Below are 72,089 nucleotides of genomic sequence, written 5' to 3' on the forward strand. Positions count from 1 at the left end.
GAGGGCACAATCTCATGACTTTTAGTGAAGGAATTTGATGAGAGAAAGCAAGCTTCCATGTTTTTCTTATTCTCTACGTTCTTTGCTTAGTTTGATCCTAAGGGATAAGAGAGCAAATAGAAAGCAATTTATAGTTGGAACGGGACTAAATTTGAACCACAAGCTGAGCTCATTCCCATGCCAATCAATCCAAGTTGGGGGGGGTGAGTATGGGTCAGTGGATATGACTTCACACATGGCAGAAGTAGGGAACATTTGGTCACCAAAACTTGGACCATCAATTTGTGGGTGATGGGTTATTGAACTATTTCTAATCCCTTTTTCAGATGTGTCAAGTTCTTAGCCAGTCATTTGCTATAAAGAGACTATCCGAGTAGACGCTTTTTGATGATGTTGCCTGCCTGTTTTTGTCTTCTATGGAGATAATGACAAGATAAATGAAGGGCCAAAGGGGATCTGTTTATCTTCTTCTCAAAGGATGGATACACTTTCTTCTTGACAGCCACTCTCAAATTCATTCAACACTTATTATATTAATAAGCTATAGGCTAATGAGTAATGAGAGCATTAGTTTTAACGAATTAGATCGCTAGTGTCCCCGGAGTGATTCCTAATAACAGAGGCATCAACAATATAGAGGAATCCATGCCAACCTTCAACAATCCACCCCATTTTTAGGAAGGTAGTGTTCAAGGGAAAAACGATAGACAATCCTTGTATCAACAGACTGAGTTTCAGTGTGTATATATAAAACAGAGTGGATTTAATTCAGTAGCTTTATTTCTTGTTAGGAAAATTTATTAATAATATATATTTTTAATTTTTGTTAAAGCCATAATAATAATAATAATAATAATAATAATAATAATAATAATAATAATAGATTTGAAGAATCGAAAACTTAACTTTGTTGTCAAGGATTAAATCCTTTACTTTTGAGACAAAATTTCTCGCCACTTGATGCACATGGTTTAGACACATTTACCTTTCAAGATTAGGGATGACAATGGAGAAAAATAAAGGCAAATATTACCAAATCCATTACTGCTTCACAGTTGGTTATGTCTATATGACTACCCACCTCGTTCCACTATGGATGTATACTCTTAAAAACCATTACCACCTCCATAGATGTTGGACATGTCCATCTCCGTCTCATTCTATCCCACTTCAATTTAAATAATTAAACATAATTCTTCAATAAAATATTTAAACATAAAATATATGAACTTTCTATATTATGTTATCATATTTTGACCCTTTTAATAATTTTTATATATAAGGATAAAATGATAATTTCATATAGTAGAGCATGTCGAGGTGAGGCAAGCAATTTTCATAACCGCTCCATGCCCACTATCCAAAAGAAAAAATGCACCTTGCCCTGCATCCATTTTTCAAACGAAAAAATTTGTTTCGGATAAAATCTATTGATTCGAATTTTGCCATCTCTATCAAGAGGTTAAAATTTAATTGTGTTTCGAAAAATCAATAATACCTCACTATTAATAATAATAGATTAAAAAATTGTAAAATTGTATATATAAAAACTTTAAGGCTTCATTTGGTAGACCTACGTTTTGTACTTCTTAAATACTTCTAAAACTTTTCTTTAGAAACATACAATATGTTTTGTTCTTTTATTAAATTATTCTAATCTTAAGAAAGTTTGCTCTGGTGCTCCTCCAACTTTCTACTTGGCATATTATTTTATGGTTAAAAGATGCTGTTAGTCCCCATACTTGTATGAAATTTGAGATTAAGTCTTGTACTTTAAAAGTTTAAAATTCAACGCTCTTACTTTTTCAATTTAAAAATCTTAATCTATTCATTTTTGTTGTTGATAGTTTTTATTAAAATTTGTCAACTTAACATTTATTTTTATATCAATCATTTACTACAACACATGAGGGCAACTTAATCAATATGTTAAATTGATAAATTTTGACAAAAAAAAAAGCACTTGCGATTTTAATGATTGAATTGAGATTTTCAAATAAAAAAAGTTGGAGAACTTAAATTTTAATTTTTTAAAGTACATGGATTAAATCTTGAAATTTGTCAAAGTACAAGGACTAAAACCATATTTTATCATTTTCAAATCACAAACCGAAAGATAGACCCAACATAATCAACATCAACTTACTTGACCATGCTCTCCACGCATTCATCAAACAGCAGCATAATCACAATAAGTGCCAGCATTTTAATTATAGTGAGATCAATGCTATATGCATTAGATACTTGAATTTAGAAAAAATAGTGCAGATGAAGCTGATTTTCCTTTATATATGACATGGCCATGCATGACTGTTCCCTCCTTTCACCAGAAAAATGGATATGGAATTATTAATCATCCAACCATGACAAGTCAAAGAAGATCTTGAATTATCAATTCAAATGTTTCACCATCTAATTTGAACAAATATGGAATACATTATGTTTACAAATATAACCATGCCCCCATGCCGCAGAATACATGCTTCTATAGAAGGGCTTCAACCAATATGATTGTTATGCTGCTTGTGAATTGTAATTAAACAATTTAAATCACTACCTATCGACTTCTACCGGTAAGGATGTATCTTTGGGATGTACAACTTGCTTAAGGTCCTGACCCAACCTGTCAAGCATTTGATATATTCTGTCGAATTTAGGGTGTGATCTATCGAACACAGTGAACTCATGGACTTCATTGTCTATTTCAATAGAACTTGCTCCTGACGGTTTCTGAATCCCTATGCTCCTCATCCGGAGCCTTACGCTTGCAGCACTGTCCCAATCCCCTGATGCAGCAAAAATATTTGCTAACATGGAATAATTTCCCGGATCAGAAGGATCCAACTCAAGAAGGAGATCAAGCACCTTCTCTGCAAGTTCCACGGCATCATGCAATCGACATGCTCCCAAAAGAGTGCCCCAAATAATGGCATTTGGCTCAAAAGGCATGGTATGTACAAGCCTAAAAGCTTCCTTCAAACGTCCTCCACGGCCTAAAAGGTCAATCATACAACCGTAATGCTCGATTTGAGGAACAATCCCGTAATCTTTTTCCATTGCGTAGAAGTATTCTACTCCCTCATCAATCAAGCCTGCATGGGTACAAGCACACAAGACGCCTACGAAAGTAACTCTATCTGGCTGAAACCCTTCCATCTTCATTCTAGAGAAAACCTGAAGTGCTTCACTTGCATGCCCATGCATAGCAAATCCGTGCAGCATAGCATTCCAAGAAACTACATCTCTTTTTGCCATTCTATTAAAGACGCTCCAAGCCTTGTCCAGACTACCACACTTTGCATACATATCAACTAATGCATTACACACTGCAACGCTACATTTAAACTTAAGCCTCTTTATTGAATCATGCACTTTTACACCCACCGCTAATAAACCAGACTCTGCACAAGCAGCCAATATACTAATAATGGATCCATCGTCCAACCTCAATCCATCTCGCTCCATTTGATCATACAAGCTAGCAGCCTCTTTGGCTAACCCCTTTTCTGCATAGCCGGATATAATAATAGTCCAAGGAACCAATGTCTTGAGCGGCATTTTATCAAACAAAACCCTAGCCATGTCCATATCCCCAGCCTTGCTATAACCCATAACCATCGTTGACCAAGAGACAACATTCCTCTGAGGCATCTTTTGAAACAAATCAAAAGCTTCTTCCATTTCTCCTGCTTTAACAAAGCCATCCAAGATTGTATTCCAGCTAACTATATCTCTCTCAGGCATTTCATCAAACAACTTCCGAGCTTCCCTTAACTGCCTAACTTTCAGCAGCCCCGCTATCATAGAATTCCATGTAACAATATCTCTATCTTCCATTATTGTAAACATCTTCAAAGCTGCTTTAATACCCAATTCTCCAAACTTTGAATAACTATCAATAAGAGCATTAGGTACAAAAATATCACTCAAAAAACCATTCTTTTCAATCAGGGTATGTATCATTTTCACCAATTCCAAACTATCACAAGCCTTTAAAAGAAAAGGGTAAGTGAAATTATCAGCCAAAACGCCATTCCCTTGCATTTCAAAGTAGAAAGAAAAAGCCTGGCTTGGCTGTGAATTTTGCACAGGCTCTTATCAAAGTGTTATACAAATGAACATAGGGGAGTTGAATTTGGCTAAAAACGTTAAGAGCTAAGGTCAATTGGCGGCAAAGAGAGAAAGCTGAGATTAACTTGGGAGCAATGTAAAGGTCGTGATGAAGATTTTGTTTTGATTATTTGGGCTTGGAGCTGTTTAACATGGCTTAAATTATTGCATTTGTGGAGGTCTTGGAGTTTTTGTTCAAAGAGTCTTCTTGCAGAGGACCATGATGGGGATTTAAGAGGTATGGACATGGGGTTTTGGAAGGGTATAGAGACGGTAAAATGGTAGGAATTTTGCATGAAACTGGTGGGGTTTCAAGTATTAGCTTGAATTGAAAATTGATAAGGTTTAAACTTTTGGAAGGGGAATCGATAAGCTAAGCTATTTCTCGGTTTTTCTGGTCAAGGTTTTTTCCTTTGTTTTTATTAATTGAAAGTCTTTTTGGGCTTGGTTTTATAGATGTGGCCTGCCGTTCATCTCCGGCGGCGGTTTTTTTGGCAATGAAAACAAGCCTATTCGGGATAGAGATATTTTTCAACATCAAAATCTGATCTCACATTCTTTATAATATAATTTCATGATAAGTTTTTAATTTATTCAATTTAATTCTTAATGTTTTAAAGTTTTCTCACAAGCTTAATTAATTTTATAATTTAGTCCTTATCATGATCTAAATTTAACCATCAAATTCAAGCATAATTCATCAATTTTTCTATAACGACAACTTGCTAAAAACTGAACAGTTGAACAAATTAATACACGGTCTAGCTAAATCAAGCTCACATGATCATAAATCTATAAAAATTAAAGAAAATTAACTTAGGGACTTACTTGAAATAATCATCGAATGGAGCTTTCAACAATGGAAGTATTTTTCTCTTTTCTTTTCTTTTTGGTTGACGTTTCAAGAAAATGAATTGGTTTTCATCTTTCTTTCCACTTAATTGAGCTATCTATATTAGGATTAAGCTTTGATTAATTTAGCTAATCATGGTTATTACTTTAATTAGTCTAAATTATATTCTTTAATCTCAATTACATAAATTAAATGGTCATCACCATCAAAGTTCACTAACTTTTAAAGAACAATGGTTTATTAACCATTTTGGTCCTTTGGATAATTTTTATCTAAGTCCTCAAGCATTTTCTTACTTATAACTCAATAGCGATAGACTTTTATAATTTAGTCCCTGAGTTTTAATTAACTATTTTCTTGATAAAATTACTTAACTAAAATTTAATATATCTTCTTAATAACTCCATTAATTTTTATGTTTCGTCCTTATGAACTCAATTTACGGAAATGAGGTTTTGAAACTGCATTTTTCGACACCATTGAAAACCGGATCGTTACGGAATTGTTTGGATTGCGTATGAATGAATCAATGGAACAAATATCATTTAAGTCTCTAAAATTATCAACTCAAAATCCAAGTGCACTACCAAACCATATCGCTCTAGCAAAAGAGCATTTCAGAAAGATGTGCTTTAAATTCTTAGTGTTATTAGTACAGAAAGAGCAAAAGGAGTCTTCAATATGTATTCTCTTTTGTAATTCCTATTTGAGTGGAAGATCATTATGAATAATCTTTCAAATGAAAAGGATGATTTTGTAAGGGAGTTTAAGCATCCAAAGACATATCCAGAAGCTTTTAGGTTGAGGCATGTCATTCGATGATGGCAAGATAGTTATAGAAGCTAAATCAGAATATCCAGATTCTGTGGTGTAATTCCCCACCAAATCATGGGTTTATATTAGTTTGTCATCTTTATAAAACGCATTCCTCTCTTGAGGAGAGTGTCAAAATAAGAGGATAAAAGTAGACCTTGCAAATGATTGAAGGACCAGGCATTTCTATCTTTAGGCAATAAATCTCTTAGACACAGAGAGTGAGCTAAAGTATCAATCGATGCAAAGCTTTTGTGAAAGATGTTTCCATTTGAAATATGAATGTCTTTACCATTGTCAAGTTGCCAATAAGTCCTTGAAGAAGGAGATCCTTATCTTGAAGAAGTTGAAAAAATCTCAATTTAAAAACGATTTTTTTATATAATGGAAAAGTAAAATTTTGAAAAATGACTCAGTTTGTGATATATATAGTAATAAACTTTAGACTAAAATTGTACCTGTGTTTTCAGATAAACGGATCTTTGATGTTTTTTGGCTTTCAACTAAACGATCTTTTCCGCTATTCTCATACCAAGAAATACTTTGAGTGTGGGCTTGAACCAATTGAATTGAAACACAAAACTAGAAAAAGTTTTCTCTCCTTTTGGGGTGAAAACGAAAATTCTCTCTTTTTTAATAGACACTGGTAAAATTGTTATTCCGAAAAAATGTAAGTAATAGTTGAGAATAAATTCTCTCTATTTTTCGGTAGAATAAAAATCTCTCAAAGTTGTATAAATAGCTCTACCAGTGCCATTTATTTATAGGAGGAGAAAGTATTCCAATTAGATGCACGGCCCCATGAGTGGTTCTTAGACTTTCGTTTCAATTGTTCCTCAATCATACAAGCTTCTTGAACCGTTTCTCCCAAATCAATATAAGTTTGAAGATCTAAAACATCGATGATGTTCTCATTCAACCCAGCTACAAATTGAGTTATATTATCTTCCTTCTCCTCATTCTTATTAGCTCGTTGCATCAGCATCAACATCACTATCCATGAAAATATTTCGTCATAGATTTATTTCCTTGAATAATATTTTGAAGCTTCCGTTTGTTGCCCCTATAGTAATGAGGTGGAATAAACCATTTTCGCATGATTTGCTTCAAATCATCCCACGAGTCGGTCGACCTTTCATGGTTCATTCGCTGGCACTGTAATAATTGAGTCCACCAACTCAAAGCATAGTCAGAGAATTCCAAGGTAGCTAATTGAACTTTCTCTTCCTCCGAACATTTGCAATATTCAAACATTAGTTCAATTTTATTCTCCCAATCACAATAGGCATTAGGATCATGCTTGCCTTTAAATGGTGGAACACTAAATTTTGGTTTAGCCACAAAAAAATTGGCCACCGACATTAGTACTGAAGTTGCATCACAAGTATGCAAGCCACGTTTAATACATCCAGAAGACTGTTGAAGCTCATAACCATCATTACGATAATTGGTTTTATCATTTGGGGGAAGAGGCTACTCATCATCATCATCGTTAACATCCAATTGAGTCAAAGTTTGGCTGAAAGTTTGTTGAACTGCCTCGTTTTGAAGGACGCGAGCTTGCAATGTGCCGACCTTATTTCCCAAAATTTTTTAAAGTTCTTCGACCATTGTTGTAAGTTTATCTATGGTAACCAATGATGTATCATGTTTCTCTTCTTGACTACATGTGCATGCCATTATTAGAGGCTGAAAAAAAAACTCAAATAAGAAAAGTTTATCAAAGAAAATTATACCTCACTGTTAGCACTCACAATAAAATAAACTCTAAGAGGTAAAGAAAAGAAGTTAAGATTTTCTCACTTATAACTTTTAAAGAGTAATCAAACTCGATAATATTCAAAAAAAAGATGTGGGATCACTCTTTAACAAAGCTGACCTAAAGCTCTAAAAAGTCAAAGGAAAACTCAATTTCAAATGAAGTAAGTTGTGTGGAGAAAAGAGAGGCAACTCTTTTCGTACATATTAATACAAGAAACGAAAATGTATGAGAATACATGATAAAATAAGAAAAACTAAAAACAAAAGAAAACATAAGGCTAGAATCAATAAATGAAATTACCTAATAGAAAACCCGAAATAATGGAAAAAACTTGAATTTTTCGTTCAATTTGTTTCTGATGTGCCAAAATAATGAAATTTTATCTAGAGCTTTCTCAAATGATAAAAGATTGATCTGATAATTTTTTGCACAAAATTCCTCCCATAGAATATTTTTCAACTTCTTTTTCACTTTTTTGAATTTTTTTTATGTTTTCAACTTTTTTTTGTGAATATATTTTTTATTGTAAAATAGTGCCTAAAAATAGTGGTTAAAATTCCATATTAAAATGAGGTTGTTTACCAACTCAAACAATCAAATTTGTCAAAAAAATTTCTAGGTAAAATAGTTTCGTAGACAAGAAAAAAAATGGCAGCAAGAAATTGATTATTAGCACATACGAGAAATGACCAAAAACACCTTTATTAGCAGACACGAGAAATTACCAAAAATGCCCAAATCTAATACCAAATGGTAGGGAGAAGTGGACTGTAACACCCCTTACCCGAGACCATTTCCGGAGTCGAGCACAAGGCATTACTTAGCTTATCTTACCAATTCGGAGTATAAAAACTAGGTTTGAAAATTTATTTCATTATTCGCAGCAAATCTGTCCAATCGTGCAGTAGTTACTAAATTAATTATAACTTGAGCTACAGAACTCAAAATTTAATTCTGTAAATTTTCCCTGAAACTAGACTCATATATCTACTCACCATAAAATTTTTAGAATTTTTGGTTCAGCAAATTAGTACAGTTTATTAGTTAAAGTCTCCCCTGTTTCACCACCTGACTGCCCTGACCTCTAGTCACTAAAAATAAATTTTCTCACTGTAGGATTTTCATATGAAGTTCTTACTTGTTTCTACAGAAAATAGACTCATTAAGGAATCTAAGCATGTAAATTTCAACTCATAACCATTTTTGTACAATTTGTAATTATTTTCTAAACTCAGAACCGGGGACTCCAAAAACAGTTCTGATCCTATCTTACTAAAATTCACATATCTTAAAATATAAATTTCCTTTTTCTACACCTTTATTTTTCCATGAAAATAGACTCAACAAGCTTTAATTCCATATATCATTCACCCTATAATTCATTTTATACTATCTTGGATGATTTTTCAAATTCACATCACTATGCTGCCTGAATTCTGTTTCTTTGCAAAATTTTATCCTTTCATGATTTCCATGCATAATTTATCACCTAATCTTTCATAACAACAAACACCTTCATCCTTAACCATTTTAATAACCATACATCATCAAATACTTACACATCACTCATTAGCAAAATCATCATTACAAACATACAAAATAACTAAATCCCTATACATGCCATAACTCAAACGTGTTTCGATATAAAATACCGAGCAGTTGTAGTTGATAGTGTGGACGATCTCAGACTTCTTTAGGATCCTTGAAGTAGCTTTGCAATACTATAAGAGAAAGAGAAATAAAATAAGTAAGCATAAAGCTTAGTAAGTTTACTAGCAAATAAATAACAATATTTAACTTAAATAATTAAACTCAATGTCTATATCTCTAGTTTACTCTTTAGTTAATCTCATACTAGTTCTCTTACTTGTTTAGTTAGAATACTTGTGTGCATAACTTACTCAATCCTTGCTGCATCGTTGAACATCAATTGATAGTATAATAAGTTCTTAAGTCTTACAACTTACCTGAGCTTGCCATTTATGCTTTAAACTGAACTTTCATGAACATGATTCGTTTACAAGCCCGTTGAGCTACATTGGAATAATAAGGATACTCGGGTCTCTTCTGATAATAACATGCCAAAGCCATGTCCCAGACATGGTCTTACATGGGATGTTCTCGTGATGGTGCCCATGCCATGTCCCAGACATGGTCTTATAGGGGACCTCTCATCTCGGTGCCAACGCCATGTCCCAGACATGGTCTTACATGGGACCTCTCGTCTCGGTGCCCATGCCATGTCCCAGACATGGTCTTACAGGGGACCTCTCATGATCTTAAGGATGCCAATGCCATGTCCCAGACATGGTCTTACATGGGATCTCTTTACCCAAATGTCATGACATTCGTATCCAGTATCATCCTTATGTATCAACGGGACTTTTAAATTTTAATTCTCTATCATTTCATGCTTGGATCATCATCAAATAAATTCATAAAATAAATTCCTAATTGCTGGAAATTAACAGCATTAATAATAAATATTGAAATATTGCATTTATTTACCGTGAACTTACCTCGGTACCAATTATAGCCAAATTCACCAACTTAGTCTTCAACTTTATTCTTCCCTTTGTCTAACCTCGAGTTTCGTACTTCTTGATCTAAAATAGTAAATTTAACTTATTTAATAATCACATTCATCAAAACAGCCCTCGACTCTAACTTTTTCAAAATTACAATTTTGCCCCTAAACTTTTACATAATTACATTTTTGCCCCAAGGCTCGGAAATTAAACTTCATCTCTTATTCTTATGTTTTATAACATTCTGAACATTTTTCCCTTCTATGGCAACATCAAATTCCCACTCTAACATGTACTTATGAACATTAGGTATTTTTACCGATTATGTCGTTTTACTCGTTTTCACTTAAAATCGCTTAGCAAAAGTTGTTTAACATAATTTCTAGCTTCATATTCTATCATAAAACATCAAAATAAACACTTTTCACCTATGGGTATTTTTCCAAATATAAACCCTAGGTTAAATTATTGCTAGAATAAGCTAAATTAAGCTACCGGGATCTCAAAAACGTAAAGAACATTAAAAACGGGGCTTGGGATCACTTACTATGGAGCTTGGAAGCTTGAAAACCCTAACTATGGCTTCCCCCCTTGCTGATTTCGTTCATATGAAGAAGATGATGATTTTTGCCATCTTTTTCCCTTTTAATTCATTTTAATTACTAGATTACCAAATTGCCCCTAACTTAAAAATTTTCTATTTCACTTATCTCATGTCCATTTTTGTCTACCAAGTTACCAATGGTATAATTATCATATAAAGACCTCCAATTTAAAGTTTCATAACAATTGGACACCTCTAACATGTAGAACTCAACTTTTGCACTTTTTACAATTTAGTCCTTTTGACTAAATTGAGTGCCCAAACGTCGAAATTTTCGAACGAAATTTTCAAAAAATCATTTTTTGAAATTGTAGACCATAAAAATATAAAAAAAATAAAATTTTTTTCATCGGATTTGTGGTCCCGAAACCACTGTTCCGATAACCTCAAATTTGGGCCATTACATGGACCAAGATCGTATTTAAGTTGTTCGGCACGAAAAAAATTCAGATATAACCTGAAAAAAAGAAACCAAACAGATTTAGAAAAAAAAAACGAAAACAACTAAAAGAAGAAATTCAAGAATAAAAAGAACAATAAATAAAGAAAATGGAAATTAAAATGTGGAAGATTGATCAAATAAACTAATGGATATGGATAAAAGATAGGTGTCCAATTGATCCCTTCGAGATATAAACCCTAATAAATTCAATTAATGGCTTTAATAAACCTTCCAAGAAATAATCCTTAGAAAATTGAAGGATGAAGAATGGAATCTCATGACTCCTTGAAGGAATTGAGAAGAAAAAATCGCTTCTAAAAATTAGAAGAAAGCAATCTTGCACGAAAGAAATTAACTCCAAGAGTTGAAAATTTTATTAATGAGTAAATGTCTTTAATGAATAATGAAGACATCTTTGTATAGACTAACTAATTACATTCAAATAAAACTTTCAAGTATAATGAAACTCTATTTAATCTAAACAAGAAGTAGTTTTAGTGGAACTAAACTTTCTTGTTGACTAAGAAACATAAAACTCCTCAACAACTTAAAATACTTAAACATATTCTAAAATTTAAAATAAATAAATAATATAAAACCTAATAAATGCAAGATCGAGCTCATATATAATAAAAAAATAAGCCTAAAAATTGAAACCAATATGATTTATACTCAAATTAAAGCTTGAAACTTGCGATTTCTAGTAATAATCTAGTCCAAAAATTCTTCCCGCATGATTTTCACTAAAACGATCATAACTTAAGATCTTAGACTCAAAATTGAGTGATTCAAAGTGCATTGTGAAGCTAAGAGATCTTCTATTGATATGAGACACATTGACCCAGAAATGCTTCGATCCCTTCTAAAAATGCACCGCAAGTCAACTGATTATGACATGGGCTAAGTGTCCAGGTTTAATTGGGCTTCTTGAAGTGTAATGCCTAAGCTTATTAACATCTTCCATATGGGTTTTTCATCATGGATTGAGACTTTAAGTCGACGAACAAACTTGGACTCTTCTAATTCATCTTCGCTCCGTATTGAACTCCAAAGTCTAACGTTTTGAAACTTCAACTCTTCTTCACGAAATTTCTTCGTGATAAAGTTTTGAATGAAAAAATTGAGTTTTGACATCAATTGCTTGGATTTGGATCTCGTGATTGGGCCTTAAAGGAAACTAAGCTCATCCCCATCATGAGCCTTGAATTGGATCGGATCGCTCATATCATACATTGTTATATTATATATATGATATAGTTTTTTTTTCATTATTTTTGTATTTAATTCTATTATTTTTCCCAATTTTATAAATAAAATTAAATAATTGTTTTATTTTAAAGTTTTAAATAAATTAATATATGCTAATTAACATATGCAATTAGATGATACATCACATGATAAAACTAGATTATAATAGGTTAAAATATATTATAAGTAGCCAACATTCTCTTAATCTAGTGGCAATAGTATTATACTATGAGTACGAGAGTTTGAGTTTGATATCAAGCAACTTTATTCTCCTCTCTCAATTATAAAAAAATATATATTGTAAGTCATTGTACTCTTTATAAATTTAGAATTTAGTTCATGTATTTTTATTTTCAGAAATTTAATCTCTCTACTTTTCAAATTTCAAAATTCCAGTCTAATTGTTAACACCGTTAAATTTTCTGGTGTGATATTTTTGAAATAAAAAAAATACCCACTTGATAACCATATAACTAAAAAGAAATGACATTGTAATATATGATTAAATTTGATAAAAGAATTTTACCGGTATTAACAGTTGGACTTCTATTTTTTTTAAAGAAAAAATTGGACTAACATTATTTAAATCTTAAAAGTAGAGAAATTAAATCCCAAATATAATAAAAATAAAATATTTCAAGTATATTTTGTCCACTATATAATAATATGTATAATGGATAAAAATTAGCATCTCTTCGACGAAATCTATTTTAGGAAGCAAAATAAAACTGCCCATCAATCATTTCGTACGTGTAACCGCTCTTCAAAATCCCCATCACTCACAGTACAAACATTAACCATAACAGCCAATAAGTATCTGCCATGTCAAACAACGCTCCCAGTGAAATTACACGTGGAGGGTGAATAAGCATCAAATAGAACATGAACTATGTAACTCTAGCACTGTCGATTTAAGACGTTACAAAATAATCTTAATTAATTATTTTTCCAACTCATCATTTGACTTCAACAACAACAGCAGCAGCAATATATTGTAGTTACCATTACGACTGTTTCAGCCATTGCTGAACTGTGAAAGACAAAACTCTGTACGAGGTTTTCTTTTAGCGGCATTTGTCATTGCGAAGGAAAACATGGGAGCTGAAAGGAGATTCTTTGTTAAGTTTGAGTTGATGTTAATGGCGATTTTGATGGTTTCAATGGAATCTTCCATGGCGGCATTACATCGTGTTGGAGGCAAGCTAGGTTGGAACCCTAACGTTAATTATTCAGAATGGTCCGACCATGAGCGATTTTATGTCGGCGATTGGCTTCGTAAGTTATCTCCTTTCCTTCTTTGTTTTATGTTGCTGAATATTTGGTTTATTTCCGTTTTAAAAATCGTTGATCAAACTTAAAACTTTTTCCAGGAACCAAAGTGTTTTTCCTCTATTAAATCAACTATAAAAGAGATATATCAGTTTATCAGCATTGTTTTTAATTTGTTTTAGTTGATCATGTCTGATTTTTTTTTTACTGAAAAATACTAAAATGATCTTTGAAGCATTTTCTTTTAAGTAAATGTTTTGTTTTTATTATACCAAAATAACTTAAGTAAAAGTATCATGGATACGGTAGATTACATTTTGCGTCCATGTACTTGGATAAAAATTGGTCCATGTATAGTCAACATGAGATGCACATGACACTAGTCCCTTGAATGGAAAATTTTCATTTAGGCCTCTTAAAATTTTAAATTTATAATGGTAAAATTGCATTGACCCCCAAACATGATAAAAATTTGATTTAGTCATTTAAAAATTATAAAATCAAGCTATTAAAATGATAAAATTATATTTTTACTGTTGTAAAAATATACAATTTAATTTCGGCCTCTTTCAAAAATTTTCGACTTCACCCCTACATGGCACGCCATGTATAACCAATCGGTTATTCTATCAAGCCATATGTCAATTTTTAACATAAAAAATGGATGGAAATTTTTAACTGAAAGAACTAATTTGCTATTTGGTTTAACCGTATAATTATTTTAGTAAAGAGGACAAACTTTAATCTAACTCCTAATACAAGAACTTCTATGATGTTTTTACTAAATAACTACTTACAACTTTCAATTTACATACTCAAATCTTTATTTCAAATGAAATTTTCATTATATTCACAAATTATTTAAATACATTAAAATAAAGGCATATTTGATGGAATTTAAAAAACATGTTAAGACATTATTCTAGTATAATGGTAAGTCACCTTATATTTCTAAAAGGAGAAGATAACTACGGACTTTAAACGTGAACCGTAAGATCGATATGTCATGGGATAAAAATATAGTTTTTTGTTAGATTATTATTGTAACCATATAGTTCCATTTTAGATGCATTGGTAGCTGTAGATCATAACATAAAATGGTGCACAATAAATGAACATTATTAATTCAAAAAAAGAAAGAATTTAATGTAACTGAGATACTGGTTGGGTTGATTTATTTGCAAAATATGGTGTGGTTTAGGGTGATATATATAGATGGTTTTTGGTTTACTTTTGAGAAATATGAAAGCAAATCATTCCACAATATGAAAGCATCTTATCTTTTATCTTCTACCTAAAAGTGGTATATATGTGTGGACAGATAGCTATTTTGATCTTACTTATTTAACATAAAAATATTTCGAAGGCTCCAATCATGTAAACCCATTTTACTCAAATCTTGCTTCTTGTTATTCAAGTCTTCAACTTCGACAAGCGCTACTTCAATGTTCTGGAAGTGAACGAGACAAGTTACGATAACTGCAATGATCAAGGTTTCGTAAAGAACATCACTCGCGGTGGCCGTGATGTGGTTGAGCTGACACAGGCGAGGCCGTATTACTTTCTCAGCAGCGGTGGCTACTGCTACCATGGGATGAAAGTTGCTGTCAATGTTGAAATGCTTCCACCTGCTCCGGAGCCGGCTCCGGTCAAAAATGGTTCCCTAACATCCGATGCTGTTAGCCTTAAGATTTTCCGCTATATGATTTCCTTTGCTGTGGCATACTATTATTTGGTCCTTTTGTTTTAGATCAGACGGTTGATTGAGATTAAGCAGCAGCAAATGTTGGATTATATCAATAGTCATGATGGAAATGGAATATAATCTTCTTTTTTCGCCAAAAATGTAGTCTTTAAATAAGAAAATGTATATTTATATTAAAATTTTATTAAAAAGAAAAATAATTAATAATAATTTTTATGTTAAATTATAAAGAGATATAATTTTTTAAAAAGATTAAAAATATGTATAAAATATTCTTAATTCTATAATTATATATGTATAAAAAATAAACTTTAATTATAACTATTATCGAAACCGAAATCGATTACCTAATCTCATCTTAAACCAATATACTAAATTTATTATATTATAAATACATAAAATAATATTCTAATATATAACTAGTACTAAAAATATTAATACATATATAACTATTATTATAATACAAATTAGTATTACACGATATTATAACATTTAATGCATATATATAAACTATTAATATATCATATGATATGATATAGCATTATATAATATTGTAGGAGGACTAACTTTTAAATGTACGAAACATATAGGGGTTAGAGCATATTTCAACTAGTACTATTATATATAACTATTATTATAATACAGATTATAATAAAAGATATAGTATGACATAATATTATAATGTTTTATCATTTATACGTATATATAAACTATTAATATATGATACGATATAGTATTATATAATATAGCAGGAGCAGGGGGAACCGGCCAGAACAATTTTTTAAGGGGGTCGGATGAAATTTTAATTTTTTGTAGTCTATATATTTATAATTTGTAAAGGATTAAATCGAATTTTTATAATTTTAGGGGAGCCAAAGTGTAATTTTACTTTACTAATTTAAAATTTTTAAAAAATTTTAAGGTCCTAAATAGAAATTTTATATTTTAGGGGGGTCGGGGCCCCTACCAGCCCCCCTAGCTTCGCCTCTGAGCAGGAGGCTAACTTTCAAATGTATGAAAAGCATAGAGACTTAGTAAATTTTAATTGATATAATAATAAGCAATAATATATAATAAGAAATATATAGTGTCTTTCTATTATATATAAATATTATTATATTGTAGATTATAATAAAAGATATAATATTACATGATATTATAATGTTTAATCATTGATGCATATATACAGTACATGATATGATAGTGCGTTATATAATATAGTAGGAGGGTTAACTTTCAAATGTATGAAAAGTACATGGACTTAGAGTATAATTCAACTAGTATAATTAACAATAATATATGATAATAATTACTATATTATGTACTACTCTACTATTATAGTATGTGATATAGTATTATATAATGAGTATATTATTTGGGTTTGGGCTTAGCATAATATATTTAGGTTTTGAAATAAATATTTTAGAATATGAGTATTAAGTTTATAATTTTAATAAAAAAATAAAAAGTTATTCAGTTGTCAACATAATATAATAATGAACAATAAAAGATATTTTAGTTAATTCATATAATATCATAAAATAATAAATTCTACATACAATAAGTAATTTAATTATTTTATATAAAATAAATTTATTAAATATATATAAGTTATGTTTTTTATAAGGCAAATTTAAATTGCATTGTTATTGTATAAAAGTAAAATGAATTATTACATTTAAAATTAAAATATTTATAACTTATAAAATTTAAAATTATTTGAATCCGTAAGAGTCCGCCCAGCTCGATCGGAGCCTAAATCCAAAAAAATCTGACCCCAAAAAAATTCAAATCTAAAAGGGCCCAAGCCTAAAATATCCAAGTTTAAAGTCAACCCAATTTGAGTCTGCCCAAGGTTGCCCGTTTGCCAGCTCTAAACTTTATAATCAAGTTCATTTTAGTCTTCAAATGTAATTTTTTTTTAAAAAAATATTTTAAATTTTTTTTAACGTGACTTACCACATCAACATCCTTCCACATAGCGTGTCATCCTTGTTAAAAATATTTAGTTATTTTTTATAATTTTTTAGATTTTTAGGATTATATATATATTTAATCTTTATGTATATTTAATAAAAAGTTTATATATTTTTATAAAAGAAAGACATGTACCATGATTTGATTGGCACCAATTTTTTAAAAAAATTTGTTAGTAAAATGGACTAAAAACTTAGGTAATAAATTAGAAGAAAAAAATAGGTAGCAATGTGAGAAAATGAGTAAACTTCAAGAGTTAAATCGTAAATTAAATTTTAATTTGTTTTTTTGGCCATCAAGGACACAATGGGATGTATTTTTTAAGGATTCAATTGATTTTTTTAAAATTTTTATCAAGGGCCTTTTTGATCCATAGGCCAAATTTTTTAAAAGTGAAGTGAATATCTAGATATTAACATTTACATATGTTGCTTTGAAATATTTTAATCTATATATTTTTTGAATCCTAAACATTTATGATCACAATTTCAAATCAAATGTTGTGGATATTTGAATATGCCATCATTGTCCCTAATTTCATCACTATTGTCCAGAGTTTGGCAAAGAGAGCACGTGCATAATGATGGGTAAGGATGACAAAAAAAAGCCCGAATCCAACAAATTCCAACCTGACCCAATCCATTAGGATCGGATTTTCTTTTAGAAATTCGGGTGCAGGGAGGGTCGGGTCGGGTGAAATTAGAAAAATAGTTAAGTTGAATAGGGTTTGAGGTAAATTTGCCTCGCCTTGTCTTGAAATATTTACAAAAATGCCCTTAATATGTATACATATATTAAAATTTTACTTTTAATAAATAAATATATTAAGTTTTAAGTCTAAACTCAAAAAAATATTAATCTTATTTGCTCCAAAATAAAAAAAAGTAGTCTTATTTGCTTCAAAATAAAACAATTAAATTAAATATAGGACGAGGTGAGACATAGTTGGGTCTTCTATTAAATTTTAGATTCGGGTTTGGGCGGATTTTTTTTCTTAAAAGTCAGGGTTGAGGCTGATTAATTAAGTTTCAAGTCGGGGTCGGGTCAGGTAAAAACCCACCCACCATACCCTGTTGCCATCCCCAATGATGAGTGAAGGAAGCTTACTCTAGACATTAAATAGGGATCTGAGTCAAATAAACATGCTGCTAGAAACACTGAAAAAGTACTAAAAATTGATGTATTTTAAAATATTAAAAATTTAATATAAAAATTAATTCAATTTTTATTAAAAAATTTTAAAATATAATATTTATATAATTGATTGTATTTTTAACTAAATACAATTTTATATAATTTTTATACAATTTTATATAAATTTATTTCGAGATATTTTTAATTTTTAAATTCTTGTATAATTTCGATTTTTTTTAAAAATTCTAACATATTTTTGAATTTTTTAAAAAATTATATAAGTTTTTAAGAATTTAAAAAAAATTAATCTCCAAAGAATTGAACTCAAAAAACTTAAGGATGAAAGTACACCAAATTTAAAGCGGATAAGTTATTAATAGAAATCAACCAAGGTGTCTCCACTCCGTCCAAACAACAGTCTCTCCCTTTTACTTTCAATGGCTTCAATTTGTTACTCTTGCATTGTCTTTCCTTCCCCTTCACCCAAACCCTTCCCTTTCCTTCCAAAACTTCCCCATTCCAACCCATTTCCTTCCTTTCGGACCTCCAGACTCCGAGCCGCCAACTCCGCCCCTGTCCAAGAACAACATTACATGAGCATCGATAATCTCCGCCAGTTTTTCGACCTTAATTCCGGCAAATGGACCGGTTCTTTCCATGTAATTTATCCATTTCTCGCTCAATATTAGTTATCATCGTTTCTTAAATAATTCAAAAACAAGTTCTTCGAATTTTGCAGCAATTTGATGGAAATGGAAATCTATTGCAAAAAATTAGTACTCGGCTTTCCGCAAGTTGTTATGGGGAAGATGAACTCATCAGCCTCATTCAAACGTAAGCTTTTCAATTTTAGCAATTTAAGTTTCTTATATTTATTTTTTGAAGTTCTGTGTGGGTGAAATATGATTCTTTTATCTTATGGAAGTTCATATGATCTTGTTGATGACTTAACTCTTTGAATTTGTTAGTTCTGTTTGGTTGTTGCTTTTACTCTTTATTTATTTTTTCTTTCACTTAACTTTTTTAAAGCTGAATTGGGAAAAAAGCAATTAGGCATTGTTACTCCAAATATTTCTCCTTTCCAAGTTGCTTAACAAAATTGTATTTTCTAGGTTGTACATTGAACAGCCTCAATCAAGTACTTCAATTTCTGGACATGATGAGGAAGCTGAATGGGCAGAATACAAAATAAAAGAAACAAATATGTTCACTGTTGACAAATATCAACAGGTGAGCTTTTCCGATCATTCACCTATTCAAAATCAGCCGAGTTTCGCCCTTCTTTATATTGTTATTATCATATCCAAGCTTTTAAAGTTTGTTTTCTTCTATTAGAATATCCATTATGTTTAGTCTGCAGATTGGCTTTTTCCCCAATGAGAGGGCTTTTTCATTGAGGTACCAAACCGCCGGAATGTTAGAGACCGTGTTACGGCAAGGGGTATTGGGGGAAGATGACACCGGAGAGGAATCACCAAAGTAAGTGCTTCTTGATTTTGGAAGGGCATTTGTTTTATGAGTTGAATGATTTCGAATAGTGAAAGAATCGGAATACCAGTTCTTTCTCATTAAGTTAGAGCATTGGTAATGAATTTGCTGCATAAATTCGAAACTGCTTGTTTGTTTTGCGCAAGTTTTTCTGTTATGATGAATGAATTCTGAGGTGCTGCTATGCTGAAAACCAGCAGTAATATATAACGCATGATGTATGGTGTCAACAATCATAGCTCCCCGTTTTGAATAAATTTTCTGAATTTCGACTTACCTTTGAGAATGGATTTTGTAAATCAATTTCCACTGAAGCTTCATGCTTGTCTGGTAGGGTTGCTAGCCAACTTGTTTTATTATTATCTTTTGGGGGCAATGGCTCACTTCAACACAGTTTCCTCTGATTTCTCCTGATCCCCATATGCACACGGCATCAGGTTAAAAGAAGTAACTATTTGTTTTACTTGACAGAAATGTTAAGCTTCCTTCTTGCCAGCCTTCTATCGTTTGTGAAAATTGCCTATATTCACAAGCAAAGGATCGACGAGCAAGGGCCTTCCATATCATGGACCCCAAAGGCTTTGTGGATATGCTTCTTATCTTCCTTGAGGATAGAGGTGATGGCCCACTCGTTCATCCATCACTTGGCAATATAATAGTAATCAATCTTCCTCCACTTTGTTTTAGTTGACGGTAAGTCAAACTTCCTGTAATAAGATTTGTGTATATGAATATTGTTTTTTATTGATTGTAGGATGGAGAGGACCGGATTTTACCATTTCTAGGCAAGTGGGAAGGTCATTCTGTAACAAAACGCAGTGGTGTTTATGGATCGACGATGACCGAAGCTGATACAGTTTCTTATCTTGAAATGGACGACAAGAAAAAGCTCATCCAGGTATGCATCTGTTGACTTTTCTTTTCTCTCAAGTGTCCAAAAGTCTGAGTAACATAGGTTTAAACCAAGTACACGTATTCATTCTCCTGAAAAGCCAAGAGTCATGGAATCCTGCAGTGGAAATTGATTTATATAAGCTTCTTGACTGCATATATGATGACCGAAAGGGTTGTTTTTGTTCCCATGCAATTACCGTATAGTCTACAGCTTTTGTCCGTCTTGATGCTCTTATTTTCGTCGATTTATTGTTATCAGACTCTTGGTCTTTTATCATTGTGTTCCTTGTTTCTAAATACATGATCAGGATGTTACCTCCATGGACAGCAGACGTGGAGTAAGGACTAATGTGCACTGGACGGGTATGATCTCGAATAACTCAGTTGAATTTGAAGGAGCATACCAGTTGACATTATTACCAGGTGGTATGTATATGGGATACCCTTCTGATATTGCAAAGAGTGTAGCTGAATCCAAGTCATTCCACTTGGAGTTCTGTTGGCTCGACGCACCTGGTAAGAGACAACGACTCGTTCGAACATATGATGCCGAGGGGTTGGCTGTTTCATCAACCTATTTTTCCGAGGTTAAACTGTGAGTCCTTACTGCACTGCCCTCTGTTGAATGTAGAATCCATCTTTCTGCAAGTATTCGATCTGCTTTTAAATTTTGAGTTTTGATTTGATATAAATGAAACATATGTAAGAAAAATTGAAGCTCCATTGTTGTAACTAGTAAGATAGTTTATAATTTTGTGCAATTTATTTCCTCCTTTTAAATAATTTAATCTAAATATTTATCGAAATTAATTCTTTTTTTAATTGATCATAATAACATTTAGGGTAAATTACAAATTTAATTACTTATGCATGGTTTAAATTACAAATCTAAATATTTATGCGGTCATTAATGTTATTTGATTAACTTAATTAAGTTACTTCAAACCAAAAAGTTAATTAATATATATAATTAAAATAATATTATAATATAAATTTATTTTGTAATGCGAGAAAAACTATATTTAGTACGTATTATATTATAAAAATAGTATACATACATGTTTAACTACATATAATATATGACCTGTTATATATAAGTAAATTATGAATGTACAATACTTATTATACAATTATGATATTATAACGTACATTTTTTTATTAATGATATGTAACCTAAATTTTAAATGTGTAATTAATTTTCTGGTATATTATAATATATATACAATAAACAATTTTATATTAATGATATATAAACTTAAACCCTAAACATGTAACCAACTTTATGATATATTATAATAACCTATAACCTTATATATGATAATAATATTATAATGTATATTCTTATATTAATGATATATAACTTAAACCCATGTAATTAACTATGTAGATTATGATATATAGGGTTTTTTACCTAAATAGGATAGAAAAAAAAAATATTGAAATAGTATGTCAGAAAAAAATTTACCAAAATAGGTTACTTTTTCATTAGAGCCTATTAGATAGGCGCCAATGAATAAAATAATAATTTTTTTTGAATAAAATATAATTTATACTTTTTTTAATATTTTTTTTAAAAAAAATACGGGTCAGAATACTGTTGGGTCGGGTTGGGTCGGGTGGCGCCTACCTAGTAGGCGCCAATGGAGGAGCCTCATGCAGAGGCGCCAATGAAGGAGCCTCATGGAGAGGCGCCAATGGTGTCCTCTGCCCACCGTTCCATAAAAAGTTTATAATTTAAAAAGTTTATAGTTTGTGAATTTTTTTGAATAAATAATTTTGTTTATAATTTAAAAAGTTTATAGTTTGTGAATTTTTTAGAATATATTTTAGAAGATATTGTGAATTTTTTGTTATTAATTATTAATTATAAATTATCTATATTTAGTGTTTATAGTTTAGATTAGAATTTTGTAGAATATTTTAACTTTTTTGTATGAATATTATAATTTTTTTATGAATATTGTAATTTTGTATGAATATTGCAATCTTATCTAAATAAAATTACAATGGTTTAAAAATGTCTCCATAACTGCAACAAATTGTAGACAATTTTGTGATTCAAACCATATTTATGTAATGAAGTACATATCAATTTCTACTCAATTGAGACGATTGTCCAACATGGTAGTTTCGGAGAGGGCATTTACTCCGATTATGACCGGGTAATCCGCATACGCCATACAAATTCCCGTCAGATTTCTCCCTAATGTCCATTTCATTATGGATTCTGGATGATTGCGGACGACCTTTCAGGTTTCTACGCAACCTTATGTCTGGGACTAGCTCGAAGGTCGCCGAAGGCACCTCCCAAGTAGATAGGTCAGGAAGCACGGGGAACTCGTTTTCCCATACACGCAACGTGCGTTCGATGTTGTACACTTCATCGATAAATTGTTCTACATTGAGCCCAACTTTAGCACAAGCTGCCACGACGTGTGCACATGGAAAATGAAGTGTTTGAAACCTTCTGCAATCGTACCGTCTATTTCGGAGATCAACTCCGTAGGACCTAGGTGGTATACTGGGTCGACGACCGATGGTCTCTGTAACTCGAAACGTTTCATTATGTCGTGAATATACTTATACTGTCATCGACCTCGCCATTCGACGGTTTACAACCATTGCATCCCTAATGCCTTCGACAAAGACATGTCCCTCCTCCATCTGGTTCACTTGTTGCTGACCCATTCTTGGCATCAAGGTAGCCAACCTGTAGAACGTTGCCGAGAAGACAAATGAAATTGGAAGATGCCGTGTTTTTAATAACACAGCGTTGATCCCCTCTACTAAGTTTGTAGTCATTTGACCATAACGAAAGCCCTCGTCAAAACTTATATTTAAAAGTTAAGGTAATTTTTTACCCATTCTCACAACTTGTCTCTTCCAGTCTGCATTCTTATAATCTCGCTGGAAGTTAGCCGCGATGTGCCGGATGCAGTAAACAGATCGCCATGGTACACCAGAACGCCTAATGGCTGCAATTAATCTTTTTCCTCTATCGGAAATGATGCAAATATTATCATTGCTAATCACATACCTCCGCAGGTTGGTAAGAAAGAACTCCCACGATTCCATGTTCTTCTTATCGACGATGGCAAATGCTATCGGGAGTACATTCCTATTGCCGTCTTGAGCAACCGCAAGAAGTAAGATCTGTGTGTATTTTCCATATAGCCAGGTTCCATCTACTTGTACAAATGGTTTGCAGTGGGGAAATGCGCGCACACATTGATCAAAAGTCCAGAACATCCGATGGAAAATTCTTTTTCTCGATTGTAGTTGGTCATTTGGACCGTCATAAGATCGTGTCTGCAACTCAATTACAGTCCCCGGCACGTGTTCCCTCATGGCGGCTATCCATCCCTGTAATTCATTGTACGATGCATCGAAATCTCCGTACAATTGCTCCATTGCCATCTGTTTAGCTATCCATGCCTTTCGATATGATACTCGATACTGGAATCGTGCTTGTATTTCAGCAATCAGTACCGAAACTTTAATGGTCGGCATGTCTTTCACCATTGGCATGATGCATGTACAGATAGTTTTGGAGTCAAGTTTTCGATGATCTTCTGTCATACGTGTTGAAGTGCATGTGTGGGGCCCAACAAATTTTCGTATTTCCCACATCTGCGACTTCTGCATAAATGCAGCTCGTACCCGCCAATTGCAGCCTTCTGCCAACCTCCAACACTCTCCAATATATAATGTTGATTTAGACTCGATGACTTTGTAATCTACTGATATATTCATGCTATACCGCTTAATCGCAAACATACATTCTTCCTTACTTTCAAATCTCTGGCCCACGCGTAACTCATCTGGATTAGAATATACGCCCATTCGGTAACCATGTGGTATTTCAAGGTACTCCGGAAACTCAGCTGCCCGTGCCGTATCGGGGTCTATCCGAGACATGTGTGCCCTAAGATTATTGTGTATCACAATACGACGAATCTGGTTTTCGACTGAATACGCATTAACATTTCCATCCTCATTCACCCCTTCGTCGTCAATATCATCCGGGACCTCGTCTGCGTCGGGATCACTCTCACTATCCACTTCGTAATCAACAGGATCACTACTATAGTATACATCATCACCAACCACATCAGTCTCGGCTGCAGCATTAAGATCAATATTTATCCCATGTATAGGTGATTGACTATCAACATACGATACTGGAACCACCATACACGGCGCTTCAACTCCATCTTCTTCACCGAATGGAGTGGGATCTTCAGTTGCCTCCACACTGGCTAACTCAGCAAATAATTGAATCGGTGCATTTTTGTTACTCGAAGTCCCACAATAAAGAGCGACCGTTGTTTCCACGTCTTCATCGTCTACAAGTTCCATTTCGGTAAATTTTATTGGATCTGTTGATACTGGAAACTTGTAGAAAACTTTTGATATCCTTCTCCCACAACGTCTATAAATTTTTTCACAAATTTTTTCCTTCATATCATCAAACAAGATATTTCTATCAAATCTCATTGCTACTTGTTTGCGACATTCAAATATACATCCCACTGTTGTTGTTAAAATTTCTCCATCGAAATAAACGCATACAAAAAACTGATTCTCCATTTTCAATACTAGATCTGTAAAAAAGAATTTCAAATTTCTTAAAACAGTTTCAAAATGTAAACAAAATACATAAAAATTTTAATGCAAAATTTTTCATTCAGAAGCTAACAAAATTAATAACATGACAAAATAACTTTCAAACAATAAAATTACTAACAAGACTCTACATTCTATTTAAAAAAAACCAAAATACCTAATTTTTTTTCTTCTTTTCCTTCCTTCTTTTCTTCTACTTCATTTCTTCTTCTTTCTTCCGTTTCTGTAGTCAAATTTATGTCTGTGTTGGGGGTATTTATAGAGAAAAATCACAGTATTGGCGCCTTCCAATATGGCACCACCATTGGCGCCTCCTAGATAGGCACCACCATTGGCGCCTCCCAAATAGGCACCACCATTGGCGCCTTCCAGATAGGCGCTAATACTATGTATTATACGGGTTATATACTAACTCGGAAAAGTATAAATTATATTTTATTCAAAACAAATTATTATTTTATTCATTGGCGTCTATCTAATAGGCTCCAATGAAAAAGTAACCTATTTTGGTAAAAAAATTTTCTGACATACTATTTCAGTATTTTTTTTTCTATCCTATTTAGGTAAAAAACCCTGATATATATAATTCACATTATATAAAGAGGGTTAAGTAATTAAGTTGCTTGGGACTATTAGGAACTTTTAACTTGTTTGGAATTTTTATATTTAGGTTGGTATAATGATAAATTTAACCTTTAACATTTACATTTTTTGTCAATTTGGTATTTATTTATTTTTTTAAATTAAATTTAATCATTAATCTTTTAAAAAAAGTAGAGTTAATTTTCTTGATTAGAATTTTGACCAAAACATTAAATTTTGAGATGTAGCAGTCCGCGTAACAATTCACGATTCACGTGTATGCATTTATATTTATATATTTGCTAAACCTAAAAGGATATAAATGTTAATCGGGAAAAAAGTGATGGCAAAAAGGGAAAAGAGGAAAGTAAAGTTAGGGTTTGAAGGACGATAGGTGACTATAAAAGAGAAAGAAAGAGAAAAAAAAATGCAGCGCCAAAGGCCGAGCGCTGCCCCCGTAAAAGAAGGGGTGGCGTGGTATTCCACGGGAGAGGTTCTTTACAAATCGTGGCGCACACTAGTGCGATTGGCGCATATTAACACCATCTCTCTTTTGGGTTGGTAAGGGATTCCATGGCCGCTTTGCTGCTTTAGTTCTAGCAGTCAAAGCGAGGAGTATTGCCCTACATTTCTTATCTGTTTTCCCCTTCATCTATTCATTAATCTTTTTCCCCCAAAAAGATTTGGGTTTTGCTTGTGTTGGGAAAAAAAATTCGTATCTCTTGTTCTTAAGGAATTAGTTGCTAACATAGAATCAAATTATTTATCTTTGATAATATATATGTATAACTGAATAAATTTTTATTCTTGTTTCAAAATTTCATTTCTAATTAAAAATATTAATGTTTTAGGGTTTATATGTTAAGGGTTTAACTGGTATGTTCTGTTTCTCTCCAATCGTGGTTGATAACAAGATTTCAATATGGAAATATGGGCTTTTTGAAGATTATTCATAGAAAGGGAAAAACTGGACATAAACATAATCAGTAATTGCTTATTGTCATTTTAACTGAATCTTACAAAGTATAAATTAGTGGCAGCAGCAGCAAACAAGCCCTAACATGCTTTACAACATTACTTATAAATTCCAAAACGTTCAAAACTGGGTAATTATATTATGCTTCACCAGGATTTATCCTTCAATTTCACCTGCGTTATTTATTCAACCCTTGTGCATTTTCATACCAATGAATGGCCAGACTCTGGCTGCTTTAAGAGGTGGGGGATTACACTCTTATCTGCTCCTCCTTTAGCCTTAAAACTGCTGGTCCCTGACCATTGTTTCCAAAATCCATTGCTTTAAGTAAAGAATGGTTCTGGTTCTCAGCTACAACCTTGTGCGGTTTTGTCTGCGACAAACTGTTGTTCACCATGTTGTGGCTGCTGTTTCTAGCTGCTGGAACGTCGTGGTTATGCTTTCCCTCGTATGTTGTTATAACTGCTTTTGGGTCAGTTGATGATCTTTCCACATGCTTCCTAACATTGCATCCAGCACTCGTGCATTTGTAATAGCTCCTGTAGGTATAGCTTGATGCGTCAGAGATAATCCCAAAAGTCCCAGTATAAATGAGAACTAAGGAACGGATTAATTCACAATAAACATGCATCTACAACAAGATAACAGCATTGCCTACTAATCTATATTTTTATCAAATCAATAAAAATGAGAGAATTTAAATGGCAAAACAGGGAGATGAATACAAATATGACACAGTCATTTCTGAGACATGAGGTTGTTTGAGATTTGCTTGTCATACGTGTTAGGAATGCAAAACTGTGGTCCAGCAATCTGAGCAGATAAAGAATTAAAGTTGAAACCTATATGCACAAACCAAGCAAATCGAACCAATATCTACCGATAGCAGACAATCGAGAGAGGTTTTTATGCGTACTTAAGGTTTTTATCCAGTGACCAAGTCCTATGTTACTCAGATTCAGATATGGGTGTTCCATACAAGTATGTACTAAACATTAGTATGCTTTAACCTTTTCAAGTTTCTCAGTATTTGGAGGGTTTATCTTTATCCCCACCCAAATACGTTTTGGACAAGGGTATATAGGGTACTCCAAGCTGGGGCAACATAGATTAAGTTTTAGACACAACACAAGAAAGACAAGTCACAATTATTAGAGCCCTAGGGGTGTAATCCTAGTACTGAAATGCTCCAAGAAATTTAGATCATAGACTGCTCTTGTGATTATCGTATATACATCAAGCAGTCTATTTGCCACTGTAAATCACTCAAAACTTTGCACAATTGCTAGAACACCATTATTAGAACCATATATAAACATATATATAGAGAGACCATTGTACCTTGGATGAGGGTTCCCTTTCACCACTTTCTGTCCATATTTGCGCCATCTATAGCCATCATCCAAAAGGTCAACTTCACTTCTTGTTTGCACGATAATTTTTGGTTCTGTGACCGTCTTGTGCGACAACACTACTGCAGCTTCCGGCGCAGTATTCCTACAGTCAAAAGCACAACACCCTCAAAATTACATTTAATATTGAAGAAATAAGAACTTGTATGATCATTTGAAGTTAGATTTGAAATTTACCTTCTTTTCAAATTTGGTTCATCATCATCTCTTTCTTCTCGACTCTCTTCATCACATCCTTCCTCACTGTCACTTGATCCAGGTAATTCTGCAGCTTGAGTAGATTCAGAAGTTTTCCCCAGTATTGAATGAGACGACATGGTTTCACTTAACTTGTTAGAATTTAAAGCTGCAACCTGATAACCGAATTCAGGATTTGCCTGTGAATTTGCATTTCCATCACTACCACCCTTTGCTTGTTTATTTGGCTGAGGCTTTTCATGATTGTGAGCGCCTTTGTATATAATTTCGGTTATTTGGCCATCAGCAGATCGTTCTACCTTCTTTTTCACAGGGCAATTAAGATAGGTACACTTGTAGTAGCTTCGTGGATACTCACAGCCTTTAATAGGCTTCTGTCCATACTTACGCCAGTTGTAGCCATCTTCAGCAGGTTTATCCACAGCAATAGGAAGCTGGTTTTTCCTATCAGATTGGGAAGCTTCCGAGTATTCTATTGCAGAACTTTGAGGTTCTGAGGCCAAAGGAGGCATCAACTGTGAAGTTTCTTCAGGAGTGAAGGACGGATGACGGATCAATGACTCCGAAGGAGCTGATACCGTCAACGCTTGATATTCGGTTTGTGGATGAACTTGAGATTGTGCTAGGGCAGCTTGAGCTGTAACCTGTGCCAATGCTTGCCGATGGGATATTCCAAAAGGACTCTGCACAACTCATGGAACAGAAGTTTGATTAACCGTTATCATCAAGAATAAGAAGACATTACTTTCGATGTAAGTGTATACAACCAAATCCTGGTACTCGTGTCACCAGTCCAGCAACAAGCTTCAGTGTGTCAATCTAAGATTCAAAATTAACATCCCCAGAAACATTTGAACCAATAATCACACAATTCTCCACTATTCAAAATTACATTCATTCTAAACCAAAAATTCATTGTTGATGCATACCACGAGAGTTCATCCTAAAAGAAGAAAATACATACATAAGTTACACATCTATTCTCAGACACAGCAAAATGATACCCAATTGGTCACTGTGTCGATAAAAAAAAATTCCCAATTTAATGGGTTAAAGGGTAGTCATCCCTAAAAGGGAACAAAAACAAAATGATTCTTCATTTAGAGGCAAAAAGCTATTAAATAAGCAATCATAAAAACTGGATAAACTACATTGAAATCCAACAGACTATAATCAACCAAATCATTTATACGTTAACAAAGCAGAGCCATAATTTAAAAAAAAATTGTAATTTCAACTCAAATTACCTGAGGAGAAAGACAAAAGAAGCTTGGAGAATTAAGCAAACCAGAAGGGGTTAGCCCAGTAGGCGCAGTGAACAAAGGAGAGTCAAAATTCAAAGGTCGGTTGTGCTTAAACCCAGGGCTTTTTTCACCTCCATCTTTAAAACCCAACTCCATAAATGAACCATCCATTGAAGCGTGGGGTAATCGAGCTCCAGGTGAAGTCATTGCTGAAGCTAGAAGCTGAGAAAAAGACCTATTCTCTGTTGAGTCAAGGTCGGAGAAAAAAGATGAAAGCAGTGTCATAGGCCCTGGACTTAGCCCTAAACCACTTGAAAATAAGCCATCCATGGCTGGTTTTGGTGGTAAAGTTATGGATGGACGTGTTGGAGCTGAAAGCTTTGATCTTGTCCTTTTCTCTGCCATTTTTTTCACCTCTTCTTTCCCCAGTTTTTCAGTTTATATATTGAGAGAGAGAAATTGTCTTTTTGTTTTTGTTTGCTTTTCGGTTTCTTTGTTGCTCTGATTCTTCGATTTCGTTGCTTTTCAGCAAAATTGGTTGGTTCTTCTCATAGTTTCGTGTTTATCTTCGAGTAATGAAGTATGGGATTTGACTTTTTGTTAACATAATTAATCCTTTTTATTTCCATCTAATTATATTTTAATCCCCTTACTACACAGATATTTCAGTTTTTATCCCTCTATTTTAATTTACTATAATTTAGTCCATTTGTTTTTTTAATATTACTAGAAGATCCAAAATGATCACTGTTAGAGACACTATTGTTAAATTAGTCAATCATGCTAATAATAAATTTGCATATTAGCACAATGCTTAAGGTTATTTCTAAACAAAATTTCATTTTAACGACTATAATTAACGATATTCATATCAAATTATGCTTACAGAAATTAAATAATAAATTTTAGGAGACTAAAATAAAAATTAATAATAATAACAACACGATGGGACCCCTTTTTGTGGATGTGATGAAGAAAATTTTCCACATTTTAACATATTGCCAAAATTATAAAATACAAATAAACTCCAACAAGTTTTAACTTTTTTTTTTTGAAAAAAAGAAAAGAAAAATAATATTAATCCTATAAAAAAAGAAACCTTATTCCCACTATACAGTGGAGACATTGAATGAAGACATAAGGTCATGCTGCCATGTCATAAGGCAATTGACAGATGGTATTGTTTTAGGCAGATTCTTGAATCACAATTTATTATTATTATTATTATTATTATTATTATTATATTTTATATTTTATATTTTATAGTGAAAATTATTCGAAGCTTACCAGGTTTGATAATAAAAAATTCACTTCTCCGCACCTCTTTGATGAAAAATCCATTATTATTTATTAAATAAAATTTAAATACAATTATAACTTTACCCTTAATTAATTATTATTTTATTTATTTGTTACCTTTCATCTCTGTTGACAGAGCGATACAATAAGGAGAAAGTATGAAGAAGAAGGTAGTGATTATTATAGAGCCTAATTCATCCAGTCGAAGTAGAGAGTCGAAGGTTATATAGAGCAGAGAAAATGAGAGTGCTAAGTCTGGAGGCTAGAGGTAAGTTGACATATTAGATTGGTATCTCATTGGAATCAATTCCTTCTTCATTGTTCCTAAAGATATTTATAGGCGAGGGTCCCGTGTAGGATGATGCTAACGTGTTAGACTTGTATTTTAACCATCATTATGGAACATGATGGGTGAATGTCTTCGATGGGATGAGAATGTCTATTGTGAAAAATAGAATGTCGATAATGGCAATGTATTGCAAGGAAAAGAAAGAAAAAAAAATAGAACACACAGATTTTACGTGGAAACCCTTTCGGAAAAAAACCATGGGAAAAAGAGAAGAAAACTTACTATGTCGAATTCAAATAATTACAAGGAGTATAGACTGTGTCTATTTATAGGTTTAGAAAACCTTATTCTAATCAACATCTAATAAAAGTAATGCAGTAAGGTTGAAACACCTTATTCAAATCAATACCAAACAGATGAAGTAAACTTCTATACGGATTCTTCTTATGCACCTGTACCGTACCTTGTGACCCCAATCTAATATCTTGCTTATTGGGGATCTACAGTGGGCTACGACCTTCGGGCCACTTGCCACTTGTATTTTATTTTAATAATAATTTGGGTCACAACTCTAACATCTATAATGGGACAAATCATGTATTCATTCTGACTGGATGGCATAGATCAATTGTGTAATAGCTCGCCCAACGGATATCATATCCAATTACTGTTTGACGTATAGTTATTTATGCTAAGAATAGAAAATGAGTAAGTTAGTAGAATATTTGCTTTTGACTGTGTGTTTTGGCATATTTTGGTTTTAGTTGATTTTTACTTTCCAATAGTGTAACACCCCTAACTCGTATCTGTCGTCGAAATAGGGTTTAGGAGCATTACCAAGGTTTACCGATCAAACCCAATATTTCATATTACTTCACATTCATATAAGAAATTATTCATAAATTTATCATATCGTCCTTTATATGAGCCCTCGAGGGCCAAAACATACATTAGAAACAAGTCGGGACTAAATCGAAAATTCAGAGAATTTTTCGCAAAATCTCAAAATTTTTCTAAGGTACAAGGCACATACGCCCGTGTGGCCAAGCCGTGTGGTTCACACGGCCAATTGACACACCCGTGCCTTAGGCCGTGTGGCGTTTGAAGTAGAGCACACAGTCGTGTCCCCAACTCGTGTAACTCTCTGACTTGCAATTCTTTTAGGTGCAGGAGTCACACGGCCAAGCCACACGCCCGTGTGCTAGGCCATGTGATCAATTCTGAGCATTCTGTTTGAAATTTTAAAATTCAAGAGACATACGACCATGTCACACACCCATGTACTAGGTCATGTGTCACACACGGCTGAGACACACGCCCGTGTCTCTGCCTATGTGGACAAAATAAGGTCATTTCTAAGCCCTATTTCTTACCCAATCTTGTCTTCCACCTATATTAACACTTAAACACAACCCCAATCTAATACAAGACATTTAAACTAAACCAAAACCAAGTCATATGCATGATATTTTCATCACATGTATTCATATACTCAATCTTACCAAATTGATTAAATTTACATATATACATATTTTACTAAATATGCTATCTTAATTCATTCATGTGTTTACCATCATTTCACCATTTCAAACATACATAAAGTATATTAATACTATTTACACATCAAAACATACCATTTAATAGCCATTCCAATGGCTAATTTCAACGAACATTACATTGCCATCAATGGTAACATTTAACCTATACATGCGATTATTACCAAAATTAGTTTACTATTTATATATATACCGAAAAGTCTAGGAGATAGTGTGATGTAGCTTCGACCAGCTTTCAACCTTTACGAGCCTCTGAGTACTATAAAACAAAGGAAATAAGACAGAGTAAGCACTTAATGCTTAGTAAGTTCGTATAACGAGAAATTAATTTACCATTCATTTACTTATATAATAAACATGCATAATACATCCAAAGCAATTTGGTAATTAGCTTAACACATATAACCTCAACAAACATGTTAGTCATGTATTTCATGTGAATAACAAGAACAAGGATGAGCTCATCAGGTATCAAGTTTCCAAGTATTTCATGCATATACAGATAATAATTTCATTTTGATTTCACATGTTCTCATGTCAGAATTTCACCCGTTGAATCATTTGAAATCTCAATGGATACTTGGGTAGTACACCTGAAGTGTACAATACTATAAATCCGTCAATTCATATCTGAGAGTGCTTTTATGAGCACTTAAACAGAAAGCTCTCTCTCAAGCACTATAGCGGGAAGCTCATTGATCCTTGTATAGAAAGCTTATCCGGGCAATATAACAGAAAGCTCACAAAGAGCCTATAACGGGTAGCTCCGAAGAGCACCATATAGTAGAAAGTTCAAACGAGCACTAATTGGAAGCTCACAAAGAGCCTTTAATCGGGAAGCTCACGAAGAGCTATATAACGGGATGCTCATAAGAGCTGCGATGTGCCCACAACACATGTAGGGTCACAACCGATCGGGATGCTCTGAAGAGTATTTAACGGGAAGCTCGCAAGAACACTATATAATGGGAAGCTTGAAAGGGCTTATAACGGGACGCTCTTTAGAGCTACGGTATGTCCGCAGCATATGCATGACCACTACCTTTTCGGGAAACAGAACCCTGTATCTAATCGAATTTCATTCATTCAAACGGGATTTAACATTTATTGGGTATGTTCCAGATATATGATCATATTTCATATACATGACCAATACACAATTCACATACAAATCATTCAAATCAATTTGAACATATAATTACACAATTAAGTTACACGAACTTACCTCGACAATGTTCGTGAGTTGTAATCTACTAATCTGTTACTTTTTCTTTACCTCGATTTAGCTCTGTATTTTGTCTTTTCGAATCTATACGAGTAAATCAACTCAATTTAATACAATTTCATACTCATTTCAATCCAACTTACATCTTAGGAAAAAGTACCATTTTGCCCCTATACTTTTGATTAATTCCAATTTCATCCCTAAGCTCGGAAAATAAAATTCATGCAATTTAATCCTTATTCCAAGCTTAACCAAAATTTTCATATGACATTTTACAGTCCATGTATTTCATAAAATTTAGAAATTTTCCATGAATTTTACATCTTTTCAATTTAGTCCTAAAATCACAATTTCATGAAAATTTCATTTACAAAAGTTGTTTATCTATCAATAACCTTTCATTTTCTACCATGAATTTCAAAAATTCAGCATACTCATCCATGGAAAAATTTTTATACTTTGATAACTTTGCAAATTGATCTCCAAAATAGATAGATTAGGTTATTACGATCTCGGGAATATAAAAATTACTAAAAATGGGACAAGAATTCATACCTAATTGAGCCAAAATAACTTGCTTGAAATCACTTTCTCTTAGATAGGCTTTTCATGCATTTTAATTTGGGGAAGATGATGAAATAAGATGTTATTAGCTTATTTCCATCTTTAATTAATTCAATTTCCAATTTAGTCCTTTTCTTTTTCTAATTTTCCATGGATGAATCATCATAAATATCTACTAACTCCATTTAATGGTCTAATTACCATATAAGGACCTCAAATTTTGAATTCTATAGCTATTTAATCCTTTTAGCTACTAGAACTCAACTTTTGCATTTTATGCAATTCGGTCCTTTCTATAATCAAACATGTAACCGGTAAAATTTTATTACTAGAATTTTTATACGATATTCCTATCATAATTCAAACCATAAAATAATATTAAAAAAAATTCTTTTCAGACTCGAATTTGTGGTCCCGAAATCATTTTTTTGATTTAACTGAAAACAGGCTGTTACAAAGAGTGTTTTTATTTCAATTCGTCTTGTAGCTCTTCTTTTTTGTTATTATCAAAGTTGTTTTTTTGTCGTCTTTTAGGAAAAATTGAAAGCAGAGATGGATAGTTTGGTAAGACTTCCAGTCGAGGAGGATGTCGTTTTGGCAATGCTTCAAAAAAGGAGACGGTGAAAGATCAGAAGATTATTGCGATTAAGTCCAAAAGGGGGAGTTATGAGCTTGTTGTTAGCCTTAACTACTCGTGCTCCATAACCCCTTCGAGATATGAAGAATTTGTTAATATGTTGTGAGTTACTTGCAAAACATCATAAGTATGAATTCAGTATTCTGGAAGGGTTACATCATTTTAGCGAGGTATTTGATCTTGACTTTACTAGCAATAGGCTTGGGTTCTACCTACTATTGTTTCTTCTTGATTTGAGTTTACCTGAGATGTTCTTTATGATTTCAACGTAGCACCAGGGCAAATATTGGTTAGGTTTTTTTATTATGTCTCTCAAGAGAGGCATATAATCTTCCGATCAAATGTTTCGGTATATGTATTTCCTACGAGAGATGAATGAGGAGAGGCTGCATGGGCTATTTGAGTTCTACCCTCGGATGATTTCACCCTGGATGGAGAACATGTTTTATGGTAACGAGGTAACGATAAATGTTGATTATAGCAAGTACATCCTCATCAAATTGAAATTCGATAGGAGAATTGGTTTTTCCATTGAATGGACGTGCCCTTCTACTAAGAGATGCTAATATTTTCAACGCTTGTAAGATGTCATTGGAGGTTCCCACGATCATAAAATGATTACTCGAAAGGAAATATTGGTGGTCCCTCTTAAGATCACTTTAAGAAGTGTCTTCAACTATTGTCTTGAAGAGAAAGGTGTTTGTAGGTACACTTATGGTGGATGGCTTTTGAAACAACGGGAATGTGCCCTTGGCGTCATATACTTTTCCCTTTCACGTCAAGTTTGGGATAACCAAGTGCCTTCGGGGGGTGACTTGAGAGCACATATGCTATATTACCAAATATTTCCACCTACCCGATCACAACTAAAATGTACCATCGGGTACTAGTCAAAGCATTCCCTAGCTTCATGATGAACGACATTTGGATACTTCGGAGCCCCTTACTTCCGATGACGACAAGTTTGGTTATAGTCTTTCTGATAGTTGTTTCTATTGTTATTGTATGCTTTTTTTAAAGCTAATCCTTTTTATTGGTGATATTATGTAAGTAACACCTCTTGAATAGGCTCGAAAAGGCCTAACGTGAGTATTAGGGATTTTGGAAAAAATCGGCCAAGATAAGATTCATTTGGGAGAGCAACTATAACGAGGTTCAGGGGGATAATTATCCATGAACTCATAGATTTTGATCATGCCTCCTGGCGTCCAATTGCTTCGATCGGGTAGTCTCGATCCTTTTCTGGGACTGTGCCTAAGGTTGCTCCTTCTAGACATTTAATGTAGGCTTTGACTCAGGCAACAAGATAGATTAGTTGAACTCACATGGTGTTTGGTGACCTACAACATCACATTCCCGATTGAAGCCTAAAGGTTTGGGTTCTTAATGGCTTGCTATGTTGGAAGGTAGGACTTATGAGTGATTTCCCGGTTCGTTGTTAGCTAGCTTGTTGCTTAGGTATCCTTCTGACTTGCCATGTGTTCGTATACAAAGGGGTATAACGATATTTATATTCAATAATTTTAATTAAAAATAATAAAGATCTAATTAGTTTTAAAAATATTTTAATTATTATTAAATTAAATTATAAATTATAATATATTCATATATTAAACATAAATATACAAGTTTTTCTTAAGTTACTCATATAGCCACAATTGTAATTTCAAATAATACAATCAAATAACTATAATTAAAATTAATCATTATAAAAGTTACAAGTATAGTTGCAATGCAATTTCAAAGAATACATTCAAATAATTATAACTAAAATTAATCATTATAAAGCACGATTAGACTAATAATCAAACATTTGCTCAAGGCAAAAGGGAGGTTGGAAGATTCTATTTTAAACCCCTACAATATAAAAATTTGTAAGTTAATACATGATAAAATTATAATTTGGCCAAAAATAATAAAATTTTGATTTAGTCCTTTTAAAAACTCTAGAAATATAAGTCAATACAATGTTGAAATTGTATTTTAACTCATCATAAAAATATATATCATAATCCTTGTCCACTTTGAAAAAAATTATGGCTTCACCAAATAAATTTATACATGATTCACATGTGGTGGGACATGAATTAAAATAAAAATAAGTTGAGAACCCACACATGATTTGTGCGGAATGAGATTTTAACTGAAATTTTAAAATTCCTATATGTAACTATATGTTTATTGTCTTCTCTTTTACTTTTTAGTTACTTTATGTAAATACATGTTAAATATTTTTATTTTTATTTTAATTTTATTATGATATTAGTTTTGAGATATTTTTTCTTTTATTTTTTAATTATTTTTTTATTAAAATATTTTAAATAATGATAATTAATTAATTTTATATAAAAATAAATTATTAAATTCATCTCAAGATTAATATATAACTAGATTAAACATAAATTTAAAGTATTTATTTTTTAATTTAAGTCAAATCGATATATTTAGAGCCAGATTATTATTAAGGTTGAAAAGATATTTTTGAAAAGTTTGGAGTTTAATATTGTTGTCAAAAAGGTATTTTTGAAAAGATAAAATATCTATTTTAGACTTAATGTTGTTAAGTAAAAAGTATATATTTAAATGATATTTAAATTCATTAATATTACAATGTAGGGAACATATAAACTTAAACTAGATTATGGCGCACCCACGATGTGGGTGAAAAAATTAATGTAATAAATATATTTATAAAAAATAATCTAATGAATAAATGAAGCTTTGGTTGAAATGATACAAGTAAAATGTTAAATATTATAGTGTTTTAGGTTCAAATTTCATTATGTACACTTCGACATCAACTTAATTAACCCTTTCAACAATAGTATAGATTATAATAAAAAATAAAAATAAATTATTAAGTAATTAATATTACGATATATGAAATATATAAACTTAAATTATAGTAAAAATTATAATGGACTAAAATGTTTGTATTTTTCATATGTCTTCATTATTTGATTACCACGATACTGTATTATTATTTTGAGATTAACAAATATTCAAATTAGATTATAGTATAAAAATAATAAAATAATTTATGATAACTTATTGTCAATATTATGATATATGAAATATATATTTTAAATATTTTAAAGTAATTAATACATATTGTTTGTGAAATTTAATTTGAATATAAAAATCATATTTATAATTTATAGTTAATATAAATGGGGGCAAAATTTATAATTTGACATCCAAACGGGTTTTTGAAAAGTCAAAAGCTAAAATTTCAACTTTTTGGTTTAACCTGAGAAAGCCCGATTTGGCTTGAATAGTTATCGGATTATTATTGCTTTTAGCGTGAAAAACACTTTTAAAATATAATAATAAACAAACCCCTAATTTTATAACACTTCAATATATAATCAAATTTTCATTATCTTATAAAAATGTTACCAAGGGCGTAATTGTCTTTTTCTTTTAAAATTTACTTAGTAAATAGATATTTAAATCTGTTTTTTATCTTTATTTTTTATATATAGTATTTAAAATTAAGCATAATTTCACCCGGTCTTTAAATAGAAGGATAAACATATTTGATTTTTTTTTACATTAATAATAATACGATTATCAATCGAACTAAAACATTCATTAGGATTATATTTTAAGATAAATTTGTATATATTATATACAAAAATATGAAAGGCGGCCAATAAAAGTGAAGGGAATTGACTTGTAGTTGTAGCCCTCCAAGGACCGCAATTTGAGACAGAAGGTCGACCTAATATCAACCACTTTTGAATAAATAACGTGTCCTATTCACTTTAATTACATCTCTCTCCTCTCTCCTCTCTCCAAATATCTTATCAGCCCTTTTATTCCATGCCTCCAATCATCATAGGTTCATCTCATGCCGCTCCGAATTCGAAATGGATGTTCGGTTCGCTTCGGTTCGATTAAATTTTTAAAAAATTTTAGAACGTTGATTAAAGTTTAATTCAGTTTAGTTTGATATTTGTTGTTTTAATATTAATTTTTTATTTTAAATTTTTATATTTAGTTCGGTTAAATGATTATTATTTTATGAATTTTAAGGGTTCTTTAAATATTAAAAAATAAAAATAAAGATACGTGCCTACTTCTACTATTAGATAAATTTGATGTCAACTTTTCAAACTGAGATCATAATACATTATTAAGACTACATTACTTTATACTTGACATAAAACATTACCCTTATTAAATAATTAGTATAATAATGTACACGAAATTGTACAAATAAATTTTTTAAAGAAAATTAATAACAATTAATACAATACACAAAGTAGTACGAAGATAAAGGATAATTTTGTCTGAAATTTCAGATTTTACACGGAATCTTAAATAACTTAAGGAAGAGATTATAATAAGATTACACCCCATATTACAACATTTTGACACCATTAAGAAATATAAGAACGTTAAGAATCTAAACACTGTAATCTTATTACAAGCCATAATATAAGATTCAACGAACTAAATATTCAATTACTATAATAAAAATATATTTTTTGTAATAACATAGAACATTATGCTCAAATTTCAATAATTAGTATAATAAAGTAATATTTCCTATAACCACACAAAACCTTTATGAGTTTGTGCAAGTTGTAAGAAATTTTGTAATTAAGTAATCTATTATGTAATTTGTGTTACGCAAAACATTATAATATCCAAAATAATTAGTGTAATAAAATAATATTTAGTATAATCACACACGATTGTGTGAGTTTTGCGTAATTACATAAAACATTATGTAAGTTGTAAGAAATTTTGTGATTGGATAATGTATATATATTACCACAAAACATTGCAAGAATAGGATAATATCTTGTGCAATAACACAGTTATTATCCTCAAATTATAATAATTAATGTAATAAAATAATGTTTCCTATAATCACACAAAATGCTATTATATAAAATATTATGTAATTTGTAAAACAAAAAACAAAAAAATACTAAATTATAATAATTAGTGTAATAGGATATTATTTTACACAATTAAATATGGTCGATTGAGTCTTAATTCAGTTAGCATTGATATTGTTCCCAGCATAAGAGGATGTGGGTTCGAGTGTGCTAAAGCGTATTATTTTCTTAATTTAAGAGTTAAGGGAGTTATGAGTAATTTTAAACATTGTATAAAAAAACGGTGAAAGGAAAAATTTGTGAATATGCATATTAAATGGGATTTTTTTTAAATGTAATTTATAATAGGGAGGGATGAAACTAAGTTGTTTATTATTAAATAGATCAATTTAATTATTTTATTATTAAAAATAAAAAAATTAAATTTCATCGAAATTAGCATTTACTGTTTAAAAAATATAATTTATTATTCAACATAGTTATATTTTGAAAGCTTTTTATGATTCAATGAAATATTTTGTTTGGAGTTGAATTATAAATGAAAAAAAAAATTCATGTTATTTTTTAAACAATAAATGTTGACTTTGTTTCAATTTGGTCTTATTTGATTTTCTTAGTAATACATGATTAAATTGATTCATTTAATAGTTGAGGGACTAATTTGATCCAATCCTCATAATAGAGAGATTTTGTAGGTAGTTTCATCTTTGTTAGAAAAAAAGTATTATATAAAAATATTAAAAGATATTAAATTATGGCACACCTATAATGCGGGTGAAAGAAATTATGTAACAAATATATTTGCAAAAAGTTTAATGTAATGAATATATCAGACTTTGGTTGAAATGATAAAATAAAAATATAAAATATTATCACGTTCTAGGTTCAAATCTCATTGCATATATTTTTCTAGGTTTAAACGTTGTCATAGTAATGTTTGATATTTTATAATAAAAGATGAGTTTCGGTAATTTCTTAATTGAGTTGGATCCAATTGATAGACACCCAACCCGATTAGCCCTTAAAATAATAGTATAAATAAATACTGTACTATAATATTTTTTAATTATTTTAAAATTTAATCTTTCAATCTTTCTCTAACTAAATTGATAGGGTCCAATCTTTTAAGGGTTGCTCGCATAAGAGCCAAACATTTCAAAATGGTTATATCGATTCGATTGGATTGGATTTTTTGAACCGTCCATCATAATTCGGCTTGGCTCGCTTCATTTCTTGAATTTTCCATGTTAATATTTTGGTTTTGGATTTTTAGGCTTATTTTGACAAAATGAGTTTTGTTTTAAGACTTTTGCATATTATTTGACAAAATTTCAAAATCTTTTTCATAAATATTTTTAAAAAATAATAAAATTTCAAGAACTTTTAAATTATTTTCACTATTTTAGATACAAAATATTTATTTTTGTATAATAAAAAAATTAAAATTAATTATATATTAATTAAGAATAAATTTCTGTTTGGTTCTGGGTAACTACGGCTTTTAAACTTGCATTCCATAAACAGTTCAAACACCTCGGTTCAGGTTGGTTTTCGATTCGTCTTGCTCATCCCTATACAAAAGTGCTAAAATAAGAGCTTTTCACGCACCTCAGCCCAATTTATAGTAAAAATTAAGCGAATGCTAATGTGTTTAAAATAAAACACACAACATTTAAGAAGCCCTTATTTGAACATTTTCAAAAATATTTAACTCGTATTGGACCAATTTGAAAAATTTGATATTATGTGAGCAGCCTTAAAACATTGGGCTCAATTTGAGCATTTAACCTAAAATAGTATATTATTTAAAATAATAAAAACATAAAATATGGGCATTGGCTTGAAGGAATGGAGGCCAGCTTTTTGTGTTTCATTTTCTTTTTCCTTTTAACCAAACACGATTTTGCAGCCACAACTTGCCATTACTAATTAATATCTTGTCTTCTTAATAAATAAATGAGAGAGACAGTGTGGATTGTATTTTAGGTTAATATATTTTGAAGTCTATTCCACGTTGACAGAAATGCAGACTATTTAGGGTACAAACTATAAAGTGGTGTTTGGCAAAATGCACGATTAATCTGTATTGCCTCCTATATATGGGTCGAAAATAATTTTAGGCATCGATATTATATTTTAAATAATTTAATATTATGATACATAAAATATAAATTAATTTAATTTTTTATATACTTTTTAATTAGTTAATATTGGTAAGAATATTTTGATATTCAAAAATACTTAAATTCCAGCTTTTGTGTTTTTTTATGACAAAAACAGATATTGCTGGTTGCGGTGGGACTTTCCCATTACAATTACAATGTAAAACGCAGACATGCTTGGCATGTGGAAGACAAGTAATTTGACTTGTAGCATGCAAATCTTTCACTTTTGCACCTATTATTTCCATACAAAATGACCATTTATGTTATCAAAGATCTAACATACATTAATCTATGCTTTCATGGCTTCATTCAAATATAATCAAAAAAGAATTTCTACGTTAAATATTTACATTAATGGTAAAATTAAATAAATACAAATTCAGATTTTGAATTAGTAGAATCGAATAAAGATATCCAAACAAAGAGAATCAAATTATTACGGTACAAGCGATTTAAAAACTAGAAAAATCTAGATAAAATTTATTACCTCATACTAGACTAAACCCATACAAGACATGAGCATATAGGGATGAAATTAAGCAGAAACAAAACATGATATGTGTGCTTTTTGGCATGATTGATGATGAGATGATTAGAGGTGGAAGATGAGGGATGGCTTGAATGGTTGTGTGGGTGGTGCTTCGGCTATTCATTTGAAGGGATCATGTGGGTACAAGTGGAAGTTCATTTATCTTATTTCATCCGCTAACCTTGATTTGGAGTGATTTTTCGAAAATTATGTTCAGGAAAAAGTAGAAGAATTACTAGAAATCAGAAGAAGCTCATTGCATATGAACAGTGTGATATATAAAAGATGATTGTTCTGAATTCAAAATTGAAATATCAGTATTTTTATTTTGAAAACATCTTCATCTCTATCATTTTAATGATATAATAATAAATTTAACCTTCACAGTTTATATCTTTTATCAATTTGATCCTTATTTTTTTAGTTAAATTTTATCATTAATTTTTTTAAAAATAGTCAAATTGCTTTTCTACCAAAAATGTTGGCTAAAACATTAATTTTGTGACGATGTTAGTGTGGTAGCCTGAGTGGCAGTCTACGTATACTTTATACTAACATGACACTATTTGTCTTATATATCACGTCAACAAAATGATCTAAAAATTATAAAAATATTCAAAAAAAGAATAAAAAAATTGAAGTAAATGTGGATTATCATGTGATCTGCGATATTTAAAAATTTAACATTTTAGTCCATATTAAAGAAATAATTTGAAAGGTTAAATGGTCAAATTTGGTACTTTTTAGAAGGTTGAGGGTCAAACTTAATTAAAAAAAGAAGAAGAATAAAGGCCAAATTGACAAAAGATGTAAACCTTTTTAGAATTTTAATATGTATATCCATAGAAAAGGGTAAAAGTACTATGGAGACTCTTATACTAGGAGTCAGATTGCATTTTCCCCTCTATTAAAAAAATAGACAAATTAGCCCATTTACATTAGGAAAAGTATAAATTAGTCCTTCTATACAAAAAATTATCTTAAAAGATGATGTGGAAGGAGTCAAATTGTATGTTGTCCCCTCTACTCAAGAAAGAGAAATTAGTCCTTTACATTAGATTAGATAAAAAGAACTCTTTTTGTTGGCAGTGGCAATCTGTACTGAAATTAGACTTATCATTCAAGACTGAAATCTAAAATGTTCATTAGATGAATGGAAAAAAACAAGTAATTCCATTAAAAAATATCTCATGCTCCTACTAACGTGAAATGAAATGAGAATTCTCATGATTTAATTCAACAACAGGGGGAGCAGCTATCTTACAACATGGACACAACAATGAGAATTTCGTTTCATTAGCATTACAAACTATTAACCAGTTGGTATACACGAATCAGGAAAAAGAACTTTACCCAATTCAAACTTCAACACCGAGAAGAAGGGGAGAGCTGCGCCCATCGTCATTTCTGGAATATCGGGCTGCCGTCATAGCTGGATCCTGATATGCAGTTGCTAATTTTTCGAGAAATTCTGTCATGGTTGGATCATCCTGGTCTTTTCTATCTTTCTTTATCAAACACTGTAAAACAACAAATAATATTCAGGCCAAGACAACCGAAAACAAAAGAAGAACCAAGTCGAACATGGAAAACAAGTACTTGTAAGTCCTAGGTGTTAAGAGTATTAACAAGCTATTAACAGCTTAGCTGAGTATCTAATACTCAAACACTAGGGAATATAAATAACCAATGGATCGTACCTCATTTGGGTAAGCTTTGAATATGGGCAGGAACCTCTTCCGGCAGTATGCGTTGAATACAAGCGTGAGAATCGGAAGAGGGATAGTTAAACTGGATGCTAGAGGAAGCTTCTTAAGCCCAAATATTCCGATGCAATAACATGCATTAGCACTAAGGAAAAAATTGTTGAATTGTGCACAATTGGCCAAAACTTTCCACCAGTTTCGAATTTGGGTGCATATACATTCAAGAACTTGAAAAAAGAAGAAATTGTCAAAAAATTAGAGATAAAATGTTGGTCAGAACTAAACATTGGTGTGTTAATCAAGGGTGTTAGACACAGATATTTCAAGAAAAATGATGAGAAAGAGAAACAAAGAAGCAAGCTGTGAAAGGGGGCATTTCACTGACCTGGTTGCGATAGATAATGTATCCCAGGCAACAATAAACCAAGAGAAATGGCAAAATTAGTGGGGCAAGGAAGAAATAAGTAACACCAAGAAGTTTGAAGAAGAGAATCCTGGGAATTTCACTGTGGTAAGGGATTGAAGGAATTTCAAAATCATCATCTTTCCCCATAAATAGTCTTTGCATGAAACTGTAAAGAAGAGGAAACAGACGAAGAAGTTCGGAAGTTGTACTGGTCCATCCAGATGTCACAACATAGGCAATGAAGAATGATGCCTACATGAAACATAAAGAACCTTCATCTTATCAATGATCAGATCTGAAGACAATGACTTAATCATTAATGAAAATAATGTTAATGTTCATATATATCGTTCTTAGCTAGATGTTAATGTAAATCTCAATCCAACACTTTTATGCGAAAATATTCTAACAATTAAAAGGATGACATAAAGTAGGTAGACCAGTCATGGATGCAAGGTTTAGGCATTTGTTTCTCAACCAGAACTAGTGACAATAAATACTAACATGTTTATGGATAGAACCATAAAAGAATTTAAAGGAAAAATGAATTAAATATATATAAGAAAACTCCATGGCTTATCCATGTTTTCACCTGTGCAGGAACAACTTCGCCTAGCAGTCCGGGGATTTTCTTTGGCTCAAGGAAGATATTGACCATAGAGAGAGCAGAACCTGATAGTACGTTAGCGAAGAAAATGTTCCACACGGTGAACCATAATAGCTTGGTACACGCATTTTTCTCTATCTGACTGTGGGAAATAGATCCTTGCATGGAAGAAAAGAGTATCATAATTGGGGGTACGATCGATAGGAACAATTGAAGAATGAGACTTGGTAGATATCCCGTAATCAAATTACTGACGAAAGTCCTGCAATTTAAGAATCACTATTTGTTAGTATATTGTGAAATGACAAATCCATATTCAAAAGCTTTTTCTAATTTACCAAGAGAACATGAAAAAGAAATGACCTCCTTTTTTTATTTCAAAAGCATTGAACCGATTTTACATTTCATATGCAACAGAGAAAGAATATGCACTTACAGGCTTAGTACTCCTTTTAGAAAGGGGAGCCAGGTCTCTAGCTGCTCGAGATGAGTGAGACCTTGCACGACTACAACTGGAATAAGAAATAAAATTGTAACAGCAATATATGCAACAACAACCACAATCTTAAACATCCATCTTTTCACAAACGATGCAGAAAAGAAAGGCCAGTAAATATCTTTAGGCTCGGGAGCTCGTTCAGTAACCCATTCCGTAGGATTAATCCCTTGTCGGATGTGCAAAGCTATTGCAGCACCAAATCTCGACTTAAATGACACAAAAGCAGCGGGTATTTCCTAGCAAGTTTTGAAAGGCATAAAGAAGATCAGGTGCATCAAGTATTATCTTCCGTAATCAAGATATGGACACAGATTACAACATTCATAACAGCAAAAATCGACAAATTATAATTCGTTTCATAATTTGAACTCAGTAGGCATCAGTTTTGGTGTTTGTTTGACCAAGAGATGAATATATAGACACAAGAGAACATCACAAACCTGTCCTCCCAATGATGATTGCTCGAGTCTCACATTATCTTCTATATCTTCCAACTTCCTCTCAAAGTGATCTACAAGATCAACTTTTCGACCAAATAGTCCCAAAAATCCTTCACGCTTATGCCTTTGCCGAGAGTTTGTCGATTTTAAACGACCAAGTGTTCTATATAGCTTCTCTGCATCATTCTACATGCAACAACATGGAACTGTTAAAACCCAGATAAAGAATAGCGGAACCCAAAAGGGAGAAAAAGAATAAATTCGGAGTTGAAAGTCATAGTTTCATCTTATATCTATGGTAACATTCTTTTCATCCTAAACTCCCTATAGTACATAGATCCATTAGCCTTGAAAAGTCGTAGTCCAATTTCAGATTAGTTTTCCAAGAAATAAAAGCCTGAATCAATAAAATATTAACTATGTCAATTACCATAAGACTTTGAATCTTGCTTGTTCGGCGAACACTGTATGTGAAAGATAAGTTGAAGGATGATACTCCGTGAAAAAGTTGTCAACAGCTTGACTGAAGCTGCTTCCAGCTGAGGCAGGAATACCGCTAACTAATATTGTAAACTGATCTGACCGAGGTTTAGAAGAATAGAAATGGTCAATTCTTTTCAACGAAATATAGTTGTACTCCTGCAAAAATGACCGTATCACCAAAATTAGAGCTTTAGCTGATATTTATACAAATCAACAGTTTTGTTGGCATAGGCAGAATAGCATACATAAAATATCACTTACGTAATATAGAAGACAGCATACAAACACGGTGAAAACATAGGCAGCACAAAAGTGAATCCATAACCTTGAGAATGGCAAAAGCTTATAGTCAGCTTTCCCTTGACATTAAGAATTTAAATAAATTTTTTATAAACAAGTTTTTCATACTCGTAAAATCTGATAACAAAAAAAGGAGAAATCACCAGGGAAGCATTTGGTCAAATCTCAGCTGCAACGGTTTTTTCTTCTTTGACATAACAATAGTTATTCAGGAGTTTTAAGATCAGAAACTGAACTTAAGTTAACTAACTACATAATAATTACCTGTTTGAACCATCATTCACATTTGAAATACTGAATGACTCCAGAGTTTTGTTCGGCAAATTAGAGAAATCAATGGTTAATTGGTCGCCCGAAAAATTAACTGGCAGAAGAACAAAGATTCCGACGACACAGGCAAAGGCAAACACTCTAACACTGCATTTGAAAAAAAAAATCACTAGAAATTAATTGAAGATGACATGCAGAAAGATGGATCCAGAAGAAACGTAGTAGTACAATAATGCACTTTTATATGCCACAAAAATATCAAGTTCATCCTGTTGAAAATATCAACAAAAAAAAAAGGTTTCCCTTGCTTGGGAAAAATAGACACTATAATTTTGAACATGAAGCAGTGAGTCGAAATGATCCTACAAGTAGAGATATCAGTCTAGCAGAACACTCACCAAAACAAACTTCACATGGCTCGATTATAACCAAACCAAGCAGAACAAAGTTAAGACTATAGTCCATTAAAACAAGTTTAAATGAGTAGCTGAACTCATACAGAAGTCTTGCTATCAAAAGGAATTTTGTAATCTCACCAGTATGAGTTTATACTAAATGGACTCCAGCAAGATCACAACTTATATTGCAGCTTTTTTGCTTAGCCAAAGCTGACGTATTTGTAATATCGGCCTTGCAAGCCTATGTTACTCAGACTCAAGTGTGTTGGTTTAGGGACATGGGTATGTGGGTATTCAAGAAAATAAAGAGTCAGAGCAACATAGTTGCATACCAAAATTTGGTCAATCTTGCACTAAAGCTTGCCTTGATAAATGGCTAGAATCTATAGCATCAAAGCTAAAAATCTCCCAACAGAAATGGATCACTATATGTTACAACCCATAGAAGTGAACTGCAGGTTCTATTCCTATTTTTGAAACTAAAGAAACATTTAATAATTACCAGAAGATAAAAATGCGCATAAACACGACAGCATCCAAGCCTGTAATTGATAATAATTCATCCTCAGATGGTTGCCATGCCCTTTTCAACCAACCAGGTGATGGTAGCAATCTTTCCAAGTTGAACTCATCCTCTTCCTGAGCTTTTCTTTCACTGAACAACCGAGGCGAATATACAGGGATATTACCTGGCTGGTTCCTCAATATCGAGTATAGTGCAAAAAACAAAAAGCAAAGACCAAGATTGATCCCAACAGAAGTTAAAAGGGCTGAGAGTATCATCTCTAAAAAGGCAGCTCTGATATATCACCCCCTATAAAATCACCAAATACAACAACTCAATTGCAGTCATTGACTGCCCAAACTGAATTCCCTGATTCAAAATTCGAAAGATTGTGTCAAAAATCGAAAATCCCAACACGGGAATGAGCTTAGAACATATAAACTCATCAGCTGAGGAAACATAGCACACAGAATTTTGTTATCAGAACTTTAAAAAGACAGCACCTTATGAACAAACTCTTAAACACTTTAACCCTCCATGATTCTACACAGTTCTCACTTGTCAGACAATTCAAAAACTCATATCAAGCTTAAACTATAAAAAATGCTAATAATTGGCATTGGATTAAAACAAAACAACTGAAACCCAGAAAAGAAATCTATGTTTCAATTAATATCTTTAATTCGATTCAGTGATACAATAAAACTCAGAAAAAAAAATTCAAAAAATAATCACCTTCACAAAGAGAGTGAGAAAGAACACCTGGTCAAAGACTTTGCAGAATGAACTGAAAGGGTAAATAAATGGAGCAAGAACACAAAGCTTGGGTTGCTCTTGGAGACCAAGTAAAGAAAGACAAAGACAAAGCCAAAGAAGGGAACTTTCGTATTCGATAAACATTCATAAGATCACCTATCAAGTCTCAACTTTACTAAACTTTTTTAAAGATGAACATATATACGTATGAAGTGCCGGTTTCTGTCGGGTTAATTTCACCGTATGTCCCCATTCACATTCTTAATTTTATCCATAAACTTCAAAGTACATTTTTTTTTTAAAAAATTCTCAAACTATCAATACCCTCTCTCTCCATCTGGTGTAACCATTGTCCTTTTTTGTTTTTCTATTTTCTTATTTTTCATAGATAAATAATTAAAAACAAAAATTTATGTTATAATTAAAAACAAAATTTAAAATTTAATTAGTTATAAAAATATTTAAATTTATTAATTTTTGGTAATTTTCTCTTTTTTCATCTATATAAATAAATGAAAAATAAATAAATAATGATTTAGATTACAATGTAAATTAATATTTTAATAAAATAAATTATTGAACTAATTTATATTTTCTATTCTAGTAACATTTTTCCTTCTTTATTTTCTTGGCAAAAAATTCTTCCTTAACTAAAAAAATAAAATATATTGGCTCATAAAGATAAATACATATTATTTTATTGTCTTAAATTCTTCCTTAATGATGCTTTGAATTTTAAAGGTAAAAGGAAACAATATAAAATGCCAAATTTAGTAGCATTAAGATGCACATGCTCCACAAACTTCAACTTCAATCAAACCTCACATGACATCAACCAATATATTAATAGATGTGGCAAATGGGGGCATCAACCAATATATTATGGAGATGAGCTTCTTTGTGATTTTGATAAAAATTCAAGGTTTGAGTGCTGGGTGTTGAGTTTTGAAGAAAATTTAAATGAAAAAGCATGAAAGAAAGAAGGAAAAAACTTCCATGAAAGAGGATTGATCTATTGAAGCAAGAAAAAGTTGAAGTTCATGGTTTTTAAGATAGTGACCCACTTTTAATGTCTATGATGCCAAAGTCTCAAAACTTATACCATATATCAAATATATGGTAAAATGATCATTTTACCCTCTTTGCACAATTTTTTTTACAATGATAGGTAGTTATCAAATATAAATCTCATAAGTCACATTTACTTTTTAATAATACTTATTGGATAGTGAACAATACACTTTTATCCTCTTCTCAACGAAAATAGAAATTGTACGATTTAGTCCTTATATTTTTTAATCTTTTTAATTTGGTTTTAAAAGTGATTTTCGGCACACCAATACATATTCCAACTTGTTCTTATGTCAAATAATTATTAATAGATCACATTTCTCATTTTTTAAAATTTACACTTTAATCCTCAAACTTTTTGAAATTTGTAATTTAGTCTTTCTTGTCATATTCTTTATTAATTTTTCATCAATTTCCATCTCATATATTAATTTTTTTTAAAAACTTTCTTTATTTGTTTTTGTTTGTTGCATGGTGGCTGAGCTTGGTAATTGTGATATTATTGGTATGATGATGTTTTTGATTTCTTTCAAATAGGTAAATTTTGTATGTTGATAGTAGAATTTTTTTGTTTTAGAGTTTAGATTAGTTAGTTCATTTTTCTACACTATATAATATGGTAGAGGTGATCGCTTTATGTTAAATTTCATGCCATGTGATAAATAGATATGTGGATGAATGTTGAAATACATGTTTGGAAATTTATGTCATTCATGGAATTATAATAGAAACATGTTTTGAATTCATAATTGTTGATGACCTAAGGCATTGCTTGCATAGCTAGAGTCAAATAACTTACCTTTGAATGGTATACTACCCCTAGTGCATTTATTTGAGTATTATTGTACCTTTCTTGATGAACCTCTATTTTTGAGACCTTGAGTTGAAAATTTGAGTTTAATATTCAACCCTTTTACCCGTCCTCTCTTTTTGATACACACTTTGAATTGGACATTGGGACATAGGTATTGTGGTTTAGGTGCAACACTATACTCAACCTAATCGCCAAGTTTGAGCTATAAGATGTTACATTCATTATAGGAGCAACTACGGTCAATTTTATTCAATTTCAACCATTAAACAATTAAATATGAGTAATACAAGCATAAATCATTCATCACATACATAACGTCCTTTAATCGAGCCCTCAAGGTCTTAGAAATACAATAGAAACAATTCGGGACTAAATTTGAATTAATCAGAAATTTCATGAAAAAGTTAGAAAATTTGGACTGTAGGGGTCACGCGGCTGAGATACATGCCCATGTCTCAGGTCGTATAACATTCGAAATGGCTTCACACACCCGTGTGCCAGGCCGTGTAACTGTTTGACTTATAAACCTTGAAACCTATAGGGGACACATGACTGTGTATCACACACAGCTGAGACACACGCTCGTGTCTTAAGCCGTGTGGACATGAAATTGGCCAAAATCTAGCCATTTCCATCACTAACCCACATATGTACCTACAAGCATTTTAGTGTTTATGATCAAGGCATTATAACATGATAAAAACCAACATAACATGACCAATTCAATAGTCTATAAACATTCAACCAATATGCCATGTAAGGCACCTCAAAAGCAAACATATAAACTTACCAAACATGCATATACTTGATCACATTTCTACCATCTCAAAATATACCATAACTTGGCCTATACCATATCAGCATAGACTTACCATTTGAACCATTTCTCTCATGCATCACAAGCACTTAAATGACACAATTCAACCATTACCAAAATAGTACCAAACAACCAACATATATACATACCAAAATCAACATCTAAGCACTCAACCAAACATTAAACATAAGTCCATCTATAAATGCCATTATAACCTTGGCCAAGACATCAAGAACTACCGATATAATCGTTGGATAGTGTGATAGATCTCTGACGAGCTTCCAAATTGATCGAGCTTCCGATTATCTATAAAATATAAGAAAGAAAACTACGTAAGCATAGAATACTTAGTAAGTTCGTAAAACATGCACATAACTTACCATTTCAATGCAAAACCTTAAAATTAAACATGATACAATCCAACTATAAGCTTGGCACAAGCCTAAGCATCATGAACAACACATGTTAGTTCATCAACTTTATAACAGCTTGGTTTTCAGTGGCGTCAGAAATAGTGGTTTAGGACCACCAAATCCGACGAGTAAGCTCGTGAATTTTATTATTTAGTATCTACGAGTCAAATGTGATTTTAGAAAGATTTTTACATTAGTAATTTGTATTTTATAAGGATTTATTAGGTCAAGTGGTTTTAGAAAATAAGGTATTGAGATCTCGTTTCTATAAACCGAGCCGTAAATATTTTTATAAATATTTGCAGAGAGTCATTAAGGTAGTATTAAAGTTTCATTAGAAAATTTTAACGTTTTGATAGTTAATTAATTAAAAAGAACTAAATTGAAAAAGGTGCAAATCTTATTAATTATAAGAAATAGTGATTAAATGGATTAAATGTTAAAAAAAGAGGACTTAAGGAGTAAATGTGCCAAAAATAAAAGGGTGGGACGACAGGTAAGTGCAAAATAATAAAATATTTGAAATGGATGGCAAAATTGTAATTTGTATAAAATTAAATTTACAAATTGAAATTAAAAAGAGAAATCTAGACAATTCTTCATAAATATTCAGCCAAAAATGCCATAGGAGAGTCCCCTGAAGCTAGTTTTTATATTTTTTCTTCAAGTGAGTTCAATTCTTGCCCTTTTTCTTGAAATTTTTATGTTTTTGATACTTTTACAATTAAGTCCAACTAACTATTTCATTAGTATTTGATTTTATTGGAAATTTTGAAAGTTACCATTTATTAATACTAGATATTTTTGATGAAATAACATTGATTTAGAGCTTTAATTTTGTTATATGATGATTTTACATAGTAATTTTGATAGATATTGATTTTAAAATTAAATTGTGAAAAGACTAAATATTAGGGTTTGGCATTAAATTTCTATTATCAAGGGCTGTATGATAGCCTAGAATATTTAGATAAATTTTTAATTGAGAAAAATTAATTCATTTGATAGACTAACTAATAAATGATTAAATTGTAAAAGTTGTAAAAGTTAGGGTAATTGTGTAATTTTGAAAATTATGGGGTATTAAGTGTGAAGTGAATTGGAATTGAAATATATGCTAATGAATGAATAATTTTATATTTTAGATCAAGAGCCCGTAGATACTCGTGAAAAAGGAAAATTAGCAGAATAATCCATGAACTTCTACAAATCTTACAAATTAACTCAGGTAAGTTCATATGGTTAAACTTTAATAATTATATAGAATTGATGAATGATATTATGTATTTAGTATATTGTTGAAAAATGGAATATTGTTAAATTATAAAATTGAAGTGAATATCTGGTTTAAATGGAACTCGGGATTGAATATAATCGTTGTGTGGTGCAAGACAGCAAAGGAGGAATTGACGGAGAATTACCCAAGTAAATCGAGGTTCAGAATTTGTTGCGAACTTCATGTTTACTTTTCGTTTAGCGCTCACGAGCTTCTGTTTAACTCATATGAGTTTTCGTTTAGCTTTATTGAGCTTTTGTTTAACCCTTATGGGTTTCCGTTCAACTCTTATGAGCTTTCGTTCAACCCTATGAGTTTCTGTTTAGCACTTATGTGCTTCTGTTTAGCCTTTGGGCTTCTAGAAATGATGTACTCATATCCGTAAGCCATTCTCCAATTTGGCAAGATTCGGTAAGTAACTTATGTAATTGAAATCGAAAGACTTATTGTTTATTATTGATATTGATTTGAAGGAAGTGTGATCATCGATTAAGGTTGTGATTGACATGGAGATTGCATGAATAATTTGCTTATTTGATTTGTTATATTAGAATTCGGTAAGATTTATGTTTAACCCATTGAACTTACTAAGCTTCATTAAGCTTACTTGTATTGTTTAATGTTATGTTGGTTTGGAAATGAAGTAAATTGAAATGTGGATGTGAATGATATATGTTGTATGTATGTAATTGGTAGTAAATTTTAATAAATTAATGAGATGAACTAAATAGGTAAGTTTAAGTATTTGAGTATATGTGATGTTGTGATATGTTTAAAACAAGATTTTGGCTTGTTTTGGTTGCTTGTTTGGGATGTATTGATGAATCAAAATGTTGTGTATAGGTCGATATCAAAATGAGTGAGAAATGTGACCTTAAAATGTCCTATTTTTGTCAACAAGGGTAGAGACACGGGCGTGTGGTTTGGTCGTGTGTCCCCTGCATCCTTTAAATTGAGAAACAGAATGCTCAGGTATTTTCACATGGCCTAGCACATGGGCGTGTGGCTTGGCCGTGTGACCCCTGCACCTTAATTTCATACCACAGGGTTTAGCACACAGGCGTGTGGTTTGGCAGTGTGACCCAATTCAGAGAGTTACACGGGTATGGACATGGGCTGAGACATGGTCGTGTGCCTCACATTGAATGCCCACATGGCCTAAGACACAGGAGTGTCTCTTGGCCGTGTGAGCCACATGGCCTAGCCACACGGGCGAGTGTCCCCTACACCTAAGAAAATTTTTGAAATTTTGCAAAAAATTCCTTGAGTCTCCAGTTTAGTCTCGATTTATTTCTAGCGCGTATTTTGGGCCTCGAGGGCTCACACAAAGGACAATATGAATGATGATGAATAGTTTCTGTTATGTATGTTAAATGATATGAGATATTTGTATTTCATCTGAAAAGCTTGGTAATACTCCGTAACCCTGTTCCGGCGACGGATGAGGGTTAAGGGTGTTACAAACTCATAATTCACTTGAATTAACATAAGGTAAGTCATAATACATGAACAACATCATTTAAAATCATCATTTTCATGAACATAGATATACTTTCATTGAACATTTCCTTTTCAATCCTTTTTATAGATTCATGACATAAGTCATTTGAACACTTATCATTCCTTTCCTTTTCATGTTCGTTGAACCATAGAATAACATTGGATACGTGGAAAAGCTCACACAAAGTGTGCTAATTAAACATATAACATTTCCTTTCCTTTTCCTTTACATCGTTGCTCATACAAGCTGTGAAATGGGTCTGCTCACACAAGTTGTAGGTCAAAATGTAAGCTACACGATGCTACTCACACAAGCTGTAGAGTATCCGTAACAAATGTAGGATCTCAGCCATCGGTAGGACATTCAAGACCAACACTTGAAACATGAAAACCCTAATGACATGTCATTGTATCCTACGTATTCTTAAGGTTCAAACGGGGTTTGATAATCATCGTAACATCGTTGGATTTCCACCATTTAATTTCATGGCAAATAACGCATGAATATATAGATCAATATAACATTAAGATGTTATTTAATCATACGAACTTACCTCGACAAACAAAATGTAAAAACGTAGTCGATCAATCTGAGGCTTTTGCTTTTACCTGATCTAAATCCGTAGGAGGTCTATCTTGATCTAAATAGATAAATTTAATTCATTTAATAATTCCATTACTCAATTCAATCCATAATTCATATTTTTGCAAACTTAAAATTTTACCCATAACATTTTAACTTCTTTACAATTTAGTCTTTAAGCTCGTAAATTGAAATTTAAGTAATTTCATTCTTAAATCATGCTAGCCGAATTCACTAGGGACACCTACCAACTTATGCAAATCACCATTTCATGAATTTAACATAAAATTTTATTATTTTAAAAATAAGTCTCTAAATGGCAATTTCATCAAAAATCCTTTTACAAAACTTGTTTATTTAACAACAACTCATAATATTCCATCAAACACCAAAAATCATGCAAGAAAATTCATGGAAAAAATCCTAACTCTTTAAAAAAATTTCAAATTGACCCCCGGGCTAGCTAGATTAAGCTAGAACGATTTTGAAAACATAAAAATCACTAAAAACTAACCTAAAAAATGATCACATGCAAGAACATTGCTAGCCGAATTCTCAAGGTGTTAAAATGGAGGTTTTCTTCTTTATTTTCGGTGATTAAAATTCTTTAGAAAGATGATACCTTATTTTACATTATTTTTGTTTTAAGTTAATTTATTAATTTACAAATTTAACCTTTATTTAACACCAAAATTTCATTAATACATAGTCATATACATCCGCTAACCTCATGAATGGTCTAATTACCATATAAGTCCTTTCATTTTAAAGTTTCATAGCTATTTAACACCTTTAGCTATTAGAACTTCACTTTTGTTCTTTTTATAATTTAATCCTTTTCACATAATTAAGCATGCAAACGTCAAAATTTCTTAACAAAATTCTTATACAACCTCACTAACATTCCATAGACATTAAAATAATAATAAAATTAAATTTTACTTGTCACGTTTGTGGTCCCAAAATCACTATTCTGATTTCACTGAAAACGGGCTGTTACACTTACATTCTATATTAAACACTTATGGCATCGTCTAAACGTTTACCAAATAGATATATGCATTCATATATGATCACAAGTAATTTATCATTTCATATAAGCCATTTAAGATTCAAATTCATTTACACAATCCTACCATTTGACCATTTCTAATTCACCAATCTAAGTTCAAATATGGACATGATCATGTAATATGTGATAAGTGTTAAACGTAACATGTTTTAACCTCATTCTTAATGCGTTTTTGGGTGATTATTTGATGTTAATTGTGAATTTATGCTCCTAATCCTTTAAATTCATGTTTTTATGCTTAATAGAGCATTTGGGAGCAAAAGAAATGAAAAACGAAAAATGAGAGTAAGCTACAGAAGCCAAATGGGCTGATCCATTCTACACAGCTTGTCCACATGATTGTGTGAGCCACACGGGCTGCCACACGGTCATGTGACAGGCTGCATCGATTTCATGAATTGGCACTCTGAATTGCGTGAAAACATAATTTTTAAGGTTTTTGGGCATTCTAAAACGTATATATGACAAAAATAAGAAAATAGGAGTGAGTCGTCATAGAATATTCAAGAAAACAACTCGAAAAACACCATTGAAGCCAATTCTGAAGCAGATTTCCATCAAGATTGGAGATTCCCAATTGATTTCTTAGGAGATTATCACGAGTTTCTTTCTTTCTTTCAGTTATATTGCATCTTAGGTGTTTCTATTTTCAAGCATGAACTAATTTTCTAAATACTTAGGGGAAATGAACCCTATGATGAATTCTTTCTTTTGATTTTTATTTTATTCAATAAATACTTAGATTTTTTTCTCAATTATGTATGATTAATTCTTGGTCTGATATTTCTAAATTATTGATCAATGTTTGATGTGCTTAAATTAGAGGAGGAATAGACCCTGTTTAAAAGTAGATCTTGCGTAATTGAGTGGAGTTACATGCAATCATAGAAATAGCACAACATAAATCGATTTAATGCGATAATAGGGGTTTTAATTAGAAAGAAATTTCAATTAATTAACCTAGAGTCAGTTGCTCTTACTCTCAAAAGGGATCTTAGCATAGTTTAGAGATTTCGACAGATCAAGTTACTAAGTAAAGAAATTGCATAATTTAGATTGATAATGAAAGATGAAATCTAGGGGAATTCTTTCCTAGGTATTATTTCACTTCTTGGTTGTTAATCATTTATTTTTGTGATTTGTTCTTTGTCGTGTTCATTAGTTAATTAATTTAGTTAATTTTAGTTTTTCGTCAATCACTCAATTTATTCGGTTAAATAATAGAAAGTTAGTAATTACTAGTACTTTTAGTCTTCATGGGAACGATATCTTTGCTCACCGTAGCTATACTATTAATTGATAGGTGCACTTGCCTTAGTTAGATTTTTAGTTAGTTTCATGGACATCAATACGCAAAAATTGACTCAACCTAGGTACATGTCATATGTTTAACCAAAATGAGACTATACAAACATTGTTGAGCCAATGGTCATTGCGTAGATGCTGGAATTACTTCTCGTAACCTTGAGATACACCTGTACCTGTGCACGAAATAAACAAATCGTATGCTGAGTGATAAAGCTCAGTGGTACTTTCATGATTCAAGATAATATATCTTAAACATTAGCAAATGATCACAAAGTATAAATACATTGCTTATCCAATTTATATTCTATCATGCCAAGCAATTCCATTATCAATTATATATAGGAGTATACATATGGTAATTAGCAAATCAATCCATTCATCATTGCAATAGAATTGACCAATTCATTCTAGATGTCAAATGCCAAAGCCTATATCATTTAAGCATTCCATACCATTTATGAAACAAATATATATAGCTTATAGCTTTAACATTAAGGCATCCAATTCCATGATCAATTAACATAATTTAATCATTTAGCTTTCGTATTCAAACGTGAATTCAACATCCATACACACGTCATTGACATTAAGTCATCCAAATCTCATGATTTATCCACATCATTTACCTTTTAACTTACCATTTAATCCCTTTTTGGAGTCTACCAATCTATTCCTACTCATTTCAGCCTTCAAGGTTCGTTTCCAACCATTTTCATAGTTTCTTTTGTTTACTCTCTTTAACACAAATCACATATATCACGAGTCACATAAAAGCACACATATATTTCCATATACATTTATCAATTCAAAAACTCATAACAATTTCATATAATTCATTTTGATTAGCATATTCTATTATCAATCTATTTCATTACATTTCCAAGTTTCCAATTTCATTTATAATGTTTTGACTGATGGAACCTTAGTAAAACAAACTCGGATACACTGGTGAACTAAGTTGCTCGTCCGAGCTGAAATTACATCAAGTTACTCGTCTGGGCTAAACTATGTCACATATTACATGAGAATTCATGACAAGGGTTGGATCTTGTTATATTACTCGAGAATCTGCAACAAATTCTAGATCTTATTATAATCTGTAATAATCTCCAATCAAGCGCACATGTAATCCTATTGACATGTTAATCTATTCTAGCTTTTTACTAAGTTTACATGGGCAACATTTATACATATATGCATTGTCATAATTGTAATCATTCTTATTCACATGTCATACCTGATTTTTGATCGCATTTGCAATTTCTTACCCTATACACTATTCTATCGCATGACAATCATTTATTTCATTTCATTTTTATTTAATCCAATTCATATATATAATTTCACATTCAGTATCACAATTTCATTCCAATTCATCATCAGCACACAATTAACTTATACACTATATAACATATTCAATCCATTCTCATATTACACATCATGTTCTTAATAAATCATAATATTTTTAATTTTATTCAATTTAATCCTCGATAATAATATCAATCATAGCAAACCAAATCATAAGATTATTATTAATTCACCTCAATATACCATCATAAGTAATTAAATAATAGTATAGATTGATTGATTGATAGATAGTAAATATAAAAAAAAAACAGTTAAATAGCTACAATTTCTATGATATAGAAAATGTAAAAATAATCTATATTTCACGAGAAGTTCTAAAAACAGTCAATTTTATATTGGGCCAAAGAAGAACTTTTCTTTTCTTCGAAACCGCGAACAAAATCAGATCAAAATTTACCTTTCAGAAGAAAAAAAGGTCAAATTGCCACTCCACAAAAAAATTTGCAATTTTTCATTCCAACCCCTTACATTCTCCTGTGTAAACCTGAAAAAGAGGTCCAAAATTTCTTTAGTGTTCACTCTTTTCATTATTCCTGAATTTCCAACATTGTAATCCTCGACAAGGTATCACATTTCCTCACTTGATCCATTTTTCCAACATAGGCCATGATTTAGCCTTCAAGAAATTGATATTTTCAATCATGTCTTCTTTGAATTTTTAGTTTGAGGCTATTATATTTTTAATTATTTGGGTTAGATTTGGTCTCTGGGATTTCAATTTTGATTCCTTTTCTGACATTTTGATTTTTTAATGTCTTTTTTTAAGAAAAGAAGTTACCATCCCTGGTCCTGGCTCCTATGAGGCATTACAAATTGGCCATCAAAAATATCATATATGAAAAGTTTCTAGCTCCCAGCTGTAGGCGACTCCAGGATGCACAGACCATGGGATTTCCTAATGTCTTTTAGGTCTACACATTGTTTCCTTCATTGGGTCTTTGTTAATTTTCCATTAATGGAAGCTTTAAGGCTGGAAAATTATCTTGTTTTCTCAGTTTGCTTTTTTTTCTTTTATTATCAAGTTGTAATCTCAATTTGCTTCTTTTCTATTTTTTTTCTTTCTTTTTGTTGTTACTTTGATTCCAGGTACAACACGCTATGATTGTTTTAACATGATTTAAGTTCTTAATTAATAATGATTTTTATAATGATACTATATTTATGATATTGTATATTACCGGTAATTGATGATTAACAAAATGCTTAATTTTATACATTACGTTTATGCTTCTTCTTATTGGATTATTTGATTATTAAGAATCTGGAAACCTTGCATGCACTGAAATTAGTTGCTTTGTTGCATAAGAAAGGTGAACTTTTCAAACATGAAAATTCTCTCACCTTTAAGGCAGCCTTGGAGAAGGGTTTATATATATATATTTGAATTCATTTATGTTGACATCCTTTTGTTAATTGCAGCAGATGTTATGATTCCACCAGGGTTGGATGTCTTGTTTGCATTGTAGCCAGCCTCATTGGTGAAGTATAAATTTCATTATACTCAGAAGCTTGTTTGAATATGGGGGATGTGACTACACAATCTAGAAATAATGGATTTATTGGAGAAATTATCAAGCCCTCTAGAGGTGCTTTTACATGTATGATTAATTCCGAAATTGTGGCTGTTTTGGCTGTCATGAGGAGAAATGTTCGATGGGGAGTCCACTATGTTGCAGATGATGATCATCTAGAGCATTCTCTCATCCACTCCTTGAAAGAATTGCGGAGAAAAATATTTTCATGGCAACATCAGTGGCAAAATGTTGATCCAGTTGTGTACCTCCAACCATTTTTGGATGTAATTCAATCCGATGAAACCGGTGCACCAATAACCGGTGTTGCCTTATCTTCCATTTACAAAATCTTAACCATTGATGTTCTAGATTTGGATATTGTAAATGTGAGAGTTGCTATGCATATGATTATCGATGCCGTGACAAGTTGCCGATTCGAGGTAACTGATCCAGCATCTGAAGAAGTGGTGCTGATGAAGATACTTCAAGTTCTTCTAGCTTGCATGAAAAGTAAGGCTGCAACTAGGTTAAGTAATAAGCATGTATGCATGATAGCAAACACATGTTTTCGTATTGTTCATCAAGCAAGCTCCAAAGGTGAACTATTGCAGCGGATAGCTCGACATACAATTCATGAGTTAGTTAGATGTATTTTCTCTCATCTTCCTAAGATTTGTAGTACAGAACATGAAATGGTCAACGGAAGCTCATTAGTTGCTTCAGGAGTGGTAATTTGAAATTTTTGTGGCATATAGCTCGGCATACAATGTTTCATTTTGTAATTTATGAAAATTCTTTTACAGGTGGGTACGCAGAATGAGAATCACATGAATGGAAGTACACTATTAAAAAGTGGAAATGTGGGTATTGATGAAAGTGAGAATAAGGAGGATGCTCAAAATGGTGAGATATTGATTATGGCACCTTTTGGGATCCCATGCATGGTGGAGATATTTCAATTTTTGTGTTCTTTGTTAAAGGTCACTGAAAATATTGATATTGGCCCTAAATCGAATATGATAGTGCATGATGAAGATGTTCCACTCTTTGCATTAGGCTTAATTAATTCTGCTATAGAATTGGGTGGGTCATTATTCAGCAAACATCCCAAGTTATTGGCTGTAATTCAGGATGAACTATTTTATAATTTGATGCAATTTGGCTTATCCATGAGCCCACTTATTCTTTCGACTGTATGTAGCATCGTTCTCAATCTATATTATCATTTGCGTACCGAGCTAAAAGTGCAGCTTGAAGCTTTCATTTCATGTGTGCTTTTGAAGCTTGTGCAAAGCAAGCATGGATCTTCATACCAACAGCAAGAAGTTGCTATGGAAGCTTTGGTTGACCTTTGCAGTCAACAGATGTTTGTGGCCGAGATGTATGCTAATTTTGATTGTGATATAACATACAGTAATGTTTTTGAAGACATTGCTTACATGTTGTCCAAGAGTGCATTTCCTGTGAATGAGCCGCTAGCTGCAATGCATATCCTTGCTTTGAATGGTCTGGTATCTATGATAAAAGGTATGGCTAAGAGAACCTGTAATGAATTGTCTATTTCGGAGGAGGATTCAACAAATTATGAGGGATATGAAGCTTTTTGGACTTTCAAATGTCTGAATTACAATGATCCTAGTTCTTGGATTCCTTTTGTTCGTAAAATGAAACACATCAAGAGAAATTTGGCAATTGGAGCTGACCATTTTAATCGAGATCCCAAGAAAGGTCTAGAGTTTCTCCAGGGAATCCATCTACTACCAGATAAGCTTGATCCGGAAAGTGTAGCGTCTTTCTTTAGGTACACAAATGGGTTAGATAAGAATCTTATTGGAGATTTCCTTGGTAATCATGGTGAATTTTGTGTTCACGTGCTTCATGAATTTTCTAGGACCTTTGATTTCCATGACATGACTTTAGATTCAGCATTACGTGTTTTCTTGGGAACTTTCCGATTACCTGGAGAGTCACAAAAGATACAGAGAGTGATTGAGGCATTTGCTGAAAGATATTATGAGCAATCATCACATATATTTTGTGATAGAGATGCTGCCCTTCTGTTGTCATATTCACTTATAATGCTTAACACTGATCAACACAATGCCCAAGTCCAGAAAAAGATGACTGAAGAAGATTTTATTCGTAACAATCGACTCATCAATGGGGGGAAAGATCTTCCTCGCAAGTACTTGTCCGAGCTTTACCACTCTATCTGTGAGAATGAGATTCAGATGATCCCTGGTCAAGGTGCTGGTTTCCCAACAATGACATTAAGCCGCTGGATTAATGTGATATATAGATCCAAAGAAAGTGCTCCTTTTATTTTATGTGATTCTCGAGTGCCCCTGTACCATGATATGTTTGTTATCTTGTCTGGCCCCACTATTGCCGCTGTATCAGTGGTTTTTGATCAAGCAGAACAGGAAAATGTTTTACAAACATGCGTTGATGGATTCTTGGCTATTGCCAAAATTTCAACACACTATCGCTTTGGTGATATATTGGATGATTTGGTTGTATCTCTTTGTAAATTCACAACCCTTTTGACTCCATTGTCTTTTGAAGATGCCATTATTTCCTTCGGAGATGGTCCTAGAGCAAGGATGGCAACTACAACTGTTTTCACCATAGCAAATAGATATGGTGATTGTATCCATAGCAGTTGGAGAAGCATATTCGATTGTGTTTTGAGCTTGCACAAGCTCAGACTTCTGCCTCCCTGTCTAGCTAATGATGCAGCTGGTGAAACAGATTCCTCATCTGATTATGTATGGAGTAAGCCTGATACGAGTTCCTTACTAATATCACGGACAACTCCTGCAGCCATCCCCCGCAGGTCCTTCAGCTTGTTTGGTAGGTTCAGCCAACTCTTATCCTTTGAAGTAGAGGAACCACTGTTGCATCCAACTCATGAACAGCTTGCTGCTCAACAGTTCCTTCGAGAGATAGTGCTAAAATGCCACATCGACAATATATTCATGGATAGCAAGTTCCTCCAAGCAGAGTCTTTATTGCAGCTTGTTGAGGCTATCATCTTGGCTACAGTTCAATTCAGCAAGGGAAGTGACATTATAGAAGATGAAGATAGTGCCGTGTTCTGCCTGGAGTTGCTGATTTCTATTACTCTAAATAATCGGGATAGGATTTTGATTTTCTGGAAAAATGTTTACAAGTTTATATCAGATATTGTTCAACAGAAGGCAATGCCTTGTGCTCTAGTGGAGAAAGCTGTGTTTGGGCTCCTTAAGATATGCCAACGTTTGCTTCCTTACAAAGAAAATTTAACTGATGAGCTTTTAAAGTCGATGCAACTAATTTTGAGACTTGATGCTCAAGTTGCTGATGCATATTGTGAACCTATTACTCAAGAAGTTATGTGTCTCGTAAAAGCTAATGCGTCTCACATCAGATCCCATTCTGGTTGGCACACAATCATCTCCTTGCTATGTATCACTGCTCAACATCCAGAAGCATCAGAGTTTGGGTTTGAGGCTCTAGCGTTCATCATGTTCGAAGGGGCACATCTTTTGCCTTCTAATTATGTTCTTTGTGTGGATGCAGCAAGGGAGTTTGCTGAGTCTTGGGTTGGAGAGATTGATAGGTCTATTTCTTCCTTAGAAATGATGGCAAGTTCTGTTGTTTGTCTCGTAAGATGGTCTTACGAAGCCAAGAATACTGTCAACGAAGAGGCTGCTATGAAAGTGAGTAAGGACCTTGGAGAGATGTGGCTGAGGTTATTGCAGGCACTGAAGGTTGTATGTTTAGACCAGAGGGAGGAGGTGCGAAACCATGCTATTTTAATGTTACAACGGTCTTTTGCAGGTGTTGGTGGAATTTACATTCCGAACACTATTTGGTTCCAATGTTTTAATCTTGTCGTTTTTACATTAATGGATGATTTGCTAGAAATTGCACTGGAGAGCTCCTCTAAAGAATACAAGAAAATGGAAGGTACACTTGTTTTAGCCACAAAACTAATGTTGAAAGCTTTCTTACAATCACTTGAGGAATTGTCACAGCAAGCATCCTTCTGCAAACTATGGCTCGAAGTTCTCGATCGTATGGAGAGATATATGAAGTTTAAGTTCCGAGGAAAGCATAGTGAAAAAATTCATGAATCAATCCCAGAGCTTCTCAAGAATACCCTACTGGTGATGAAAACAACTGGTATTCTCATGCCTAGTGATGATGTTGGCAGAGATAGTTTTTGGCAATTGACATGGCTAAATGTGAAGAAGATACTCCCATCTTTGCAATCTGAAGTGTTCTTGGAACCAGAATTGGAGCAGATGCAAGCAAAACACAAAAAGATATCTGGAATTCCCGCAACCAATGAGACAATGCTCATTCCATCAAATGAGACCACAACATGAAGAACATGGTTCTAACTGGAAAAATCCGAGAGTATAATATTTGTTAAGATGATGTAAATGGCATTCATACCCTGCATACTATACATGTTTCCCCGTTGCAAAAAAGTCAGGAATCCAGAGCCGAAGCTGCAAAAAAGGAAGTATACATCGAAATTGAAGTTTCATAATGTGGTTCTTGAATCTTATCTTGGTCGGAAAAAAAGCCTTCATTTTTCCACTCTCTAAAATTTCATAGTGTTGGAAAGATTTTGTAGAATGCATTTATTCCACCATAGGATATAAGCCTATTTTTGTGTTGACACATAAAATTTCCTTATTTGTATACTTTTTACTCATGAAATTACAATTTCTTAGTAAATCTAAAATTTTGACAACTTGATGCTGAGTTATTTGTATTGTAGAGTATGAGAACTAAAGTCTTTTTGAAGCATGTTTTTACACACACATTGTATGTACTTTTTTTAAAGTTTTCCCTTAAAATTTAGTACTATTGGCTGGATGGTTAAATACTTGTATCTTTCTTGGCTTAGCTTAGATTCAACTAATTATGTTAAATATATTTTATTTATATAATTATGTTAAATATATTTTTTTTAAATCAACTAATTTTTTGATAATTTTTTCTTTATATATAATTTTTATATGTTAAATATTTAGTTTTTTTCATGTATATTGTTGGTATTGTAAATTCTAATATTATAAAATCAATTAATTATTTTAAATATAATTATTTTTAATAAATATAATTTTTATATGTGAAATATTTTTTTTCCACCTACATCGTGAGTATGATAGATTCTAATATTATAAAATCAAATAATTATTTCAAGTATCATTATTTTTTTATATTTAAAATATTTAAAATATCATTATTTTTATATGTGAAATATTTCAAATATCATTATGTTATGTGAAATATTTCAATTAATTATTTCAGATACACATACAAAAATATATAATACTAAAATTTACCATCCATATATAAAATCAATTAATTATTTCATATATCATTTTTTTAGTAGATATATATAATTACTTGATGTTTTTAAAAAAATAAAATATATTTAGGATAATCATATATATATAATATTTTTATTATATAATTACATATTTATTATTTTATCTAAATAAATAGAGAATATATTAATTAAAAACATCAATTAAAAATTAAATAAAAACTTAAAACATTTAATTTAAAAAGCAAAAAAGGTTGAAATAAGATGTTTAAATAAAGAAAGAAAAAAGGAATTTCAACATGGGTTAATAAGTGAAAGCGTTAAGTGCTTTTCTAAAAATACGTCTTACATAAAGTGTTTTTGTCCTCTCAACCTCAAAATGATTTATTTCCCTAAATAATGTTAAAAACTGTTTATTTCCCTATTTCTTTTAAAAGTGACATTTATAACTAATTTTGTCATCTATATTAATATATTTAATGGTTAAATTTTTTTACATAAATAAATAGTTCAAAAATTTTACTTCACTCCAAACTTAATATAAATAAAACATGAAATATGAATATTAAAATTCTTAAAATATTAATTATAAAAAATATAATAAAAATATGTAAATCCATGTTAATTTTATATTGATATTAGTGGATGCCTTTTGTATTTTTTTTTAAAAAAAATTGCTTTCATTTCTAATATAAGGAGCAACCCAGTCAACAACTTTGTTACCTTTCCTGCCTATATGAGAAAAAGAAGTCGAAGTAAAACAAAAACAAATAGATAAAGTATGTTGAACAATGGCAAAAAGTAGACCATAACTTAAAAAGAGGAATGCAAGTTGAGTCTAAAGATGATAGGTAGACGAACATATCCAAAAACAAGGTGAGTCTATCCTTTCTTGCGAGCTTTTAGGCACTCCGATCAAATAGCCAATGCTTCCGCAACGTCAATGGATGACGAATGATAAGATCAACATATTCGTCCAAAATAATTTTAGTATCATCCCTAAACATCACTCCAACACTAAACTTGCATGTATTTGGGTCAAAAGATGCATCACAAATTCCCTTTTCACAAATAAAGGCGAAGGTACCACCCAAGCAGTGGTGGAGTCAGAAATATTTTTTTGGAGTACTAAAATTAAGTTATATATTTTTACAATAGTAAATATGTAATTTTATCATTTTAATAGTCTATATCTTTATAATTTTTTAAGGATTAAATCAAATTTTTATTATTTTGGAAGGCCAAAGTAAAATTTTACCATTATTAATTTAAAATTTTATAATTATAAAGGGCCTAAATAGAAAATTTTCCATTTTAGGGGAGGCCGGGGCCCCTCCCAATCCCCTAGCTCAGTCACTGCACCCAAGCACTCAATTGATTCTTGTTACGAGGGGTAGTGAAAGTAATCCTAAGATCATTCAACTTAGTGAAGTCAAATAAGGCATTATGCCACACTTATACTAGGTTTGAATTAGTTCTTTCAATGATGAACCAGTTACGAGCCTTCCATAAATGCCAACATAGGTACCCCCCAAGACTTTTTGAACAAAAGGATTTGAAGGAGGGAATAAGGAATTGATACTATCCCACCATTCTTTGAGATTAGAGAACCTCTCACATCGTGGACAGTAATTGAAACCTAAAGCACCTGATGTTGCACATGCAAAGGGGCAAAAAACCAACACACCTTAAATAGTCTTGATTTCTTCATCACACATTGGGCAAAGAGGATCCACATCCCTAAACCTTTTGCACAAGTTTTTTTTAGTAGCAATAGAATTATGACATATTGTGCTTGACTTTAAGGGTTGTTTAGAGTTTCTAAAGTCATTTCCATCCATTCGAAGAAGCCTCAGACAAAGAGTTAGAGTTACTTGATCGTGAAGGATCCGCATGAGAAGAAGAAAGATATCAATATCCAAATCAGACATAGTAACAACCATTTTTTGAGAAATGCCAAATAAGGTTACCTTTAGTTTCAATATCCAAAACACGCTTAATGCTCTAAGCCTAGGAGTAATAAGAATCATTGTGTGAGATAGGCTTATGTCAATATCTTTATTTTAATAAAATGCATCTTTGTTTCTCACTTCGAGCAAATATTCTTTTATTGTTTCAATTTCATTCATAATCATTCTATACATATAAATATTCTTAGATTCTTTTATTCTTTGGATATTTCTTCGTCCCTATGATAGGTCTCCAGATATCAATGATATGAGCGACACTGCTATTGACTCAGAACCTCCTTTTGAGCAAGATATGTGTCTAGAGGAACCTCGGGACTTTGACGATGGTCGAGACTGCAACTTATCTCCTGATTTGTTAAGGATGGTAGAGCAAGATCCTACCTTACAAAGAATCAATGGAAGCCATGGCCTTTCTCTATGTGGGGTATGGATGTCATTGGACCAATCTCGCTAAAAGTTTCTAGCAGTCACTAATTTATCTTTGTGGCCGTCGATTCCTTTACTAAGTGGGTGAAAGCTACTTTATATGCCAATGCCACAAAGTCAACAGTCAACGAATTCTTAAAAAAAATCATATGTCAGTATGGAATGCCAAAAAGGATCATATCTAAAAAATGCACTAAACTTGAACAACAACACGATTTCAGAAGTTTGCAGTCTGTTCAAGATTAACACCATATCGCCCCAAAATAAACAGTGCAGTGGAGGCAAAAAAAATAAAGAACAAAAAAAAGAGCCTCTACCGGGGTTACGCTTTTCTCTTTGGCTTATCGCGGTTTTTCCCATAAAAGTCGAGATTCCTTCTCTCTGAGTTTTTTGGATCCAATCTTGATTGAAGAGCAAGGTTCAAATTTATCTGTCATGGTCAAATGTACCAAAAACAAATGATGTGAGCTCACCAAAAGGGTTCGCCCCAGAAAATTCCATGAGGGGGACATGGTATCGAAGAAGATCCTTCCCATACAAAAGGACTTCAGAAGAAAGTGGATGCTAAATTGGGAAGGACCTTTTGTGAAAGGCCTTATCTGGAAAAGCGTCGATATTGACTAGGATGGATGGCAAGAACCTGCTTAACCCTGTGAATTCTGATTCAAACAAGAAATACTTTATTTTAAAAAAAAAGAAAAAAAAGGAAAAAAGAAAAAAAAAGAAAAAAGAAAAAAAGAAGAAGAAAAAGAAAAGAAAAGAGAAAGGAGAGGCCAAGGCGAAAACCCGCAAAGGGAGCATTGAGACCAAATGAGTTTTGAATTGAAAACCTAGGAAAAGGAAAATTCAAATTTTGATTGAAGGTGGGGCATGCGGTAGTCTTACTATGCCTGAATTAGCAAGAAGGAGGGATGCTACATCTTGGGGCAAAAACAAAGCATTTTGAATCTTCGAAACACATATCAAGTTCAAAAGGGTCCTCAAAAAGTTTGTGCGGAGAAGCTTATACTGCGATATCTGGGTGACCTATTTTTATCTTATTCATTTCGTATCTTAGAAAAATTTGCTATCTTGATCAATTTATTCATTTCGAGCTTTGATTTCAATAAAATTTCATCTTGTCCATTTTGATAATCTTTTTCAAGTATTTTCCATTGAAATAACGATTAATGGACTGATAATATTCAAGTAAAAGGAGTTCTGCATATTACTTTGAAAGCTTCTAAATAGTACGAGGACCTGAAACAGGACTATTGTTTAGAATTAACCTAAAGGTTGGCAACATTTGAGAAAGAATAGTCTAAATTGGGACTATTTCTTTAGATTTTCTGTTAAAGATACCAACTAAACAAAAAGGCATGGTAACACATCAACAATATAACCTTGATGAACAAAGAGTAATGACAACTTAAGCATTAAAGAGGGATCATTCTTGAAAAATGACGTTCTGTATTCATGTAAATATCATTCATACACATCTAGTGATGAGCATTTGATTCATTCTGATCATGACATCCTAATCACTAGGCATAAATAGGTCCATAAAATGGATTCTACAGGCCATGTTTCCCAGAGAACAGATGAGTGAAACCACAAATCCTATACCCCTGAAGTTGCAGTGAGATGGATTGAAGTCATCATGGCGAATCTTCTCCCTGAAGTTGTAGTGGAGCAGATTAAAGCCACAAACCTTATCTCTCTGAAGTTGCAGTAGAGCAGGTTGAAGTAACAAACCTTATTTCCCTGAAGTTGAAGTTGAAGTAGAGTAGGTTGAAGATACAAGTCTTATCTCCCTGAAGTTGCAGTGGAATATATTAAAGCTAACATATTTTATCTCTCTGAAGTTGTAGTAGAGCAGATCATATCAAACCTTATCTCCCTAAAGTTGCAGTGGAGCAGATTGAACCTACTAATCCTATCTTCCTAAAGTTGCAGTGGAGTGGATTAAAACGATGAATCCTATACCTCTGAAGTTGCAGTAGGTCGAATTAAATCTACCATAACAAGTCTTATCTCCCTAAAGTTGCAGTGGAGCAGACTAAAGATAACCAACCTTATCTCCCTAAAGTTGCAGTGGAGCAGGTTGAAGATACCAATCTTATCTCTCTGAAGTTGCAATGTAGCAGATTGAAGCTACTAATCTTATCTCCCTGAAGTTGCAGTGGAGCGGATTAAAATGATGAATCCTATACCTCTGAAGTTGCAATAGGTCGGATTAAATCTACCATAACAAGTCTTATCTCTCTGAAGTTGCAGTGGAGCAATTAAAGCTGCAAACCTTATCTCCCTGAAGTTGCAGTGGAGCAGGTTGAAGATACCAATCTTATCTCCTTGAAGTTGCAGTGGAGCAGATTGAAGCTACTAATCCTATCTCCCTGAAGTTGTTGTGGAGCGGATTAAAATGATGAATCCTATACCTCTGAAGTTGCAGTAGGTCAGATTAAATCTATCATAACAAGTCTTATCTCCCTGAAGTTGCAGTGGAGCAGACTAAAACCATAAATCTCGTCCCCCTGAAGTTGCGGCAGAGTAGATTGAAGCTACAAGTCATATCTCTCTGAATTTCAGTGGAGTGGATCGAAGCAACAAGACACAGTGGACTGGAAGGAGGCTACTTGAAGAAGAAAAGCACCCAAAGAAGTCAAGACTCGGCAAGACCGGACAAAATTAGACTTTTTGAAGTCTTTGCTCCATTCTCGTTACACGACAATGATCAAAGAGGGACAACTATAATAGGCCAATTTTGGTCTGGGCCCAAGACCCAAAAATAAATAAAAACAAACCAAAAATAATAAAACAGTCCTAGTCCATTACAACAAAATTAACCCAAAATACCCCAGCCCAACAAACTAAACTAAACCCAATTATATGCCAGGCCTAATACCCAAATCAGACCCAAACCCAGCTGACCCAATAGTCAAACTAAGGTTTCAGAAAAGCTGAAACCCTAGCTAGCCCTCAGCTCTGCCCTAGCCACTGCCACCGTCGCAGCCACCAACTCTACTTGCCATTGCCATTTGCGTCTGCAAAGATCAGAGAAAGAAGTGACAACAAACAAATAGAATAAAAATTGTGTAAAAATGGCTATATAGAGGGGATTCAAACGGATTGTAAGGGGTTTTTGGAGAATACAGAAACTGATTAAAAAAAACGACGAACATTAGAAAATAAAAACAAAAAAATAATACTTTAGAGGTGAATCCCTATTTTTATTTTCATTTTAAACATTTGTTCGGTTCTATTTTTCATTGTTTCTTTTTATAGACAAAAATGATA

At 32.2% G+C, this 72,089-nt stretch overlaps 6 protein-coding genes and 1 pseudogene across 9 annotated transcripts in view; 3 read left to right on the top strand and 4 right to left on the bottom strand.

The window, feature by feature from the left end:
- The window catches only part of LOC107897377 (UPF0301 protein Cpha266_0885), a 1,253-nt gene extending 1,037 nt beyond the window's left edge, over nucleotides 1-216 (bottom strand). Inside the window, exon 1 of the mRNA XM_016822819.2 lies at nucleotides 1-216. This exon is cut by the window's left edge and continues 86 nt beyond it. Within this exon, the coding sequence (XP_016678308.1) occupies nucleotides 1-59 (59 nt within the window). The 5' untranslated portion in view covers nucleotides 60-216.
- A 2,172-nt stretch (nucleotides 217-2,388) lies between these two features.
- On the bottom strand, nucleotides 2,389-4,600 carry LOC107897375 (pentatricopeptide repeat-containing protein At3g29230). The gene is given in 3 exon segments (XM_016822815.2): nucleotides 2,389-4,090; nucleotides 4,092-4,234; nucleotides 4,236-4,600. Coding segments are annotated over 3 exon segments (1,851 nt in total). The 5' UTR covers nucleotides 4,407-4,600; the 3' UTR covers nucleotides 2,389-2,553.
- Nucleotides 4,601-13,362: 8,762 nt separating this feature from the next.
- On the top strand, nucleotides 13,363-15,474 carry LOC107897374 (lamin-like protein). Its single transcript, XM_016822814.2, has 2 exons — nucleotides 13,363-13,635; nucleotides 15,048-15,474. The coding sequence occupies exons 1-2, from the start codon at nucleotides 13,455-13,457 to the stop codon at nucleotides 15,377-15,379; spliced, it is 513 nt and encodes a 170-aa protein (XP_016678303.1). The 5' UTR covers nucleotides 13,363-13,454; the 3' UTR covers nucleotides 15,380-15,474.
- Nucleotides 15,475-18,750: 3,276 nt separating this feature from the next.
- On the top strand, nucleotides 18,751-21,588 carry LOC107897373 (uncharacterized). Its single transcript, XM_016822813.2, has 7 exons — nucleotides 18,751-19,104; nucleotides 19,185-19,279; nucleotides 19,558-19,675; nucleotides 19,806-19,924; nucleotides 20,405-20,591; nucleotides 20,688-20,831; nucleotides 21,136-21,588. Exons 1-7 carry the CDS (start codon nucleotides 18,883-18,885, stop codon nucleotides 21,424-21,426), a joined length of 1,176 nt encoding a protein of 391 aa, XP_016678302.1. The 5' UTR covers nucleotides 18,751-18,882; the 3' UTR covers nucleotides 21,427-21,588.
- Nucleotides 21,589-27,009: 5,421 nt separating this feature from the next.
- On the bottom strand, nucleotides 27,010-30,449 carry LOC121202790 (probable WRKY transcription factor 3). Its single transcript, XM_041091869.1, has 4 exons — nucleotides 29,869-30,449; nucleotides 28,601-29,304; nucleotides 28,353-28,508; nucleotides 27,010-27,550 (listed from the first exon to the last, which is right to left on the bottom strand). The coding sequence occupies exons 1-4, from the start codon at nucleotides 30,268-30,270 to the stop codon at nucleotides 27,262-27,264; spliced, it is 1,551 nt and encodes a 516-aa protein (XP_040947803.1). The 5' UTR covers nucleotides 30,271-30,449; the 3' UTR covers nucleotides 27,010-27,261.
- Nucleotides 30,450-44,138: 13,689 nt separating this feature from the next.
- On the bottom strand, nucleotides 44,139-49,584 carry LOC107897371 (CSC1-like protein HYP1; annotated as a pseudogene).
- A 10,334-nt stretch (nucleotides 49,585-59,918) lies between these two features.
- Nucleotides 59,919-65,846, top strand: LOC107897370 (ARF guanine-nucleotide exchange factor GNL1). 4 transcript variants are annotated; one of them, XM_016822810.2, is made up of 4 exons: nucleotides 59,919-60,138; nucleotides 60,341-60,483; nucleotides 60,997-61,816; nucleotides 61,892-65,846. In XM_016822810.2, the coding sequence occupies exons 3-4, from the start codon at nucleotides 61,094-61,096 to the stop codon at nucleotides 65,459-65,461; spliced, it is 4,293 nt and encodes a 1,430-aa protein (XP_016678299.1). In that variant the 5' UTR covers nucleotides 59,919-60,138; nucleotides 60,341-60,483; nucleotides 60,997-61,093; the 3' UTR covers nucleotides 65,462-65,846. The 4 variants fall into 4 exon arrangements, with proteins under 4 accessions (XP_016678299.1, XP_040947804.1, XP_040947805.1 ...); XM_041091870.1 differs by having other exon boundaries at nucleotides 60,994-65,846; XM_041091871.1 differs by lacking the exon at nucleotides 60,341-60,483 and having other exon boundaries at nucleotides 60,994-65,846.
- The last annotated feature ends 6,243 nt before the right edge of the window (nucleotides 65,847-72,089 follow it).

This window comes from Gossypium hirsutum, chromosome D04 (assembly GCF_007990345.1).
Source record: "Gossypium hirsutum isolate 1008001.06 chromosome D04, Gossypium_hirsutum_v2.1, whole genome shotgun sequence".
Lineage (NCBI taxonomy): Eukaryota > Viridiplantae > Streptophyta > Magnoliopsida > Malvales > Malvaceae > Gossypium > Gossypium hirsutum.

Excerpts from the sequence above, each read along its gene's own strand:
- LOC121202790 (XM_041091869.1), bottom strand. The coding sequence starts at position 30,270 with ATGGCAGAGAAAAGGACAAGATCAAAGCTTTCAGCTCCAACACGTCCA. Across the intron at positions 29,305-29,868 it reads TCTTTTGTCTTTCTCCTCAG|AGTCCTTTTGGAATATCCCA; the intron begins GTAATTTGAGTT and ends TGAGTTGTGCAG. Across the intron at positions 28,509-28,600 it reads GAACCAAATTTGAAAAGAAG|GAATACTGCGCCGGAAGCTG; the intron begins GTAAATTTCAAA and ends TTTTGACTGTAG.
- LOC107897370 (XM_016822810.2), top strand. The coding sequence starts at position 61,094 with ATGGGGGATGTGACTACACAATCTAGAAATAATGGATTTATTGGAGAA. Across the intron at positions 61,817-61,891 it reads CATTAGTTGCTTCAGGAGTG|GTGGGTACGCAGAATGAGAA; the intron begins GTAATTTGAAAT and ends ATTCTTTTACAG.
- LOC107897373 (XM_016822813.2), top strand. The coding sequence starts at position 18,883 with ATGGCTTCAATTTGTTACTCTTGCATTGTCTTTCCTTCCCCTTCACCC. Across the intron at positions 19,105-19,184 it reads AATGGACCGGTTCTTTCCAT|CAATTTGATGGAAATGGAAA; the intron begins GTAATTTATCCA and ends CGAATTTTGCAG. Across the intron at positions 19,676-19,805 it reads CTGTTGACAAATATCAACAG|ATTGGCTTTTTCCCCAATGA; the intron begins GTGAGCTTTTCC and ends TTTAGTCTGCAG.
- LOC107897374 (XM_016822814.2), top strand. The coding sequence starts at position 13,455 with ATGGGAGCTGAAAGGAGATTCTTTGTTAAGTTTGAGTTGATGTTAATG. Across the intron at positions 13,636-15,047 it reads TTATGTCGGCGATTGGCTTC|TCTTCAACTTCGACAAGCGC; the intron begins GTAAGTTATCTC and ends TTGTTATTCAAG.